At 45.7% G+C, this 72,089-nt stretch overlaps 1 long non-coding RNA gene across 1 annotated transcript; it reads left to right on the top strand.

Annotated features, from left to right (window-relative positions):
• The first annotated feature begins 857 nt into the window (after positions 1-857).
• On the top strand, positions 858-24,932 carry LOC132249860 (uncharacterized). Its single transcript, XR_009461348.1, has 3 exons — positions 858-1,091; positions 21,403-21,566; positions 24,481-24,932. It is a non-coding gene; the product is annotated as an uncharacterized LOC132249860 (long non-coding RNA).
• The last annotated feature ends 47,157 nt before the right edge of the window (positions 24,933-72,089 follow it).

Below are 72,089 nucleotides of genomic sequence, written 5' to 3' on the forward strand. Positions count from 1 at the left end.
CCAGCATGGCCTGGAGGGTACCAGACATCTCCAGGATGGCCTGACCAGTGGTGGCCTTGCCCACCCTAAACAAATGCCCCATATACTATAGGCTGGCTGGCATGGCTGGCTTCACCATGATCAGGGCTAGGTGGGTGTTGTTGGGTTCAGCTGGGTGCAAGGCCATGTCCTGCTGCTCCAGGTGGGGCCAGACCTGGAACAGCAGGTCCTCAAATGTTATCCAGGCTGTCCAGTTAATACTGGTCATCATCCTACTAATGCAGCATGATACACTGCCACTAGTCCCAGCTGGCATGGTGGGCCCACTGGTGGCAGGGCTCCTGGGACAGCAGGGGTGTCCTGGAGGCTGCAGTCAGTGAAGCTGGTGGCAGCAGCTGCATGGCAGCAGGAGAAGTGGAAGGCCATAAACTAGGGCTGTGTGAAGCTTCAGGTGCTGATTCGATTCAGAGGAGATTTGGCCCAATTTGATGGCCAAATCTCTGAATCCAAATCAAATCAGGGGATCAATTTAAAGCTCTGAATTGATTCAAAGCTCTCTGAATCTTTGGAAAAGAGACGGAGAGCTTCAATGATTCAGACAGTCCCCAGTGGCTGTAGCAGGGAGCTGCTACTTGACTCAGAGCTGGAAAGTAGGGGGCAGGGGAAGGGGGGACTGGAGGAGGGAGGAAGAGACCATGGCAGCATCCCTGGCAGGCCCCATCCCCTTCCTGCTCCCCAGCCCCCGCAACTCCCCCAAACCCTGCCCACTCCTCCAGCCCCACCCCCATGGCTGCCCCACCCACCCCAGCTCCCGGTGCTTTAAAAAAAAGCCCTGGCTCACAGGGTGCTGCCAGGCAGGGAAGCAATCCCTGCTGCCCCCCACTGCCCTATGCTACATGGGGGGGGGGCTTTTCCACAAGCCCCCCGACCACCCCCTCGCTCCCCCACAGCTGCCTCACCTGCCCATGCTCTGGCCCTTTAAGGAAAAAAAACAAATGAGAACAAGCCTGGGACTCACTGCTCCTGCAGCAGCCTTGGGGCTTCGGAAGGCTCATGAAGAACCCCCCATGTGGCACAGGGCAGCGGGGATCACGCCCCCTCCAGCAGGAATGGTGAGTCCGGGATTTTTCTCAGGTTATTTTTTTCTTAAAGGGCCAGAGCTGGGGCAGCCATGGGGGGCCGGCATGTCTGGGGACTTGTGCAGAGCCCCCCCATGCAGACTGGGGCTGTGGGGATTGCCCCACCCCCCAGCAGCACCCACTGAGTCGTGGCTCTTTTTTTCCCCCAAGTGCTGGGAGCTGGGGTGGGTGGGGCAGCCATTACCAGGCTGGTAGAGCAGGCAGGGGATGGGCCTGGCTGATTCAGAGATTTGGCTGCTGCCAAATCTAATCAGATTCAGCTGAATTGATTTGGGCCAAGTGACTCACATCACCAAATTGAATCAGTGCCCCCCAAATAATCCAAATCGAAATCTGAAGCAGATACTAGCTGCTTCACACAGGCCTACCAAATACCTCTGATTTAGTGGGTGATTGGAGTAGGTGGGGGAGCTAGGTGGTGCCAGGTGGCTGTAAGCCAGGACTTGGTATTGGCAGTGGATAAGGAGGACAGCCACAGCAGCCTTGAGGAACAGGGGAGCCTGTCCCTGGGCACAAGGGAGAGAAGTAGGGTCAGCCATAGCCGGGAGATGCACCTGAGGCAGGAGAAGAGCTGGCACATGCAGACTGAGTGTCTGCTATGTTGCTTCTGACACAGGAAGTGTCTGCTCAGAAGTCACAGTGCAGAGGGTGAGTTTTTAGGATGGCCACCAAGTGCTGGCAGCTGCCTCTGGCCTCAGCATGGATGCCAAGAGCTGGCAACCATGTGGCCACAAGCTGGAGCTCCCCCCAGTAGCCACAGGGGCACATGGCAGGCTGCTCTGACCTGAGACTAAATTCAGGTTGCTTACACATGTAGACAACATCCTATTCCTGCTTCCTGCACAGTAACTTACTGCACAGTAAATTTAAGCTGGCGTAAATCCATGTGTAGACATGCCCAGTGGCTTGTAAACATTATGGGACAGAGACCACCTTCTATCACCCCATCCACAACCATGTCTCCAAACTACTGCCTCAATAGTAATAAATGGAAGTTTGGCACCTTTCAGGCTTCCTTAAGAGTACTCTGATCATCAAGTGAACACCAAATGCCAGGAAAGTAGCCTGTATTTCCCAAAATTTCACTTACAAAACTTTCTTTAATATAGAGAGATCTGTATATTTGGTCTTACTGAAAGCAAGCATACTAGTAATATGAATAACATAGAATGTGGGAATATTTTTTTTTGGCTTAGCAGCTGTGCTAGGTGTATAGTATGTGCATATGTATATATACACCTGTATAAATACATTTAATAAAGTCAACTGATGACTTCTGAATGACTGAATATAAAAACATACTGAGGTACATTCCATACTCTGGCTATTCTGGAGTAGAGCTGATAGGAAAATAGAATTATACATAGTATTGTAATTGGTTAGTACCACTTTTTTCTCAAATTCTGTGCAACAGGAGGCCTTCCTGGGGCCGGTCCACCATTGGCCTGCCCACCTGTTTCTGAGCTAACTGCCCACTTCACTTATCTGCAAAGCCTTGTTTCTTCTTAATTGGTTCTAATTAGGTGGGAGGCTGCCCATTCTTGCCCCGATGCCAGGGGGTGCTATCTGTGGCTACTTTCCTCCCCTACACCACAGCCCAGGCCTTGCAGATGGCATCCAGGTGACACCATGCTCCTGGTCTACAGCCAGACCAAGCTTAGCCCTCATTGTCAGGCCTCAGACACACACATTCATACCACCCTCCTCTCACTGGGGCCTCTTATGCTCCACCCCATCTTACAGGGTCTATTTCACATATCAACAACATATACTGCCTTGCTCCCTCTTGAAGCAGGCCCCTTCAGCCATAGGCTTTACCTAGCACACACCTTGGGTGGCAGATTTACTGTCTTTTGGGCCTTTCCCACAACCCTCACCAGGGTAGTGGCCAGCCAATTACCCAATGGGGGCCAAGCTTGCCCTGGCCCATCCTAGGGCAACTCTATACAAACTCACACATACACCAGGCTCCCAGCCCTCTGGTTTCCCCCTCACTGGGGCTCCACATCTTCTATCCTCTACTGGGGCTATGGGGCTTCCCTCCCCAGTGGGGGCTCAGGTGGCCATAGCCATGCCTAGGGCCAACTGCTACCCACAGTGATGTGGGGACTAGGGGTTATTGAGGCACCCCAACCTGCCTTTCACTAGGGTGGTAACTGGTCTGGTATTTTTCTGGAGGCTTCTGGACCACTGGGAGCCCCACAAGGCCACCCACCCCCAGCAGGGTGCAGTTTTAGGTCATGCCCAGGACCAAAAGCCTCCTGCTTCTACCTGTAGATGTTCTCATACAGCAGTTCCACCAGGCAATATTTCCTACCTGGCTGCCAACAGCCAACTGCTCTGTTTATATGGGTGGCTCTGATTCTAAAATGGCCACTGCAATCAAGCACCTGCTGGCTGCTTGACTTGGCCCTTAAAGTAGCAAGCACCAGCAGTGCCCTGCCACATACTGATCTGATGGGTCCTGCCTGATTCACATACAATAGAGCTTGAGTGTAGTGCTTTAGGTCTGTGGCTTCCCCACAACACATGTACCTCAGCCTTTCTCTGGAGAGAGTATTTCTAGGAGTGTCTCAGGTAAGTTATTTGTAATGCTTATTTAACTATTTAACTTTTGTGCTAAAGTTGCTTTTTTCTGCTGTTTGTGGGTAGTTGGCTTTTTGATGCTGACAGTGGGAAATGGACAGTGGCTGTCAACTTATTTCACAGAAGTCACAAGTTTGTCTTCTGATGTGACTTTTGATCTGACTGAAGATCATAGCATCATAGAAAATTACAGTTGGAAGGGACCTCAGGAAGTAATTTAGTCCAATCCCCTTGTGACAGAGCAGCTTCAGTGCTCCATCTGTTTAAGGGCTGGAGCAGCCAGCCACCAGGTGTCTGACAAGGGTGGCCATTTTGGAGAGCTCTGGTATAAGAGCAGAGCAGTCTGTCTGGAGGGCTTAAGGAGGTAACATTGGGCTGAGCTGCTTCTGGAACACCTTAGGAGTAAGGGTGAGGCTGTGGGAAAGGAGGAGGCCTCATTGATCCTCATGACCTGAAACTGTACCCTGCTGGGATAGAGAGGCCTGGTGGTCCTGCCTGTGGTCAGGCAGGGCCACATAAATGCCAGGTTTGAGGACCACCCTGGTGTAAGGTGGGTTGGGGCACCTAAACCCCTACCCCCACCTTTGGGTGGGCTTTGGAGGCAGTTCAGGACCAGGTACACAGAGTAGCTGCACCTGAGCCCTGTGAGGTGGTAGATCCTGGAGGTGGGCCAGGCAAAGCAGAAGAGGGCTACCTGAGCCTGCAGAGGTGTTCTACTTTGAGCCCTGAGTGAGAGGCTAGAGTGGTGGGCTAGGCATGACAAGCAGAGTACCATCTAAGCCTATGGGGTGGTCAACTCTGAGCCTGAATGGTAAGGCAGAGTAGCATGGTCATGAAAGGGGGCAGAGTAGTGTGGCCCCAGAGATAGAGACAGTTCACTCCACCCTACTACTTGGACTGCTTTTGTGAGGTCCCAGGGTAGAGGAGGCAGTTGAAAAAATCTGCAAGGATGCTGGGACCTCGGGCTCTGGTGGGGAGTGAGAGTCCCACGTGAGACTCCAGAGCTTGGCTCCCAGTGCTACCTAGCTAGAGGAAACATCTGTGAGGCCTGGGACATGTGCAAGGGTGGTTGGAGCATGTACATCAGGCCCTTGACATCAGGGTGGACCAAAGGGTAGCCTCCCGCCTATTAACATCAAAACAATAGGACATCAAAGTGTGGCAGGAAAAGAAGTGGCCCAAGGACAAAGAAGCGGCCTGGTCTCCTGACCAGGCTGTGAATTGGCTCCTTTTGTCACATCCCTGCTCAAAGCAGGACCATCCCCAACTAGATCATCCCACCCAAGGCTTTGTCTACTGGGTCTTAAACTTCTAAGGATGGAGATTCCACAACCTCTCTGGGTAGCCTCTTCCAGTGGTTTACTGCCCTCCTGATAAGAAATTTCTCCCTAATATCTAACCAAAACTTTCCTTGCTGCAACTTGACACCATTACTCCTTGTTCTGTCATCTGCCACCACTGAGAACAGTCTAGCTCCATCTTCTTTGGAATTACTAGGCATAAGGTGTTTTTGGGAGGATAGCTGGGGGTGGGAAGGCTGGGTTTAAAAACTGAGTAGGAGCCCCTGCATTAGCCTGTAATAGAAACAGTCTCTGGGTGAAGCCTTCAGGATAGGTGTTGTTGAGCACTGAGGTCTATAAGCCTGCTCCACATTCTGATAATTAAACCTGTACTCAAAGCCCTGGCTGGATCAGAGCCCTCAGTAGGCTTACCCATGCGAGTAAATTTAAGGAAGTGCATCAATATTGTCAGGACTGGGCCTATGGGTATGCAGGAAATGAATCCATCTAATTCCTGGTGTAATTTTACCGATCTCCAAAGCACCACACCTTTTAATTAATATGTCCCATCATGTTTAATATATGATTCATTTAATAGTAATCTGAGTAACTTAACACATAATCATATTTGATCAGACTGATTTAGTGTAAGATTGGAAAAGAGTAATTCCATTTTCTATTAACAATTATCAGCTCATAAATTACCACAACTATTGAATTAACATTTGTTCACTGTTCAGAGCCTTGAGAGATACTCCTCTCCTTCCAATGGAATTTAAAATTGGGGATGGGAGAATAACTGTCAAATCTCAGCCATTAATGATAAAAAGTTAATTAACTACAAAATCTGCTCCCAGACAACTATCGTTTTACTAGGAAACTACTTGTTTTAACCCATACCCTTTCAATAGAAGTGGAAAGTGACACCAGCAGGCAAAAGAGAGGACTGAAACCTTTTCAAAGTAAAAATGTGATAATGGTTGCTTTAACATGTATTTACTACAATCTTCCATACATCCTAGGATGTATGGAACTAGGGAGTTTTGTTTCAGGAGGGACTCTGATGGGGCTTCAAACAGAAATGCAATCTGGGCACAAGTTTCTTGGACTTAAAACTCAATAGCCTCAACATATAACTCTGGTCACTTATCATACTTCATAAATATCTCTTTCTTTACCATTCTATCTGCTGGCTATATTGGTTCATGCTAATGAGTCCCACAGTTCTTCATTGGGAATGCACAAACCATCACATAATGCTAATTTCAAGGCTAAGGTCCAGTGGAAAACATAACATGATCACATAATTAAAGACTATACACACACAAGTAGTCAGTTTCAAATTAAAGCTGTAAAAGCAGCCTAAATTCTGGCATTTCCTAAACGTTTAGTGCTTGACCATGCAACCTTAATATTCTTTTAGCACAGTTATTTTGGATGCAAGTGCCTGCTTGTTTCAATTGCTGAGTAATAGAAATGATGATATGCAAAAGTAAATGAGACTGCACTGCTTTGACTTATCAGAATCTCACTCATGTATCATGGGGAACAAAAGTATTCCAGCTGCTTTCCTAACACTAGGCATTTTCTTTAGAAAAGCCACAACAAGCAACTTGATCCCCTTAAGGTGACAGCTCAGAGGGCTCATTCTCAGAGCCAGTTGGCACCAGAACAGCTTACAGCCAGTATACTTCAGCCCTCTGAATTGAACTGGGCCCAGTCCTCAAATATTCTGAGTGCCCCAAACAAGAGAAAAAGCACCTTCAATTCCCAGCTAAATGAATGAGAGCTGCGGCCTTTTGACACATCACAGGATCAGGCTCATTATATTACATATCAGCTTTTTATTGCAAAACAAAGACCTTATTCTAAAGTATACCAAGCCAAAGAGATATGGGAAATGGTTGTGTTTTTGTAAAGCGGATGGAGGGAAATTGCCCCTGGCATTAGGAGCTATTTCAGTTCATCTGAATGAGCAACCAACTAAAAAGAGACTAGCTTTAATTGGGAGAATCAGAGCTCTTCTAATGGATGTTTTGGATGCTTATGCACATGTACCACAGGTCTGACTATATCCACACATATTAAAGACAGAACCAGCATGGGGTACCAAGGACTGACGGGCAAGGGGGAGGAGCTTATTAGAACTTTGCAGACAACGGGTATTTTTCATTCTTGTCATGAAAGCCTCAAAACAGGAACAGTGAAACCTAAGCAAAACATGTAAAAAATGACCCATGGTACTTTGATGGACTTTTTCAGGATAGCAGCCCTAATGGCCTAAGAATATCACACTGAGATTCTGATGTTGGCATTCTGTTCCAGAACTTTATTTATTTCTCATAAGACATAAAACAAAAGAAAGGCAAAACCTGGGGATTTCTGAGAGTCAGTTTAACATTCCACACCAGTATACTTTCTGAGGGGGGCAAGGGTTATGCCCATTTAAAAACTGGAACATGTCCACTAGATTCAGGGAAACTCTGCCAAGCTGCTATGATGCGAAGATGTGGTCATTTCTTGTTAAGAACCAAGAGTGAAAACTACTGCATATCTCAGAAAATCTGCTGCTACATTCGGTATACAAATGTACCTTACAGACAAGTCCAAGGTCTCAGGTCTCAGGCCTCTGAACTCAATGGGAAAGTAAGTCTTGAGTTGAGCAAGTCTATATTAAGCTGTGTAACATGTTGGGGTCCCAGGGGTGGCTGTGATGCCCCCTGGTATTAACCATGCCTCGCTCTGCCTCCAGGGTGCTTCTCATCTCGTCTGCCATGCCTTGATGGTAATGTAAATAAATGAGGATCTACTCTCTGTTTGGGGATAGCTGAAACATTACAAAACTAATGCAGAGTGCTGTATGGCAAGCCCAGTCAGAAGTCAACCTGTGTAGGGCCATGGGATTTCCTTGGGTACTGCCTACAACAACAGGGGCAGGATTTATTGGTAGTAGCTGTATGTGTGAGGCAGAGAGCCAGCAGGAAGCAAAAGTAGCAAAGGTGAGCCTGGTCCTGGGAGGAAGACTTCTTTTGGGCACAAAGGGCTCCTATACACATGCATGGAGCCTGCTCCAATGCACTGGAAACACGCACAGAAATTAAGGCACTCCTACACGCTCTAGTCTAGCATCACATGTATCAGTGTCCCTACGCTGAAAAATGGCGGTGGGGCACATTGAACTACAGCTCATTCAATGAGCTTTACTTCAAAGCACCTGGCTGCCATTTTTCAGCGTGGGGACACTGACATACATGTGACGTTTGGGCACTTTTAATTAGCACAGCTTATTAATTAAAGTGCCCCCCCCTTCAGCATCCTGGAGCACCTATGTTCCCAAAGGCAGGCTTAGGTTTCTGAGCAATAGAAACTGCTTCCTATTTGCTTCTATTGTGTTAAAGAAAATGGATTACATACATTGTTTGCACCTAAATAGGATTCCCTTCCCCAAAAGATACCTGTCCTCAACAATCAATTTCTTCTCCTAATAAAAATAAAAAGTTCTTGGATACTGGCTAACCATTCAGGTCAAAAAGGGCCAACAATACAGACTGACAATGGAAGCAGTTAAGAGTAAAGAAAGCCAGCCCAGTGTCTGAAAGTCTTTTAGGCTCCAGACAACGTAAAGAATGATGACTAAGCACAAAGCCCCTTTCCAGATCTTATCGAACAGGAAGAGCATGCTAATGCTTCTAATTGTAACCTCAAACAAAATAACTTTCCTGATAGGCAGACACAGTTAAAATTTGCTCCAATCTTGATTATCCATGTATATACACATCAGAGTTACTCTTGAGGGTTAAAATAAAGGAGAATACAGCTCCCCCTCAAGTACTGATCCTCAGATTGAGGAGCACAGTGCAATCCTTTCTCTTTCATGGGTTATTAAGTGAGGACATTTAAAAAATGAACCACAGTACTTTGATGAACTTCTGAGGATCAAAGTCAGCACCTGTTTTCCAGCACTCTGCAGTGGAACTGCTGAGGAAGAAGCAGAGGAGAGGATATCTGCAGGCATGAAGCAGAGGAAGCAACAGTCTAGAGAGCAGGAAGAACAAGGCCCCAAGGACAGGGGCTCCAGAACCACTTCACCAAGAAGGAAAAGAAAAGTGCTGGTGGTTGGTGACTCCCTTCTGCATGGGACAGAGGCACCAATTTCTCATCCAGATTTGGGGGCCTGGGAGGTGTGCTGCCTGACTGGAGCCTGAATTCAGGATGTCACAGAGTCTATCAAAGCTCATTTGTCCTTCAGCCTAATACCCCTTCCTGCTTGTCCATACAGGCACCAACAGTACTGCTGGGAATGACATTGAACAGATCAAAGGTGACTGTGAGGCTCTTGGCAGGAGTTTTAAGGAGCCTGGAGCACAAGTGGTGTCCTCATCAATTCTTCCAATGGAAAGTACAGGCCCAGGCACAGACCATTGTATCCTGGTATTGAATGCATGGCTGAGACAGCAGTGTCAGCCTAAAGACTTCGGTTTCTTTGTCAGCAGACAGATGCTCTTCGGAGAAGGACTGCTATCAAGATTCATAGATGTTAGGGTCAGAAGGGATCTCAATAGATCATCGAGTCCGACCCCCCTGCATAGGCAGGAAAGAGTGCTGGGTTTAGATGACCCCAGCTAGATGCCTATCCAACCTCCTCTTGAAGACCCCCAGGATAGGGGACAGCACCACCTCCCTTGGGAGCCCATTCCAGACCTTGGCCACTCGAACTGTGAAGAAGTTCTTCCTAATGTCTAGTCTAAATCTGCTCTCTGCTAGCTTATGGCCATTATTTCTTGTAACCCCCAGGGGCGCCTTGGTGAGTAAAGCCTCACCAATTCCCTTCTATGCCCCCACGATGAACTTATAGGCAGCCACAAGGTCGCCTCTCAACCTTCTCTTGCGGAGGCTGAAGAGGTCCAGGTGCCCCAGTCTCTCCTCATAGGGCTTGGCCTGCAAGCCCTTAACCATACGAGTGGCCCTTCTCTGGACCCTCTCCAGGTTATCCACATCCCTCTTGAAGTGCAACGCCCAAAATTGCACGTAGTATTCCAACTGCGGTCTGACCAGCACCTGATAGAGGGGAATTATCACCTCCTTGGATCTGTTCGTCATGCATCTGCTGATGCACGATAAAATGCCATTAGCTTTCCTGATGACTTCGTCACACTGACGACTCATGTTCATCTTGGAGTCCACTAGGACTCCAAGATCCCTTGCCGCTTCCGTGCCACCAAGCAGGTCATTTCCTAGGCAGTAGGTATGCTGGACATTTTTCTTCCCTAGGTGCAGCACTTTGCATTTCTCCTTGTTGAATTGCATTCTGTTGTTTTCTGCCCATATGTCCAACCTGTCAGGTCTGCTTGTAGTTGTTCCCTGCCCTCCGGTGTGTCCACTTCTCCCCACAGTTTTGTGTCATCCGCAAACTTGGACAGAGTACACTTCACTCCCTCGTCCAAGTTGCTGATGAAGATATTGAAGAGTATCAGTCCAAGGACCGAGCCCTGCGGGACCCCACTGCCCACACCCTTCCAGGTTGATACCGACCCATCCACTATGACTCTCTGGGTACGACCCTCTAGCCAATTCGCCACCCGCCGGACCGTGCAGTCATCCAAGTCAGCCTCTTAACTTGTTCACCAGTATGGCGTGGGATACCGTAACAAAGGCCTTCCTGAAGTCTAAGTAAACAACGTCAACCCCTACTCCTGTGTCCAGGTGTTTTGTAACCTGGTCATAAAAAGAGACTAGATTTGTCAGGCATGATCTACCTGCTATGAGCCCGTGCTGGTTTCCCCTCAGCATAATTTGTCCTGCCAGGCTCTCACAAATGTGAGCCTTGATAATTTTTTCAAAGACTTTGCCAAGGATGGAGGTGAGACTGACTGGCCTATAGTTGTTTGGGTCCTCCTTCCTCCCCTTCTTGAAAATGGGGACCACATTGGCCCTTTTCCAGTCCTCCAGGACCTGGCCTGTGCACCATGAGTGTTCAAATATTCCCGCCAGTGGCTGTGGAATGACGTCAGCCAGTGTCTTCAGTACCCTCGGATGGAGCTCATCCGGGCCTGCCGACTTAAACGCATCCAGTTCCTCCAAGTGCCTCTGCACCATCTCAGGGTCTACGCTTGGTATTCTGGCGCCCTGCTACTGCCTCTCTACAATCCCAGTGAGAGACTTGTCTTGCCCCTCGCTTAGGAACACTGAGGCAAAGAACTCATTTAGGAGTTCAACCTTGTCCCCCCTGTCCATCACCAATTGCTTATGCCCATCTAGTAGAGGTCCTATTCCACCCTGGGCCTTCCTTTTACTCCCTATATAGCTAAAAAAACAATTTTTTGTTATCCTTAACTTGGGATGCCATCCTCAGCTCCATGGTAGCTTTGGCCTGTCTAACTGCCTCCCAACAAGTGCAAGCAGAGGAGGTATACTCCTCTTTAGTAATCTCTCCCTTTTTCCACTTTTTATATGCCCCTTTTTTTGCCCGTAGGTTGCTCTGGATTTCTCGGGTCAGACAAGGAAGTCTCTTGGCCCCTTTCCCCCTTTTTCCCCACATCGGGATCGTCTCCCTCTGTGCCCGAAGGATCATTTCCTTAAGGCACAGCCACCCTTCCTGGGCTCCCATCTCTTCAAAACTCTTACTGTGCAGTAAGAGTCTCTTACTCCTTGACTAAACACCTGAGTTCATTGAAATCAGCTTTCCTAAAGTCTAGTACTTTCACCCTACTAGTTACCTTACCCACTCAACGTCTTATGATGAATTCCATTATTTGGTGATTGCTGTCCCCCAGGTGACCACTGATCTGTAGGTCTCCTACCATGTCATCCCCCGTTGCCAATACCAGGTCCAGCAAGGCATTCCCCCTAGTGGAACCATGTACCTCCTGCGTCAGATGGAGGTCCTGTACACAGGATTCATTGGAGATTGGATCCATCTAATAAAAATGGGGAAGAGCATTTCTGGGCATTATCTGGCCAATCTAAGAAGGAGGGCTTTAACTAGGTTCCATGGGGGATAGTGATCAAAACCCTCCAGCAAACAGAGCATGCAGTCCAATGGGGAAGGGATTTGAAGAAACAGTTCAATTCTGGGAAAGGGCCAAAGAGCTATAGGACTTGACCTAGTGGCACAAAAGGGAAGTAAGGAAGTCAAAATACAGAATATCTCTGATGTATGTACACAAATCCAAGAAGTATGGGGAATAAACAAGGTTCCTCCTCCCTCTAGAAAGGGAGAATGGACAAGACTGGTCAATATCAGTGGTAAAGAGAGAGGAGAAAATAGAGAAAGGAGAAATTGCATTTCTAGGGTAAGAAATCAAGTGTAACAACTTGTCAGCTCTTTCTCTGTCCACTCCGGGAGCCAACTCTGGGATTCTGAGTAACTGGAAGGCCAGATAGAAAACCAGCCAAGATGCAGATCCCCAGTGAGGAGAGTTGGAGCCAGAAGTGGGATGATGTAGTGCTGTCTGTGTGGAGGCAAGGAGAGGAGCTAAAGACTCGGATTGGGAAGAAGCACTTGAAACCGAAGGAAAATCGGTAGGGCGAGTCCCAGTGGTGACCAGCTAATGGTGTTCAGAATATAGAAAGAGAGAAAGGGCCTAATCTGGGAGCCTATGGAGGTAGAAGGTGGTTGGAGGCAAATTTGATTACCTGAATAGGGTCGGGCCTCAGCAAGGAGAGACCCATGGGTGTCAGGTTGAAAGTAGCCCTAACCAGGCTGGTTGAAAAATGATCCAGCCATTCTAAGTGTCCAGAAAAGGGACTACAGATAGATGAAGAGTGGATTGGTTTTCTGAGGGCCATAATTGATGATCCATGAGCTTCCAGAGAGGCAGGGAGCAGACAAAGGGCAACAGGAGACCTTTCCCTCCCCCAGATGGGAGGAATAGACATAAACTGGGAAAGAAAAGTATCAGCTCCTAAAGAGAATTAGTCAGGCTAAGGGGCACATGTTTATCGGAAGTAAGTCCACACAAGTTGTTTCACCCGCTCAAGAAACTGGACACTGACAAAGTGAATTGACATCAACCTGATTAGGTGAGGTCAGGACCCAGGTGTAGGGGACACAGAGTCCTGTGGCTGAGGCCAGGAGGACACTTACATTTCAGTACCACACTATTCGATTGGTGACACCTGTAGGGAGCTGTTGGCCTGAGTGGCCCAGCAAGGGGCCTAAGATGAGAGGGGCCAGTTGGACTGGGGCCATGTGAAGGCCCATGGGCAGCCTCCCTATTTATTATCATTATTATAATCAAGGCATGGCAAGAGAAAACAGAAGTTTTCTCCCTAAGGGTGGAGTGAGGCACATCATGGCGCCATGGGGGCATCACAGCCACCCCTGGGACCCCAATGTGCTACATAGTTAAATATTCTTTCTTTTTTTTATTGTGCCTAAAAACCTTTCTTCTGGACTTTATAAAAATCATCTAAAATCCACCTAACTACAACTTGGAGTTTGCTGTTTTTCAGGGGGACTGGCCACTTGTAATGTGCTGTTTCTGCAACAACATTTGCATATCTATGTGCAGTTTAGTACAAGACTAAAATAAATGTTCAAAAAACCTACATAGGGTAACCATGGTTACCAGTAACGTAGAGTGGTGCAATGGACTGAGAGACAGAAGACATAGGTTCATTCATGGTTCTGCCAGTAATTTGCTGTATAACCTTAGCCAAGTCCCTTTAACCTCTCTATAACTCAAACTTATACCTACCTACATATGGTGCTTCCAACTGAAACAACTAAAAACAGTTTCTTTCCTGCAGCTCAGCTCAGTTGTCTGATTGATGGCTGCAATAAAGTAATATATGCAGCAACCAATGTACCATGAGATGCTCATTCATCTGTATTTCTATAATAGTACTTTGAGAAAGACCACACAGGAAGTAAATGGGAATGAATACTTACCACTCTCATTTTGCCTTTTTACCTACATGCCTGCATCTAGGTTATAGAAAAAATGTACAATAGATAGTTATTTGAGAAATAGAATGCAACCATCTTCAACTCTAAATCATAATGTCTGTACAAAAGAGCAGACTGAAGATTCTCTTGTCCCCATTCTCTACCATGGGGGAGGGGAGGTATCAGCTCACCAGAAGATGATGCAATGCCTAAATATCTCATGACCACAATAAACGCTAAAATCAGTGAGTTTCCCCACCCAGCTGGTTATCCTTGTCTGCAGTTCTCTACTACCTTACATCTGTGTGGTCATTTTTCTCGTTGTACAGCATGAATTAAAATTTAGTGTAAAATGTTACCATCTTATAGGATTTACACCCACCTTAGCACAGATGAGAATACCTACACCCATGATTCTCAATCTTGTTAAACTTAAGGCACCCTACATTAGACTCAAGGCACTTCTTGGAAAATGCCAGCTCATAGCTTCCACTAGTTTTTTTGACTAAAGTAATTCTTCTTTTGCAAAAAAATTAGAAAGACCACAACAAATCAGCATGGTTTTAACACTATGGATTCCTATTTGAAATTTCTGAGCTTATCTTGTGTTAGGTTTGCATACCAAACAACGCTAACATTGGTTAGCATCCCATGGCACCCTTGAAAGGATCTGAAGGCACCCCAGAGTGCCACAGAACCCTGACTGAGAATCACTGGCTTACACAAATATAAGGAAATAGAAAAGTTGACCCCATATCTAATTAAAAGAACAGACATTAAAATCTGTAGACCTCTATGTGGTAAAGAAATGAAAAAGATATGACCAAACACCAAGGTGAGAGCAAGCCGTGCTCATAGCAAGGGGAGGAGGAGTGATGGGCGCGGTTAGCAGCGTTCCCGCTCGTGCTGATTGGCAGGGGGCGGGCAGACGCTGCCTGGTTAAAAGGGGAGCGCGCCAAAACAACGGGGGGGGACCCACATAATATCGGAGAGGACTGATCACCCTCGCCGGAGGTCCTGCATCGGTGAAAACCTGGACGGCCCCATCACGATTTGGTATACCATCTGAGTATGTTCAAGAGCTACCGAGGAATCGGCGAACTAGATTCCTGATACAGCTGTACGAGATTGTTGCCTGAAATAGTGAGTAAAGCGATTTTCTTATCTCACTGCCTCCCCGGTGTGTTTCTGTCGACGGAGGGAGAGACAGAAGAAGGAGGAAAGGCCCGAACCCTTTTGTCCCTGACCTACTCGAGTGGATTGGGCTCAACCACCCATAGTTAGGTCGCACACTCCAAAGGAATGTCATTAAGGGCTTGGATACATAATGCCTTTATATATGTTTAACTTGTATTGGTTTTATACACAGACATAAATTACACCAGGAAATGGAATGGACAGATAGCCTGTAATCCAGGGGTAGCTGCTTGTCATATGTACCATTATATAGGTTTACTGCTGATTTTTTTCCTGGGTAATTCTACATTGAAATCAAAATCTATACCAGTGTAGGGCTACACATTGTGTGTTCACTCTCTATTTCCACCAGAGTAGTTTTACACTAGTATAATTGACCTTTTCTATCTGTCCAAGAGCTGAGAATGATATAGACATGTCACTATTTATTAAAAACTGAAATGGAAGCAAAATATAGAATTAGAATCTAGATTTCAGGTACCCAAATCAGAGGGGATTTGGATTCAGAGTTATTTCTAGATGTGGATTATTATACTATGGGTATTTAAATGAAAAACCAACAAGAACAATAAAGTAAAGAACGCTGTATGACTAAAGTCTTTGCACTGCTACTTTTCCTACACTAAGAGCACATTTCCTAGATGATTACCACCAAATCTCCACAAAATACATGCACATGATTTATTTTCCAATAAGGACAAAGACAGAGATAAAACAACACAAAAGCAACCCCTCCACCTCATCTCTTCTCCACCTCAAAAGAAAGGACAATTTGAGATTGTGGCCCCCTCCTAACGGAAACCTGCCCAAGCCATGTGACTTCTATAAAAGGCCCTGACAGATAATCATGATTTCACAGAGGTTGCTACCTCTTTCCAGGGTGTGTGGCTCTCTTGTTCTCTCAGCTGGGCACCATCCTTTAAGAACATAGCCCTATTATTTCATGGGGAAAGTGGAACAGCTCATCTTATTTTCCAACTGAGATGAAAATGAAAGGCTGCTGCATATCCCATATTTTTTAGACTTACAGAACTGACAAAGGTGGCATGCACTCACTAAAAGAAAGCAGCGAGAAATCATCTGGATAGGAGGAAATAGCTATTATAACAAAAGCCAACACACAGAAAAAAACTGCTCTCACCCAGACTAAACCTTTTACTCTGAGCAAGGTGTCTGCTTTGTGTGCTTCAGACAAAAATCACGTGTCCTGCATTCTGGATAAAAATGCTCAACCTAAGGGAGATATGACAACCGTTTCCCCTCACATTCACACTGAATGTTTTGAAAATTAACCCAAAGGCAAAATTTGATTGTATTCTGAGATGCTCCTATATCCAAATGCTTCAAATGAAACAAGGTAATATTCTATATAGCACCTTTTGCTCTCATCAGGCTTAATTTTAAAAGGCTCATTAATCCAAAATTAGCTACCATCGTTTTGTAGCTTGTCACACATTCTTCTCTGCAGTCATCACTTTACTTTCCCTCTGCAATGTACATTAGTTGTCTGACCTTGATAACAACTTCAGATATGAGTAAAGACTTTCCTGTATAAATAATGAACTGCAGAATCAGCCGTTAAAATCATGACTCCCTGATACTTTGGATGTACAGCAAAACATGCTGTGCACAGGAATACATTCTGCCTTCTGCTATACCAGTGCAACTGCATTGTTTGTAGAGCTATTGGTACTGGGGTAACAGAGAACAGAATTTGCCCCAGAGTGTCCTTCCTGGTAACTGAAAATGCCACATCTTAACTGCATCACACCCACAACCCATGACAACTCTGCCCAGAAGAAAATTGCAACTCTGTGATTTCACAGAATCACAGAAAATTAGCATTGGAAGGGACATCAGGAGGCCCTCTAGTCCAACCCCCTACTCAAAGCAGGACCATTCCCAACTAAATCATCACAGCTAAGGTTTTGTCTACCCAGGCGTCAAAAATCTCCAAGGATAGAGAGTCTGGATAACCTGTTCCAGTGCTTTAGTACCCTCCTAGTGAGAAAAGTCTTCCTAATATCCAACTTAAACTTCCCTTGCTGCAACTTGAGACCATTGATCCTTGTTCTGTTATCTGCCACTACTGAGAACAGTCTAGCTCCATCCTCTTTGGAAACACCCTTCAAGAAATTGAAGGGTGTGATTAAATGCCCTATCAGTTTTCTCTTCTCCAGAATAAACAAGCCCATTTCCCTCAACCTCTCCTCAGAAGTCACGTTCCCCAGCCCTCTAACCATTTTCATTGTCCTCCACTGGATTCTCTCCAATTTGCCCACATCCTTTCTGTAGTGGGGGGCCCAAAACTGGACACAATACTCCAGATGTGGCCTCACCAGTGCTGAATAGAAGGGAATAATCACTTACCTCAATCTACTGGCAATGTTCTGACTAACACAGCCTAGTATGCCTGTAGAGGGACCCTGGACAAGCAGCTACACTGATGCAAGGCCTGAGAGCAGCCCACTCCAGGGGCGTCCGCTTCCCCTGTTCCTGTATTTCACTTGCCATGACTTCGGGTTACTGAAATGGCTGTCAGGAGGTGGTACCTGATGATCCAAGGCTCATGGAGATAATGTGGGTCCCAATAACTGCAAGACTTCTGTAGGGCTCCACTTTCCCTACACCCCATCCCTTTCCACTCCAGTGTTGTTGGTACCTGGTGTAGGCACCCAGCTTCATCAGGCATCTGGCTTAGCTTGTTAAGTGGATGGGTCCACAAATGGAAAGAAACAAATACACAACTATAACTCAAATAATGTTGTTCATGCCTACTTCCAGCCTCTTGTTAGCCTTGCAGTGTACCTCAGTTGCTTCACCTAACGTGACTAGGGCTCTTCAGAGTTTACCCCCTTCTGTGAGCCAAATCCAAGTGGGCTGGCTTTTCCCGAGCCGAGCCCTTTGGATACTTGGGGGCCACCAGTACAAGGAACTCCCATGTGGCCTCTATGTGTACCTGACCTTCATCAGCTGAGGAATGGTCAGGGCTCCTCATGCAGAATTGACAGCTCTGTGATTCTCAATCTGGATCCTGGGTTCTGGTGGGGAGACATGGCATGGTCCAGTGCCTCTGCCAGCATTCCCCCTTTATCTCAGGCTGGTGCTCTTTTATACCAGAAGTTCCAGGTTGGCCTGGGACAACCTGGACCCCTGCTTGCCCCTACATGCCTTGTACTCACTGCCAGGTGTTCAGAGCCTCAGAGGAACCCAGCAGCTCCTGCACCTGAGGCTCCTGGGCCCTAAGAGGCCCTAAGAGTGCTCTCACTGTCTGCCTGCTTGACTGGCTGAGTTCTGTGTTTGTGCAGGGCCCTGGCTGTAACTCTCACTCCAGCCCAGGAAAGGGACCAGCTCTGAGCCTGCCACCTGTGAATGCCCTGGTGAGTATGGGGCTTGGCCAGGTCACTGCTACAATGCCATTACAGATCACAGCTCAGAAGTATCTGGCTTCCATTACTATGCTCATACTCCTCTTGCAATTTCCACTGCTTCCTGGATAAGAATGTGTGATCCTATCTGATTCCTAGACCAGAAGGAAATTTGGAAAAGCTTCAGGCTCCCTGGATGCTTAGCAAAAATTAATCTTTGAAGTTTTTGATGTTTCATCTGCCACTAATAAAGAATTATTGTAAACAGAACTTACGGCTACTCCTTCTTTAAAGGAAATTACACGCCATGTCAACAAGCCCAATCACTGATATTTTGTTTAGTGTGGGTCATGTTAGTAATTAGCATCCTGATTATCAGTTCTAAGATCTTTTATGTCTAACAGCTGAGGAAGAACGAGTATGGAATAATACCAGGGTATTGTTTGCTGTGAGCACTCCAGGTTTTGCATCAAGTCTCCTTCTTGAAGGCTTCTTTTTATAGACTTCTCCCAGTTTATCCCAAACAATTAATGTGCAATTAAAATAATCAGCTCCTAAGCTGGAGCTTAAGTTGACAAAATGCACTATGTAGAGGGGGACAAAATGGAGGTTTAGACAGAAGGCAGAGTTGGGTTTGTTGGTGTCACTTAAAGACCAAAGAGGCAACTGAGCCTTGAAAAAATTCTATAGATACCCCCTCCATTATAAGTCTGGCAAACTGACAGCTTTCAAGGAGAATCACACTTCATACGAGTATTTGATAAAACAAAGAAACCTCTGCTCTTCCTGGCATATATTTGGGAAGGGGCAGGGAGGAAGAGATGAATGAAAAATCTGCAGCTAGATTGGAAGGAGAAAAAAGAATCTCTCAGAAAAGCAGCAGGAAAGCGTAGACATATCCCCTCTTCCACAGTGTTTTCTGTTGACTGTTGGGAGACCTTTTCTTTCCTAGGCCTCCAGTCCAAAAGGAAATTTTTGTTGATCTCTGCTTCCATATCCCTCAGTGATCCTATGGATGGCAGATGCCTTCCAGGTGAAAATGGAAAAATTATTTTGAAAGTTTTCCCATCCTACAAATTTCAAAGTTATTTTTGGCTGTTAACCTTTTTGGTAACCAACTTATCCTATTTGCAGTTCTTTTGTAACTGAGCTGTATTGCTATTTACAATTCAGTGAGCCACATGCACTAGAACCCTCTGGCTGTTGCAAGAATTAGGTAAAACAGATGGAAGCATATGAAGGAATTTGGCCCACTGAGATGTACAAAGCATCAAAAAAGATTCTGGTTAAGTCATTATTCTGATTCTTTGCCTTATTTGAGCAGCAGAAGTCATTATTTTTATTTTTGGTTTGATTTGATGATTAAACAGGGAAAAATATTTTGATCTGACAAACATTTTGTTCAAACTTGTAATGAAATGTTGATTTTAGTTTTCAGACTATTTAATCAAGTTTTCAACAGAAAAAAAATCAAATACAAAATGAAACTGTTTCAATGACAAAAATCAGAACGTCAAAATAAAATTATTTTTCCAATTTTTCCTCTCCTTAAGGTGAACCTATTGGCAGAATTTGACCCAACTGAGAGAACAGTTTGGGTTCCTCTGAAAACTACAATTTTTAGCCAATTTACTAGTCTTAGAAAAAAGGATGCTGTTGAACACTATTCAGGACATAAGCATGTGAACTTTGGCTAGTATAAGAGGTCTGTCTATGGTATTTAACTATATAGGTCATCAGAGGCATAGCAGGACAGTTCTATGCCTGGGGCGGCAGCAACAATGCATCTAGCCAACAGATGTGGCAACAGATATTTTTGTGATCCCCCCAAAACTCAGGACTCAGAGCTCCTGTGCCAGTTGCCTCCCTATAAGTTATGCTACTGTTCCTCATATATGCAAATCTCTCATAATGCCCAGCTGACACAAGAATGATTAATATTCAAATGCTTAACAAAAGAAGTATCTGAGGCTGGAAACAGACAGATGAAAATGAAAATGTGGATGGTAGTAACAGTGAGCACCAGGAAATAGGCCAATCTATCATATAGTTAATGTACTGTGACATCTAAGGTGGTGCAAATATTTCCTATTGTAAATATAAAGAAATAGCTGTGGTAATTATTGTACCACAATATGTCAACTTTTTGCATGTATTCATTTTTATTAGTAATTTCCATATGGATGCTACACAGAAGGAAAAGCTCTTGAGTTGATTTCAGAAAAGAATGTAAAGCCACAAGTGAAGGTAAAGTCAAATGTGCTGCTTTCTCATCCAAGTGGAAAACAGTCATTTCTTGAAAGGGAAATGTGATTGCACAGAAAGCAGCACACATTTTTCTCCCATAGAATTGTACATATGCAAGAGAGTGCAAGAGGTGAAGTTTCTGCTCCCATTTAAATGTAGTTCTCTCTCTAACCCCACCCACAGGCATGTATTCAGTTGCCATTCATTGCTTTCCTCCTTAAAATTCACATAAGGATATGCACCCCAATGGAAGAAAATCAGGAGGAAAAGTGTGAGCATATTTGCTTGAAGGCACAGCACTATATGGAGAAAAGATATTATGGCTTTGAGAGACATCAGTTAGCAAGCACATGGCTATAGAAGATGGCATGATACAGTACCTTTCCCTAAGATCCTCTCAGTGCCAACTGGCTGTCACCCAGCCTCAAGGTGGCTGCATTTTAGAGCTTCTGTAAACAAATTATGAATTGCTTTCACTTCCTATTAAATGAAAGGAGCTGCAGACACGAGCGATGTTATCATAATTAAGATATCAATGAAGCATTGGTTAATGAAATCACATGCAATTAGCTAAACAATATTAAGAAGGGTTCAGTGGAAATGTGTATGTGCTTAAAATTGAGTACTTGCTTAAGTGCTTCACTGAACCTGGACGAGCAAAACCAGGGCTTGCAAGACTGAGCCTGGCCTGACTCACTCTTATTTACTTCACTCAGAATTATTCATCCACATGGTGACCCTTGTCCTCATGAAAAGCATTGGGCTAGTTGCTGATGAAGATCTCAAAATAACCTGAGAAAGCCTACTTTCTTAAATATCTCCAAATGCAGCTGAAGGAGGAAAGAGTGCACAGATTTTCAGCATGCTCCTTTGATTCAGGGTGAGTCTCTTTCTCTGACATTGCACTCAAGTAAAACAACTGCTGCCTAGGAATAATAGTAATAGATGTCAGGCATCAACCAATGCTAGCAAGTTCAGGTATACTTCCAAGTCCATTCAAAGGGGGCTGGCCAGTCAATATGGACTTCTTTGGTTGTCTGATGAATAGCTCACTGCTGCTGCACTATCACTGGATTATATACACATACATAGAAAGGGACAAGATATGTATATCTGCACACATCACAGCTCTCTTACCCACTAATTTTAATAGATACCATCATTATGGAACAAATTCAAGAGGATTCAGCTCCACTAAATGTCAATGTAATTACGTTCATTTACACATCAGAGCTGATTTTGGCTTCAAAATTACTATCACAGAAGAAAAGATCTTCAGTAATTGAATAGTGTGTGAATAGTCTATATAAAATGTTGGGTAATTCTTTGGTTATTATTTTGCATAATATTACTGTGCTTTGTAATGCCACTATGTTTTCAAAGCACAGTTTCCCTTTGACAAATTGTCAGATAACCTTGTGCCCTACTGTGTGAAGAAGTTACAGTGAAGCCTTTTTATCAGGTTGGCAATATCAGAGAAGATAATATAATGCCCGTGGCTCTATAAAATATTAAATCTTGTGGATAAAGTTCTTGATAAGAGAGCAATAGAAAGTCGCATTTGATTAAAATTGCAGCCTTAAATAGTTCCCTCTTAAATGATTTAATTAAAAAAGATAAAGTGCATTTCAAACACCTGATAACTATTTAATAACAATTTATAATTTGCCCTTAAGTCATTGTGTAAAATCAGATGTTATCCTACCATGTCATTAGGAAACTGATGAAGTTTCACTCAAACCCTCTTTACTGTTGCAAGCTTCATTCTGGAGGACTAATTCTTTCTTTAATGATAGATTCCACTTAATGGTACAACAAACGTTAAGAGTGTAGAGGGAAATCTATTTTGGGCCCCCACTGCTTTGTTAACACCTCTTTAAAATATTGACCTGGTCTGTTTCCTTCCACTTGTGGGTACAAAGTTTATAGCGCTGATCTCCTGGTCCTGAGAGTTCAGTCTCCATGCCCCATTGAGTAAAAACCTTGTTGTTAAGGATTAGCATCTCCTGTAGGGGTGGCCATAGGGTATGTCAAAGACCAAAGAATTTTGAGAAAACCCTGGTAAACCCAAGTATCTGTCTGGAATAAGCTATAAGAGACTTAAGAGAAACTGTAAGTATCCTTCAGTTACACACAATCAGCAGATATTATGTACATTAGGGTCACTCAGGACTTGACCATCAGCAAGATTAGAACTCCTTTAAAAGCACATGCCCCTGTTACTTGGGCTAAAGAAACATTCCTCTTGTATTAGGACTGAGCTGTACGTGCCCTGAGGAACACAGCACTAACATGTAGGTTCTTCTTCAGGAAGCTCCGACATTCAAAACAGTAGTGGTCATTAATATATCTGCACTAGTGCATCACAAATTAAGGCAATTTAAACAGATGCTGCTCTGGGCTAGGAACAGACATTCAAAAAGCCTGAGCATTAATTGATTCACTCTTTGCAGGTTAGTTGAAGCTGCATGGCTTAACCTGATAAATAACTGGACAGACTGTCTCAGTTAAATCAGGAAATGCAGGCACATACCTGCAGTGGCTCAAGCCAGAAGCCAGGGGGCACACGAACATGCCTGCCAGCCACTGCCAATGGGGAGGAAAGAGAGATGCCCTCCAAAGCTCTCACCCTTCCCTGCTGGAGCGGAGGGGACATGGCCAGGCACCAGCTGGGGCTAGCAGGACACACAGGATGCCAGCAATCAACCAGTTGGTGGGGAGTGGGGTGGGGGGAGCTGCTGCCACACTGAGGAGTGGGGATGGGAAAAAAGTCCTCTCTCTGAAGCAAACATGTATTGAACACAGCAATTTGCAAAGCATACAACAGGGAACTACTAAAAATCTTCGCCTAAGCTAAGATACAGCCCATAAAACGCAGCATACACAGCTTAGTCTAAGTTAAAATGTAAAGCAGGAAGACAAGAGAAAGCCTTGCATAAGTCTTATTAATCCTGAGGGCAGAGTGTCTCCTTACAGCCAGGCATTCAGAAAGGCTTTGTTTAGATTTTACATGTTCTGCTTTATAATGTAAATGTAGCTCTCTGCATTCTCTGGTCTGCAACTTCCATTAACTCCATCTCCAGCACACATGTGTGATTATTGTCAGGTCTTTGTCAACACTTCCCACCTCTCAGTCTGGTCCTGCGGGTCTTAGCTCTGAGCTCACAGGTGCAGGTCTTGGATCTGCACACAGGGGACTAGCTTGCCTCTCTCCCCTGCTCTGGGACCACTGTAGAATTAATCCCCTCCCTGGCTGCAAGCAACCTGGACAGAGGGAGGAATTAACCCCATCCCTACCTGGCTGCAGGAAAGCTGTGTAGATGCAACTGGGGCTGGCAAACCCCATCTGTGGTCCACAAGGTTTGCCAATGGAGGGGAGAGGGGATGGCGGGAGGAATTTGCCTCAGGGGCCATTGCAGGCCAGTGTCTGGCCATGCCCCACCTCTGCTCTGGCTACAGCAGAGCAGAGCCCAGCCCAGACAGCATGCCAGGATGTTGGGGATCTCTGATTTAACTTAAATCAGCAAGGGATCTGGTTGCATAAACTGGTTTGAACTAAATGAGTTAAGTCTGATACAGGCAGACAAGGTTCCTTGGGTGAATTTGATATCTTTTATTAGACCAACCCAAATGGTTGGAGAATAGTTATTAAGCAAGCTTTCGAGTTCAAAAACCCTTCGTCAGGCTAAGGAAGTTTCAGCAGTTGATGTGTGCTCTTCAACTGGGTTTATCTCAAACCGGTTTTGGCCATTTTCAAACTGATTTATGTGTACTGGATGTCTGTTCTGTTACAGGTTTAAAGTAGTTTCTGATCACTTCAACCAGCGTATGTGTAATGTCTGTCCCTAGACCTTATGTCCACTGTGATGTGTACCACCTCCTGACATTCCTGAGTATTAAGATTAATAAAAGGATGACTTTCGACCCCATTTCTGCTTCTGCACTTCAAGCTCCATCACAACCAAGAAATGTTAACTGATAGCTGGTATTTCTTCAATCAGCATTGCTCACCAAACTTAGAGGAGGCCAGGTATATCAACTACCCTATATTTTTAAGTTTTTAGTTTCTACAACCTTCCCCTCCCCCAAAAACCCAAACAAACCAGAGTTGTACTATACATAAAATTCTCTACTAGTACAGAGCTATGGTTAATACCAGGAAATATTTAAGTTGGGAAGTAAAAAATACTATATCTAATTAAAACATAAGCAATATCCATAAATAAAATGAGATTGGTAAGAAAAGTAAAAGGCTTTCAAATTGTATTAAAAAAAATCTTCCCTTCTGCTCTACTTCTGCTGTCTGAATGGCCCTAATTTTTTTCCTTTTCTGAGAAATTCCAGTATACTAATCCCATTTGCTGCTAGGATAGATCAAGAGCTCAAGTTTGTAGGTAAGCCACTACAGGACATAACATCATGCAAGACATTCTTTCCCTAACAAACCCATGTCACATAATGCAGAAAAGGTTATGCCTGCAGGTACTGCAGACTAAAAAAGCATTGCTGATTAGCCAGCCAGGGTCATGTAAACCTTAATAAAAACAGAGTTAAAAACTTTTTCTCCCTGCAATTAAACTACCAGTAAGTGTAATTTTAAAATTGCAAGAACTTGGTTCTTCTGCAGAGTAACTAAACTGATCCACCATGAATCACAGCAGTGATTCAGCAAGTATACTAATGTAAGCCAGGTACACCCAAGGGTGTGCAAATGGGATGGGGAAGCAGGAGGGGGTGCTGTTTCATAGTTGCATAGTAGCTGGGGTCAGGAGGGACCTGAACAGATCATCTAGCCTGACCCCCTGCCACAGGCAGGAATGAATGCTGGGTTCACAAGACCCCAGACAGGTGATTGTCCAACCTCCTCTTGAATATGCCCAAGGCTGGGGCGAGGACCACTTTCCTGGGAAGTTGGTTCCAGATTTTGGCCACCCTAACTGTAAAATATTGCCTTCTGATCTCTAACCTAAACCTATTCTCCATCAGCTTATGACCATTGTTCCTCATCAACCCAGGTGGTGCTGGGGAGAAAAGAGCTCTGCCTATTTGCTGTTGATCCCCCTTGATGAGCTCGTAGGCAGCCACCAGGTCCCCCCTCAGCCTCCTCTTGCTGAGGCTGAACAGGTTCAGGTCCTTCAGTCTCTCCTCATAGGGCCTGTCCTGCTGCCTTCTCACCAAGCGGGTGGGCCTCCTCTGAACCCTCTCCAGGCTGGCCACATCCCTTTTGAAGTGTGGTGCCCAGTACTGGATGCAGTACTCCAACTGCGGCCTGACCAAAGTTGCATAGAGGGGGAATATCACCTCTCTGGACCAGCTTGAGATGCACCTTTGGATGCATGACAAGTTATGGCTGGCCTTGCTGGCTGTGGTCTGGCATTGGCGGCTCATGTTCACTGGGCCCTTGGGTCCCACTGTGAGGGATGCGAGAATTTCGAGCAGATCCCTCTTTCTTCTATAGAGTTAGCCCAAGCCCAAAGTTCTTAACTATATACAATTTATTGAGTTATAATATACATAAACATAAAACTAAATATCATATACATATATTTACACAGTAAACATTAACCAATAACTAAGGTCAAACCCTAAATAACACTATTTACCCATCACAATAAAACAATTTCAGCAGCATCAATACAACATGACAATACAACATTTAAATTACAAAATATAAGGCACAAACGTGAACAATCTTAATAACACCTATTCCTTAATATAGTCCCTGACCCAAGAGATAGTCCTCCTTCCAATGGGGTCCTTTGGGGTCGGGGGGGTTGTCCAGGCAGCACTAGGGGCCCCTCCCCTTAGGACCTTGACTAGGAGGGGGCTGCTCACCCAGCCCCTTCTCTGGATTTGCCCACCCCAAATGTCTTTCCCCTGTGGGACCCAAGGGCCCAGTGACTCATGCTTCCTCAGGTGACGGTGGTCAGGGCGCAGCTTGATGGGATCTCCTCTGCTGGAGCACCTCTCCAGGCCTCTCCCACACCGCTGGATTCCTCCCCAACCTTTGCCCTCCTCTGGGCACCAAGGGCTCAGGTCCTTTCAGCTGCTGCACCACTGCTGCTGGCTTCTGGGTACTGGGCCTCACGCTGCAGCACTTCTATTTCCCCATGCCCTGGCTTCAGTACTGAGGGCTCTTTTAGCACACACTGGGCCCTTCAGGCTCCGTCTGTCCATCCTCACACTGGGTGGCTAACCCAAGAAGGCTCCACTGCTCCCTGGCTCCCAAAGCTCAGGCCCATGTACCACCCTGCGCACCATGGGACCTGGCCATTTGCCAGGAGATGGGACCTGAGCTGTCTCACTGCAGCCCCCAAAGCCCTTGCCCCATGTGCTGCTCTATTACTGTGTGGCCTGCTGGCCCTGCTGGGGTTGCAGGCTCAAGCTGCCGTTTGCAGCTCCCAAAGCCTGGACTCCATGCACTGGACTCTGTGCATCGTGCACCATGATGGGCCCAAGTGTTCTCACACTGCTCCCAGGGCCAGGTCTCCCCACACCATCTTCGTGCGCCATCAACAGCCTGAGTGGTCTCACACCGCTCCCAAGGCTGCTCCTCCAGTGGCGGCTTCAGGAGCCTTGGGCCTACTGCCTGCTGGGGGAGAGCTCCCCAGCTTTTCTTGGCTCCAATCTTCTCGAGTCCCTCATTACATCTGCCCCAGTATGCTGTGCACACTGGGCTTTTATTTACAGTAGAGGCCCTGTCCCTGAAGTCTGCTGGACCTGCAAAGCGCAGTCTTCAATCAGGTCCAGCTGCTCCTTGCACTCTCCCTTTGGAAAAGGGCAGGGCATTGCTTCCCTTGTGCTGCTTCCAGATTGGTGGACAGGCTCCACCAATCAAACAGCAGATCCTTGATCCTGGGACTCAATTCAATCTTCAAAAAGGTAAGCCTACTACACTAACATTCAAAAATTGAGAGATTGTGTGTAGCTATGGTGAAAACTGACTCACAAAACAATAACACAAGGAGAGAACATTGTGGGATTTCCAGTACAATTATGAAATGGCAGAAAGTGCCTGCATGTTTTGTATTTACAATTTTCAGAAGTATCTCACTAGTAAGAGCTAGTGAAAATATAATGAAAATAAATAGAGTGCTAAAGAGAAGCCAAGATAAAAGCAAAATGTTAATTTGTTTTTATATCATGTTATATTTCTATTATGCTTTGTTCTATTTAGCTATCAGATATGATTCATGGCTTACTATATTTAAATGTATACATTGTAAAGAATATATATTGACACCATAATATTTGTGGCACCAGAACTTTGTTGCACTGCAGCGACAACACTTCTTTGGTTTATTAGAAATTAAAAGAAAGCTAGTTCTCTACTAAAGCAGTGGAATAGATTCAGTTCAAGATCCTAGACTCCCTTTACTTTCATAGAAACATAGAGAAGTAGCACTGGAAGGGACATCAAGAGGTCATCTAGACCAGGAGTAAGCAAGCCCTGGCACACAAAGGCATTTTGCTTGGCATGTACGCCTCAGTGCAGACAGCAGGGAAGTTACCAGGGATGCTTTGCCAAAACAAGGATCGGCCCCTTATGGTTTCCCCACCATCCACCGCTGGCATGCCAACTTCTTACAAGTAGAGATTGTGAGTGTTTTTGGCATTTTTCCACTAAAACATTGCCAACCCCTGATCTAGACCAACCCCCTACCTGAGGCAGGGGGATCCCTATCCAAGCCATCCTATACAAACTCATTGTCTAACTACTGTCTAAAAACCTTTGATTTCAAATGAGTCCAAATACCTAGAAAATCTCAGCAGAAACTGTAAAGTTTGTCCTAGTTTCTTAAATGAAGCACTCTAAATTTGGCCTATGCTCAATCTCTTGGTGAACCAGGACAGAAATATGGTTGGTTGCAAGAACCAAATTCCAAAATTCTTAAAATTTATGGAAATTCAGGTCCAGGGCTTCAGTCTAAATCCACATCTCATAAGACTGGAACAATGTTGTGCCATGCTGTATTGTTAATGGAGGGAGCAGACAGCAATCTGCATTCTCTTAATTGTGCCACATGATTTTCATTGCAATACTGAAGTCAGTTCTCACACTAGTGCATCTTGTAGTTTAAAGAAGTTGCACTATAAAGATAATGGACTTGGATGGAGCCCAGCAACAGGACACAGGTCAGAAAAATTATCCAGATATAGGCTTTACTGGGCATGTTTGTAGGCATTTATACACATACTTTTTGGTTCTGCGATGCACCGGAGATCCGCCGCTTTGGAGCAGAATTAATTAATCGCAGCGCGCTGCATCGCATGCAGTTGTATAAGTGGCAAAATGCATGTCAACGCACAGAAAATGGTGGTGGTGCACTTTTGAACTAAAGTACCTTCTTTGTATTTTAATTCAAAAGCAGATCATCACCATTTTCTCAGTGCTGACATGCATTTTGCCACTTATACAGCTGCAAGCATCGCAGTGCTGGGCACTTTTCAAAGCGTCCCGTGCTGCGGTGCTTGCATCTGTAAAAATGCCCTACATGTTCAATTAATATGCTTTAAGTAATGCACATTAAATCTAGTACGTCTTGGTGTCTGTATATGTGCCAGGAGGCTGCTCCGACGCACTGTAATTAAAGAGCAGTGGAGCAGACTCGATTAATCGAGTCTGCTAGAGCATGCTAATTAGCACACTCCAACAGCCTCCATATCTCATGCATCAGAGTTCCCACACTTCAAAATGGCGACAGGGACACTTTAACTAAAGCTTGTTCTCAGAGCCACTCTAATTGTACTCCCCCCCAGCCCCCAGCCCCTGAAGCATGTATAAAAACGCTTACCATTGTGAGGTACTAGAAAAACATGATTTAGCTTATTTTAATGCACATTAGCGAAAGAGCGCAGGTTTTTTGTGATGCTTTAATGCACACTAAAATAAGCTAAAGTGCATTAAAGCACACGTGTAGACATACCCACTGTCACATGGGCCAAATTCTAGTACTGATTTAATCAGTGCAGCCCTGTGTAAGTTTGGGGACAAAAACAGGGGTGAAAACACGATGTAAATGAAAGTAAAACATAACATCAGGCAAATAAAAGACAAAGCTGCCCAGAATAGTGTGGCACATTAAACAAAAGTTGCCAATTTATTTTGTACCTTCTTACATCCTTCAGCTGGTTTTGCTTACTACTGCAACTTTGCTCCCTCAGCCTTCTATATCCCAGATTGCTGGGATCTCTAGTGACATATGGGTTATCCCTATCAATAGTTCCATAATTCCAGAACCATGTAAGAATTCCACCACAGCAGTTACTGATAGCAGAATGGTCAAATTCTACAATAAATTTCAGTACTCTACCATAAAACAGGAAGCGCTTATCATCTGACTAGTGACATGTATTTAAAATGGTGATGGAGATCAGGTGGAAGGCATGAACAATTAGAATTGTGAAGCAACAATAAAGACTGTTGTTGGACTGAAATTGGAGTAAATATTATATATGATAAATACAGTAAAAGAAGTTTCTAGTAGTTGAAAGATTAAAAATCTGCATAACCCCAGGGACTAGAATAATGAGAAGGCACTGCTCCCTAGCTGTTGCTACTCAGTGGGCGCGTCAACATGTGCCATTAATTCAAAGCAATCAATTCTGGTGCATATCGACGTTTGAACTTGTGCCCAGCATGTTGAGCTGAGTTGGAGCAGCCCTGGCTGGCAGGGGGCCCAGGAGGTCAGCCTGCCAGCCCAGAACTGTTCTGAGCTGGCTCAACATGATGCAGAGAGGCCAGCTGGGGCATGAGGGTGCTCCAGTGTGAGGCTAGCCAGCAGGCAGCCCCTGCACTAAAACACCTTCATACCCCAGCCAGCCCTGTCAATGATTACGTGTTGCTTCGTAATAAAGAACTTTACCATATGACAGTGTTTGTATTTACAAGTACGATCCTACAGCAGAGTTTATTAGTTTACTGCAGCCTAAGAGGGCCTCATGTGTAGACATGGAGGCTTTACTACTGAACTAATCAGACAGCTCTGCAGTAAATGTTTTATGTAGATGTACCTGGTTACAATGAGAAAAGGCCTTTTTCTTTCCTTCTGCCTTTCAAAAACAAGGTGTGCGTTATATTCTGGGGCATGTTGTACATAAGATAATGAAGTAGATCCAAAACCAAGCTTCCCTTCAATGTTTGAGAACATTTGGATCTGGTATTCCTGCTCAAGGCCATCTCTAGTTAAAATATGCTTTCTTGCTGTCACAGAAATATAAACTGTGCTTGAGTTTCATTGTTAAAACTTCTGTGGCATCTGGCAGGGAAAGAAGTGAATAAGAGAGTGAGAGCATTTTCATTTCATTCATTTTCATCTTATTGTAGATAAAAGTTGACATATATATCCCACAATAAAAACTTAGAAGATTAGCTGTTTCAGATGTTGCATATGATGATAGCATCATAGAATCATAGAAAATTAGGGTTGGAAGGGACCTCTGGAAGTCATCTACTCCAAACCACTGCTCAAGGAAGAACCATCCCCAACTAGATCATTCCAGCCAAAGCTTCGTCTAACCAAGTCTTAAAAACATCCAAGGGTGGAGATTCCACCACCTTTTTTAATATAGAGATTTTTTTTCTAAAAGGGATCATTGCAGATGGGTGAAGAATGCTATGAAATACTGAGTGATAGAGGGTATTCTATGCATATAGACCCTATGAAAGAAGGTGGTGGAGACATACTTGACAAGCAGCAAGCCGAAGACAAGTAAGTATCACTGGCAGTGCAGAAGAGGATAAGAGATTAGCAGTTAAGAAAGGTCAAGTGAGTGAAATAGAATGGGTTGTGCAGGGCCTAGAAAAAGAGATCAAGAAGCTTGAACATGCTGCAGTAAAGTGCTATGGGTATCAAAGATGTGGTGATGCATTCAAACAGCATGGAAAGCAATCTAATAAAGTAGTTATAAGGAATTTGGCATTGTTTTGCATACCAGAGTATGGAGTAATATGGATTTTAGGAAAGCCAGATAAGAAGGGGGTAATTTTTTCGAATATCAAACACCCCCAAATAAGATGTGCACACCTTTTTTTGGGGAAGGCCAAATGAAAAAAAAACAAGATTTTTCTCGAGTTGTGGTTACACACAGCAGGGACATAGCCTAACCTTCAGCTCCCTCCCTTTCCTACTTAGGCAAAAGCTACAGTTTTAGTCCTTTCAGAGCTTAACTGTCAGCAGCTCTTGGCTGCTCAGCCCAAAGCTGAAACTGTAGCTGCTGCTGAAAACTGGACTCAATGGGATGATCTAAGATTTAGAAAAGGGCTAAAAACAGTCTTCAGAACTGTGAAATAGAGTAAGAAGGAAGACCATGAGGAGGTAACAGCAAGCAAAACTGCCAAATAAAGAATAGTCATTAGCAGAACATCAAGACCATTAAAAAAGAGAGGCAGCTGTTAACACCTGTGGAGTGAGGAATAACAGTCAGGAATCAGGTAGATTATAATGAGCCATTAAGTCAATTGACTCTAGCAGTACTGCCTGAATAGAAATACCACTGCTGCTGCTGGGTGGGAGGTTTTAAATTTGAGGTAGAGCAGGACTCAAAGCTGAGTGCAACTACACACTGCCACACCCCTCTTTGATCTGCCCCTGCTGGACTCTGCTCCCTTTCCTCCATGCAGTTGTTGGAGGGAAGAAAAAGGAAAGCAGCAGCAGGCAATTTACGAATCTCCATGTTTGTATTCTGGGCATCACTGTAAAGTAATACAAAAGCTACTCAAAAAGTTTCCAATATAACATCTCCCAGAAAAGAAACAATGCCTTCCTCTGAATTGCTCTGTTGTCTGGGTAGCTGACTATAAAGATGTGCACCAGTGTAAACTTTACACTGGAGCCTTTAAAGTTTCACCTCCTCTACAGGACAAATCTTTCCCAAGAGGGAGAACCCCATTTAAATCGCACTGAATTCCTGTAAAAGATATTTTTACTCTGCAGGATCAGTGGAATAGTACAACTTCGGTACTGTAAACATAAGCTACAACATGCCATATCCAGTACAGATGTGGAGCTCTCTCTTGTTACAAAGCTTCAAAAGATGATTTTTAGGAAAGATGAGAAATAGTAACTGATGTGCCACAAACCACTGCACAATGCTGTCAAATGGATACAGGATACAATGGCTGTTCTTTGTTTCACATTTGCTTACAGCAGTCATCACCAACCAGTGGATCTTGATCATCCACTGATAGATCTCAGAGCCTCTTGGAGTCTATCTGGGGTGCATGCCCCAGCCCAGCAGGTCAGTCTATGGGAGAGGGAAGGGGTGGCAGCTAGATCAAGGCCCCCACAGTGAGGGACAGTGCTGCAGAGGCAGGAGCAGGGGTAAGTTGAGTGCAGCCCCAGCCAGGTGGGATTTACCTGCTGGGGAGGCATGCCCCCAGATAATTTTTTCTCCCTCTGCCTCCATCTGTGCCCCCCTCCCTTCCCTCCCCACAGACTTACCTGCTGGGCGGGGGTGGGGGGAGGTGGCAGTGGTGCACAGTAGATCTTGGGTTGCTTTTAAATGCCAAAAGTAATCTCCTACTTTAAAAGGTTGGAGACCACTGACTTACAGGGGGGGACTCAACTGCAAAATTCAGAACTGGGTCTAAATTTTAAGTCATGTGCATAACCATTCAAGTTATATAAGCCAAAGGTTTGGAAAAAAAAATCTGAACCCATATCTACTGGTTCAACAGTTGTTAAATAAAAGAGATGTCCAATAAATGCCCTTCAATAAAAGTTATGATATAGATCCACAAAAGATTGAGTTCCATATACATCCCTTATCACTTCTATACCAGGCAATCCAATGAATAAAGAATAAGGAGTTTGCAGACATAATTAACCAAGTTGCACAGATACCTAAAGGGGTGTAGTCAGAGTTCATCTCAAGAACATAAGAGCTCAAAATTCACAATTTAGTGTACTAATCTTTAACCTGTGGAATCCACCCTATCCAGGTGATGATACTGTGGGTTGGCTTTTTTGTTTTGTTTTTTGGGTTTGTTTGTTTTTTAATCTAAAACTTAAATGGGACAGTCACAGGCAAAAGGCAATTCAAGTAACAGTCAAAATGTGGTTTCTACTCACCTTCATTATCTAGTCCAGAGATCAGGTGTGCCAATTGCCTCTAAATTAATTGAAATTATTTGAAAAGTTTAAACCTCTCTCTCTGTTTTCTGGTAGGAGTCTGTACTGAAATATAGGCTTTGATGTGAAGTACACCAAAATCAATGGGTAGACCCCATCTGACTGCAATATACTTTGTATCAGGTCTTGACAAGAAAAACTGTACACACCAATGCATAGAAAACACAGTTATATGGAATACAGAAGTGTTTGGTTATTAACAGAGGTAAATATTAGTAGCCGCAGTGTAAAATAATACAATGATTAACATACTATATAAACCTTGGTTTCAGGTAAAACTGGTGCCACAGTTCTGCGTGACATCTTTGACAAATGGAGTAAAGCAACCATTCCCTAAACCTTGCAAATCTATGGCAACCTCATTATTGTCAACAGCAGAACAATCTATTTCCTCAGACCTCTGACTCATTTTCAACAGAAAAACCTTTATATAGTAAACATGACTGTTAGGAGTGAAACATTGGTAACACAACACACTCCATGGTTTGTCCTTCTCTACATTCACCAATTTGCAACCAGCACTATGTCATACAAATCTCTACATTTAGTCTAATTCCAGTGAAATTTGGTGACTGGTGCCCCCTGGGTCTCGGGGTGCACCTAGGGTCTCCCCACAGCCAATTGCTCAGCCAGGGGGGGTGCAGGGGGGCCCCCAGCACACTCCCTGGAGGACTCAAAAGTGAAACAGAAATACTTTTGGTTCACTTCCAGGTTCACTGCTGAGCATGAGGGGCCCCGCCCCCGTGCTCCTGTGGGATGCTTCATCTGCCCTGGCATCGCAAATGCACCTCGAGGTATGTAGAAAAAACATTTAAAGCTGTGTCTATGTCCGAATCACTGATTCTCTGAATCAGCATTGAATCTTCAGATTTGGATTCAACTGAATTGAATCAGGGACAGTGATCCGAATCAAGGAATCAAATCGCTGTCCCCGATTCAGGCTGAATCCAAATCCAAATCTAATACAGCCCATTTCATGCACCTCTAATCATCACTATTACACAAATGAGGCAGAACAAGGTAAGTGACTTGCCTGAGATCATATGGCAGGCCAGGATTAGACTCAGGAATAGAAACGAGGTCTTCTATGGCCCATTTCAATGCTTTATCCATTAGGTAACCCAGCTTCTTTTTCATAGTTAGTTTACATGAGGCATCCTGCGTTCAGTCAAGAGGTCAGAGTAAGTGAACCTTGAAGTCTCGTCCAGTTTTATCATTCTATGCTCAGAGGCGATCTTGCTGCTATTAGCATAGTCAGTCCCATAGGGAAAAAAGGCATGATAACTACCCTTTGAAGCAGTATGACTGTGAGTACAAGTGCAGCTATAGTTGAACTATGATCTCCAGGAGTTCACAGCTGAGGTGCTGAGTGAAGAAGAGATGAGTGAAAACCCATCTGAAATCTCACCTTCATGAACAAGGGATATGATATGGGAGTCCACATCAGCTCTTTAACAATTGTTTTGTAGAGAAAGTACAACTGAGCTTCACAGTGAAAGAAAGGTTTGGTACTGAGTGAACTCTGGTTATGTACATTTTATACTATAGGAGTGGAGATTTAATTAGTGATATAAGCCATCAAGGATGCAAAGTCTGTACATAATGGAAATGCTGGCTTTTAGTCTCCCTTTTTGTTTGCTTTTTGTCAACTTCAATTATTTGGATATATTAGCAAGAAAAGGAAGGGAAAGAAAGAGAGAAAGAATAAGTAAAAACAAACATGCTGAGTAGACAGTCACTGAGAAATTCCTTTTGCTTGAATTGCAATTTCTTTTTGCAGGAGGGGAAATCTGTCTGTATTTCTTTCTGCAATGACTGAGACAGCTCTCCTAGCTTAAAGGAATCAGCACAATGTGAAAAAGAGAACACTGAAACAAAGCCAAAAAAGCCCCAGCCTGCCCTTACCCCAATTTCTGTCCATAGTCACAAGAACTTACAGGCCCTTCTAGAAGGCAGAAGTCTTGGCCTAGCATTGCATTCCCACAGGGCCTGGTAACATATCAAGGCATTGAAGGTTAATAAAATACCCATGGCATCACTCCAGGCTTATGAGTAATTTATCAGTAACGGGACACCTTGGAACAACATGCCACTAAAGACCAGATCCTTTGGGAGCCTAATTCTATCAGTCTGGGCATCCAAACATGGCCTCATATTATTATGTCTTTAAGCACAGTGGTACTGAAGCAATCATTTACTAAATGTCTCTCACGTACAGATTTATGGTCGTATTTTCTGGCCTCATAAATAGGAGGGGGGAAAAAGAATACAAGATTTTCTTGGGAACAAGGAAAGGTCGCTTATCTCATCAAAACTTATCCTTTAATAGTACTCCAGTTCCCTTAGGGAAATTTCTAATTGTTTCTTGATAATTCCAGTGTTTTGCCTCAATAACACTGCTGAGCAGTTATACCATGTTTTTTATTAGCTTCCTCATAAGTCCCAAGTCTCCTCTGAATAAATTCAAAGTAAAGCTTCAGTGACTAAAACAGAACCTGGCTCTCAAGGTGCCATATCATCAGGCATAGAACTATATTTGTAGTTAAATAAATGCAAGGATAATTGGATTGCAAGCACAATCCCTGTGGCAAAAGTGCAAAAAAATGCAAATGATGATACTTAATATAACATAATGCACCACTCTTGCCACAGTGACAGAGGGCAAGGGGATGCATCAAGGTTGACACAAAGATCTCTCTCTTTTTTGCAGGGGAAGGGGACTTCATACTCTGTAATTTGATAGCTTACATGCATAACAGCTTGTAGTTAGTTTGGTCTACAGACTCTGACCATCTTGTGGAGTTTCCTACACCTCTGGGAAATGGAAAGAATGAGCACACACAGAACACAGCTAGCTCTTAACATGAACCTAGACTTATTCAGCCACTACACACAACAAGCATTCCTTCATCCAGTAATTGCCCAGATCTGAGGTTAGGTCTTCTTACCAGACGCACAGGATCTGCAGAGGTTGCCTACAGGCTACAGCTTTACAATAAACTTGTTGTTTTAGTTTAGTTCTTCTAATTCGTGTATACCTGTGGTTATTGAACCCAGTGATTGCTTCACCAAAGATGGAAATATATATCTTGAAGGTCAAATCTTCTCCAGAATCTACTGCATTTTTTTATTATAGCACTGACTAGACATGGAGATGGAGTCCCCCTGTGGTAGGTTCTCTGTATTCAGAAATTAAGAGACAGACCTTCAGAAAAGATTACAGTCTAAACAGTAGCCATGGATAGTTAAGTAGGATGTCTAAACTCAGTGACAGATCTGCTTTCAGTCTCCACTTCTACTGGCCTCTAAGTCATAGCGCTCTCTAGTCAACCATGCTGATATTTCAACAGTTGTAGTACTTCTGGTTGAATGAATCAAGAGTTTGCTAAATTTATCCTTTTCACAGTTATAGGCATTTGTTAATGCATGACAATAATTTCCTCCTTGGAGGAGACTGTAATAATGCTGGCTTGCTTGCCTTGAACTTGATGCCTGAGTCCTCATGTCTTTTGCTGTAACAGCCAGATGTATGTTTGCAGACAGCATACATGCCAAAAATGGTTTTAATCTGAAATTTCATTAATTATTGGGTTTTCTTCCTTAAACAAAAAATGTTGTTCAAAGCAGCCTGTAATTATAAACTGGCTATTCAACCAAAAGATAAAAACATTAATTCTTCAGACTCAAGGCATGATACATATTTTTAGTACAAGTAAAGGCCTCTTTCAAATTAATCCACTCCCTTTTTTCCTCATATTTATATAGTATTCAAAATTAATAATAATCTGCTCAAGGGAAAGAACAGCTCTGTTGAATAAATATGTATTAAAAAAAACATATTTACTTGAATATAAGACAACCCTGAATATACAACCACCCTCAGTAAGTAGATTCTATATATGGAAAATTTATACTTTTGTTACAATTTTCCAGGTATAGAATATAGTTACTAAGATGTTTGCCTTGAATCTGTCCCCCTCCTACTGCTACTGGAATTGAAAATAAATCTGGGAGGGGTAAGGTGACCCCCTTGCTCTCTGCCCTGCCAACTTTTTCTCCTTGCTACTCCTTCTCTCCCACCCTTATTGTGAGACCCTGCTCTCCCTGAGCACATGAAAGTAAAAAGAAAATTGGAAAGCACTACATGCCTATAGTAATTTGCATGTAGGCAAAATACTACAGGTACCCATAGACTTAGTTCATCCAGAATCAATTCATTTTAACTTCTATTTTTTTTAACTACTGCAAGTTTTAGCACTGGTACTCCATAAACACACTTTTAAATAGCACTTTTGTAGTTACTTATATATAGTATAAACTATGAATAATATTAGTCCAAAGCTAAAAGGCTCATGCTTTACTGTATAGTTCATTGAGCTGGGCGCCAAAAGAGTTAACAGCATTTAAAGCAGTGACCCTGAAGCTCAGCACTGCTCAGTATGTGTGTGTACTACAGATACCCCCTACAAAGGATCCATGTGCTAATTAGCCCCCCACTCATGCCTGGAACCAGGTGTTCTTGGCAGGAGTCCTGAGACAGTCCAAAAATTCATATGCAGATGAGGCACATGGCCACCTCATAAAGGGAAGGGCCACGCTAATCATAGGTGAGAGGTTGAGAGGGGGAGACAGGTGGATTCTGGGTGAACTGTATTGGGCCTCTTTGGTGAAACTGTTTCACAGACATTTAAGGCTGGTAAAGAAACATTGGAAATGGGAAAGGCAGGCACAGCTCACCTATAAGAGTGAAGAGAAAGTATAAATGTAGTCAATATAGAAGCTCACCATGAATGGAATTCACCATCCAGGGCAGGGTGCCAAAGGCCTGCAGCAAGGCAGCAGCCCTGGACTTCAGGAGGGCAGATTTCAATGAGGTAAGGAGACTAGTTTCATACTTTGTAGGGTCAGAAGGGACCTTGACAGATCATCAAGTCTGACCCCCTGCAATGGCAGGAAAGAGCACTAGGGAACGACCCCAGCAAGGTGTTCATCTAGCCTCCTCTGAAAGACCCCCAGGGTAGAAGCCAGCACCACTTCTCTTGGAAGTTGGTTCCAGATCCTAGCCAACCTGACTGTGAAGTAGTGCCTCCTGATGTCTAGCCTGAATCTACCCTCTGCCATCTTGTGACAGTTATTTCTAGTCACTCCTGGTAGTGCTTGGGGGAACAGGGACTCCCCCCAATACCTGCTGGTCCCCTCTGACTAGTTTGTAAATGGCCACTAGATCCCCCCTCAGCCTTCTCTTGTGGAGGCTGAACAGTTCAGGTCCCGTAGCTTCTCCTCATAGGCCCTGTCCTGCTGCCCCCTGATCATGCAGGTGGCCCTCCTCTGAACCCTCTCAATGCTGTCCACATCCCTCCTGAAGTGCAGCGCCCAGAACTGGATGCAGTACTTCACCTGCAGCCTGACCAGTGCCACATAGAGGAGGAGGATCACCTCCTTGGACCTGCTCGAGATGCATCTGTGCATGACAAAGTACGGTTGGCCTTCCTGACTGTATCCCCACACTGTCTGCCCATGTTCATTTTGGCATCAATAATGATTCCAAGATCCTTTTCTGCCTCTGCACTGACAAGAAGGGAGTTCCCCAGCCTCTAGGTATGCTGCTGGTTCTTCCTCCCCAGGTGCATCACCTTACACTTGTCAGTGTTGAAACCCATCCTGTTCTCATCTGCCCATCCCTGTAATCTGTCTAGGTCCAGTTGCAGCCTATTCCTCCCTTCTAGCGTGCCCACATCCCCCCACATCTTAGTGTCATCAGCAAATTTGAATAGGGTGCTTTTTACCTCCTCGTCCAAGACACTGATGAAGATGTTGAGCAGCACGGGTCCAAGGGCCAAGTCCTGGAGGACCCCACTGCCCATATCCCTCCAGGTCGAAAATGACCCGTCCACCACCACTCTCTGGGTGCGGCCCTCCAGCCAGTTAGCAACCCATTTGACTGTGTAGGTGTTGATGCCACAGTCCCCTAGTTTTTTAATGAGAATGGGGTGAGAGACAGTGTCAAAGGCCTTCCTGAAGTCCAGAAAGACTACGTCCACTGCTACCCCTGCGTCTAAGGATTTTGCGACCTGGTCATAGAAGGCCACCAGGTTGGTCTGACAGGACCTGCCTCTAATGAACCCGTGTTGGTTGCCCCTAAGCATAACCTCCCCTGCTGGCCCCTCATGGACATGCGCCAGGATAATTCTCTCAAAAAGCTTACCCAGGATCGAGGTAAGACTAACTGGCCTATAGTTCCCTGGGTCCTCTTTTGTCCCTTTTTTGAAAATGGGAACCACATTGGCCCTTTTCCAGTCCTCTGGTACCACACCAGAGCACCATGAGTGCTCGTAAACCCATGCCAGGGGTCTCGCAATGATCTCTGCTAATTCCCTCAGCACTCTGGGGTGGAGGTCATCAGGACCAGCTGATTTAAATACGTCCAGTCCCTCCAGAAGTTCCCTGAATAGATCCTCACTGACCCGAGGCCTGGGTACGCCTCCCCCAGGGCCTGAGGGGGTCCTGGCGGGTGGGCTGATCCAGTCCCTACTCAGGAAAATGGAGGCAAAGAAATCGTTAAATAGGTTAGCCTTGTCATCTGGTGCAACAACCGGATTTCCTAGTGTGTCTTGCAGAGGCCCCACGTTACCGGGTACCTTCATTTTGCCCCCCAGGTATTTAAAAAAGGACTTCTTGTTGTCCTTAATCTGGGTAGCTAGTCCCAGTTCCATCTCTGCCTTGGCCTTCCTGACTGCCCCCCTGCAGCCCCCAGCAACCGAGGTATAGTCCTCCCTGGTGATGGCCCCTCCCTTCCATTGGGTGTATGCCTCCCTTTTAGCCAGGAGATGTTCCCGTATGCCTTTGGTGAGCCATGGGGGCTTTTGCGCCTTCTTGCCCCCTTTGACTCTTGTTGGGATTACCTCCCTTTGGGCATGGAGGATAGCTGGGGAGGCTCTGAGGTCCGGGAAGGGAGGGGAGTTGAGAGTCCAAGAAGAGTGGTTGTTCCTTAAGGATACTGTCACAGAGCACTTGGGTGCTCTGCTCCTATAAAGAGGGGAGGTGTGTTGCAGAGCACTTAGGTGCCCTGCTCCTAAGAAGGTAAAAAACTGCTAGGGAAAGAGCCCTAGCAGTGAGTGACAAGCCCAGCTGCTGGTTCACAGGGCAACCAGAGTAGTTAGTGCCCTCACCTGCCAGCGGTCAGCTGACCAGAAGGGGTAGGGCCTGGCTCCCATATAAAACCCAGGGGCTGAGGCCAGGCTGGCAGTTCCCTACCAGCAGCCAGGGGGGAAGGAGCTCCCCCTGAACAAAGCTGAGAGGAGAGGCCTGACCACAGGTACAGCCCCAGGGCCGGGTAAAGGATGGAGCATCCATGGGGTGTTTGAGTAATGTTGTTATAGCCAGGCAGCTTCCGTTTCTGTTATAGCTGAGGGGCTCACCTTTTGTTTACTGTTTAAGACTGGTGGTTTGGGTGAGGCTATTAGGGGTTTGAGGAGGCCTCATAGGGGATCTACAGCAGTGTGGGGACCCCAGTGCCAGCAGGGGTGCTGCTAACTAATGAGTGTACAGCTAACCGTGACCAAGAGGATGTGAAAGGCAGCCTCTCAATTATATATTTTGTCATCAAAGATGTGGTGGGCAAGGAGCAAGGGTGCCCATTGGGCCAACTTGGCATGGTAAGGGGGCCTTGGGGAGATCATGGCCATCCTCCAGGACCCCACCCCGTGACAGAGATGATCCTCCAAGCCCAAACAGTGGCAATCCCAACACAGATCAAAGATGGAAAAGGTGCTCAAAAGCCCCCATGGCTTGCCAAAAGCATCCAGGAATGTCTCAAAGGTAAAAAGGAGGCGTACACCCAATGGAAGGGAGGGGTCATCACCAGGGAGGATTATACCTCCTTGGCTTGAGATTGTAGGGGGGCTGTTAGGAAGGCTAAGGCGGAGATGGAATTGGGACTAGCAACCCAGATCAAGGATAACAAGAATTCCGTTTTTAAATAGATAGGGGGTAAAAAGAAGGTATCGGGTAACATGGGGCCTCTGCAGGACACGCTAGGAAATCTGGTGGTTGCACCAGATTACAAAGCTAATCTCTTTAACAATTTCTTTGCCTCCATCTTTCTGAGCAGGGCTCGGGTCATCCCCCCACTGGGATGCCCAGTGGTCCCAGGGGAGGCGCAGCCAGGCCCAGGGTCAGTGAGGACCTAGTCAGGGAACTTCTGGTGGGACTAGTTGTATTCAAATCATCAGGTCCTGATGATCTCCACCCCAGAGTGCTGAAGGAATTAGCAGAGGTCATTGTGGGACCCCTAGCATGGCTTTACAAGCACTCACGGTGCTCTGGCAAGGTGCCAGAGGACTGGAAAAAGGCCAATGTGTCCCTATTTTCAAAAACAGGAGGAAGGAGGACCCAGGGAACTATAGGCCAGTTAGTCTTACCTCGGTCCTGGGGAAGTTCTTTGAGAAAAGTATCCAGGTGCATATCTGCGAGGGACCAGCAAGGGAGATTATGCTTAGGGGCAACCAACATGAGTTCATTAGAGGCAGGTCCTGTCAGACCAACCTGGTGGCATTCTATGACCAGGTCACACAATCCTGAGAAGCAGGTGTCAGGGTGGAAGTAGTCTTTCTGGACTTTAGGAAGGCCTTCGACACTGTCTCTCACCCCATTCTCATTAAAAACTGTGGTGTCGATACCTACACAGCAAGATGGGTCACTAATTGGCTGGAGGGCCACACCCAGAGAGTGGTGGTGGATGGGTCATTTTTGACCTGGAGGGATGTGAGCAGTGGGGTTCCCTAGGGCTCGGTCCTCGGGCCCGCACTGTTCAACATCTTCATCAGTGACTTGGATGGGGGGTAAAAAGCACTTTGTTTAAATTTGAGGATGACGCTAAGATGTGGGGAGAAGTGGGCATGCTAGAGGAGAGGGACAGGCTACAATTACATCTGGACAGGTTACAGAGGTGGCGGATGAGAACAGGATGGCTTTCAATACTGACAAGTGCAAGGTACTGCACCTGGGGAGGAAGAACCAGCAGCATACCTACAAGCTGGAGAACTCCCTTCTCATCAGCACAGAGGCAGAAAAGGATCTTGGAGTCATTATTGACTCCAAGATGAACATGGGCCAACAATGTGAGGATGCTGTCAGGAAGGCTAACCGCACCTTGTCATGCATCCATAGATGCATCACGAGCAGGTCCAAGGAAGTGATCCTCCCCCTCTATGCGGCACTGGTCAGGCCACAGTTGGAGTACTGCATCCAGTTCTGGGTGTTGCACTTCAGGAGGGATGTGGACAGCATTGAGAGAGTCCAGAGGGGGGCCACTCACATGATCAGGGGGCAGCAAGGCAGGCCCTGCGAGGAGAGGCTATGGGACCTGAACCTGTTCAGCCTCCACAAGAGAAGGTTGAGTGGGGATCAGGTGGCCATCTATAAACTTGCCAAGGGGGACTAGCAGGCAATGGGAGAGTCCCTGTTCCCCCGAGCACTACTGGGAGTAACAAGGAATAACGGCCATAAGTTAATGGAGAGTAGATTCAGGCTAGATATCAGGAGGCACTACTTCACAGTCAGGGTGGCTAGGATCTGGAACCAACTTCCAAGGGAAGTGGTGCTTGCTTCTACCCTGGGGGTCTTCAAAAGGAGTCTAGATAGACACCTAGCCGGGGTCAACTGACCCCAGCATTCTTTCCTACCCATGGCAAGGGGTCGGACTTGATGATCTGCTCAGGTCCTTTCTAACCCTACCATCTATGAAACTATGACTTAAAGAAAAGTCAGTCCTGAGGGGGACTGTCCACTATAATATGGTAGTCTTAGGTACAGTTTAAGTAGGCTCTAGAGTTTACTGTAGAGTATTGTAATGGGTGTATGGGTTCCTATGGTGGATGAAGGAGGTAATGATCAGTGACTAGAGTGTGTGTATGTGTGTACACACACACACGTATATATATTATACATACATGTACATGCATATTATGTATGTATAGACGTGTGTGTGTATAGACATCTGTGTTTACAAAAAAATTTACTGTAGAGTTATGTAGTTTAGTGTAGAGCAGCAGTTCACAGCCTTTGTCACCCCATGGCACACTTACCTAAATAAAAAAGCATCGCAGCACACCGGACATGGGGGGAGGAGGGGTGGATTTTGCACATGGCTGGCTAGACACGTACAGCCAGCCGGACGGCATTTTGGACTGGAGCCATGCTCCCTGTCTGTCTGTGTCCGCAGCAGGTGGAGGGCATGTCTCCAGCCCAAAATTCTGCAGCACACCTGGATGTTCCTGATGGCACACCAGTATGCTGTAGCATACCAGTTGGGAAATGCTGGGGTAGAGAGTTGAGATTTTGTAGTTTTATAGTAGTCTTATGTATAGTTTAAATTATGAATTGTATAGAATGGTGTGAGTAGGGATGATCCTGCCTCAGGCAGGGGATTGAACTACATGACCTTTGGAGGTCCCTTCTACTTCTCTAGGATTCTGATTTCTAAAATTTTATTTATCCAAGAATAGGCAGTCTGAGGTTACTGTGTACAACTGTCTCTCTTGCTCACTAATTAACCAAAAAAACTGTAGGTGAGAGATCACCACAAAGCTAATCTCACATACACAAACTTGACTGGGTTTAGCCATTTAATAAATAGAGCACCTCTGAAAAAATTATTTCAAAATACAGATTCTTAATAAGGGAGCAGTATGAATCATAATGGTACTGGTCCAATAAAAAAAAATCATAGTGGCAATAACTGTCACAAATATTCTGGATGTCAGCATGTGGTCAGAGATGAGAAACACCCAGGGAGTAGTCATTCATTCTGAGAATTAAACTCCAACACCCAGCAGCAACACTGAGGGTCATGAAGACATCAAGTCAGGAAATGGATGTATAGGAAATACAAGATGATATATTGATACAAAAGGGAGGGGCAGAGATGAAGTTACATGATCTTTTTTCTATTAATACCACTGCTCAGAAAGACAGATGGAAGCCCATGCCTTACCTGTAGTGGTTCACTTAAGGCTTAAAAGGCTGGAAAAGAAGAAAGGTTCTTGTAATGTGTTCAGGGACGTGTGTGTATTGATGAGTAAAGTGAATTCACTAAGACATATCTTCTTACAGTTAATCCTGATAATAAAAGTATTACTGTATTTCCTTTTTTCTAACAGTTTGTGTTTAGAAAACATATTACATTCAAGAAACTATTTCTTGGGCAAAACGTTCCTGTAGCAGGGAACCACTTTTCCCCTTGTGGAACACGTATGGGTTATAGATGAGAATTAGATGTGCTGCACATAGCCACCATCACCTTCTGTACAAAGAGGTGCACTGACTAAGACCTCAAATCTTGTAAGCTGCTTCAGGCTGGCAAAACTTTGTATCTGCATGGAGTCCCCCCCTTCTTCAACTGAGAGTCATGGTGACTTAGCTAGCCAGAATCAACTTCCCAGGAGCAAATTGTGGGAATGATGCCCAACAGGCATGGCTATAGTTACTTAGATCTCTTCAGCTCTCGCCCCTGAGAAAACCACTGTTTTCCTTTTATTAGGGAAGTTACTTGACTACATGGTGTAGATATAAAATCAATACACTAAGAATTCATTTATGTGAATAATAAACATAGTTACCCATAACATGCCATAATTTACATCAATATACACCTAGCTCTGGGATGAGACTATATGGACAAATAGGGAGTGTCCAGATGAGCATGCACGTGCAGAGGCATGAGTTTGCACATTTTTGTGCTACTGCTTTGTGCCCCAGGATACACCTGTGCATGCATTCTCTGGTGCATGCCACCCAAAACTGGAGCCTGGCTGGCCGGAGGCTGCCAGCCAGGTTCCGTGTTGTAGAAACACCATGGCTGCAGCTCCCTGAGGTCCCCAAGACCCCAGATAAGGCTGCTAGGGCCAGCACAGTTACTGGCCCCAGCCTCCCCTACACCAGCCAAGGTAACAAGGTGTGCCACTGCTACTTGTCCACAGGGGAACACACATTCCTGCTTATCTGGATGCTGCCATAGAGTACATATTGAGAGTTCAAATGGAATTTTAGATTCATCTTTCTGAGGAATTAATCTGTGTCAGTTATAGAATCATGAGGTTTGTTTGTTTTTTTTCTTTTAACTGACACAAGTTGAAATGTGGGGGATACTTTCATTGTACATGTAGTGCACACACATATGCACAGCCTAATCAGGTTAGTGTAAAATGAGGAATGCAGTTAAAAAGTAAATTCCCCTCCTCAAGTTTCTGCTTAGCTGCAAACAAGCCCATCTTCAAAACTCAAAATGTTTCGAAACATTGAGTGCCCTCGTTTGGTTTCATTTCAATTTCACTGTTTCAAGCTCGAAACAAAACCACTGTCAAAATTTCACACAGCCCTAATGCTAAATGCCCTCTGAGCATCTCAAAGATATGCTGTTTCAGGCAAAGGTTAACTCTAGGCCAGATTACCCAGTTTGTGTTAAGGTAACTTTAGTTTGCTCCATGGAGATAAACTAGCAATTTGCTGTCCTCTAGCATGCCAGGATGCACTGCTCCTAGGTCCCAGAGCAAAGACAGAGTCCAGGTGTCCTGGCTTTTAGCCACACCCCTGCTCGCCAGCCCTCTAGTGAGAAGCCAGTGCTGAATAAGCAAGAAATGGTATTAACCCTTAATATGCAACTACTCACAGCATGTTCCAACCTTAACACTGTTTAACATTCCACAGATTTAGTATACTCCAAGTACAAAATGTAACTTCACTCCTTGATAAGGACTCTTCAGCTCTGAATGTCAAGACACAAATCTAAAACAGCATAAACCATCAAATATTCCAACTACAATCAATAACGTTTAAGAACAGAGCAGCATTCGTTTTAGTTTGAACACTTTGCTAGAGATAAACAAGCAAAGTTAGTTACAATGGAAGGCAGCAATACTCAAAATCCAACCTGAATCTAGGTCTAGAAAACAACACACACTATTTTCCCATTTAATATGACAATACTTTCTTGTTTTAGACAGTAACAAGGTATCATGAGAGAACCTGCTAGAAGCCAGGAAATACACGACTAGTCTAAAATTACCACTAAGAATCTCGCACAAGATCTTAGTCATGGACTTCCTGCCCAATCACTAAATGAAAAGAGGGAACTCCACTAGAAGCCTCTTCCCAGCTGAGAACAAAGGAGCTATTATTTCATTACATAAATTAACCTCTGGAGCTCATGCACAGCTTTAGAGAGACTTACGCTTTTAGTAAAAATACAAGTCTCTGCTTTTACCTTATCTTCTATTACAGTAACACATACAGGCTGGAAGGAATTCATGTTGATGAGCCAATATTTTCTCTCTTCATAAATCAAAGTATAAAATAGGTGGTTTCCTTTGAGATGCCTACATGTCACCTAAAACTGTAACCTGAATCATGTGATCTGGCCATTCTGTGACATCACATTCACTGTGATATCAGAGCATAGCAACAACTTGACAGAAATTAATCTAGGTTATAATGTATTATAATAACATGGCACTTTGAAACATTTCTACAGAAAAGAATATTCTTTAAATATGCCATTATTATTTTTAAAAGAATGATAAATTGATTTTAAAAGTGAAAACTTTCACCTTCCGTTCATTACTTTGCCATCTGTAATACTCTACAAACCAGTGTTTTATAAAAATAAAAGGGATTTCCCTCTTTACACTCTTATTACTACTATAATTTTTGGGGGGGGTGCGGAGTTCTTACTGTATGCTCATTAAAAATAAGTATTTACTGATTCTTTGATGATGATGCAGAAACCTGATATTGGATTGGGTTGTCTTCTGAACTACATACCAAACCACAGTGAAAACAGAAGGAGAACTTTACTTTATTAACCTAATCCTGTTCCTTCACAGGATATGCACATCTGCTAAGTCTTTTCATAGGCTTGTGCTCAACTGGGGTCTACTCACAATATCCCTTGCATGAGAACACTATAGCCAAACCACCACACCTTAAAAAACAAAAACAAACAAACAAACAAACAAAAAAAGCACCAAAAATCTTGTGGAGGGGGGAGAGGTGGGAAGCAGGAAACAAACAAAACAAAAGCACATGTATCATAGACTCCAGAGTCCTCTTATTTTGGTTTACATTCATGCTAGGTTAGCCTTCTACACTATATGCTTTTCAAGCATTATGGTTCCTGTGTCACAGTTTACCCAAGTATGTAAGAAAAATTGGAAGCATTAACCTGGACTCAGTAGGCATGCCTTTTTGCCATGGTTGTACTGCCTTTGAGATCCTCTGTTAGCCAATGCATGCAATGCTTTGAGAGGCAACAGGGAGAAACCTTCCCTTCTGCTCTATAAAACTACAGATTCCCATTCTAGGAAGTTTTGCAAGTTGTGAATAATCCATGGGGGAAAATGAGGAGTGCTTCATGGTGCAGAGGAGCACCATGGCAGAGCTAATGACAACATCTGGCTCAAGCTCTGGAGGTGTGAGCTCAAGCTCTGCTCTGAACTCACGCCAAAGACTGCTTCCAGGTGACACAGCTATAGATGGATACTAGGGCTGTGTGAAAATTTTGCCAGGTGTTTTGTTGCTTCGAAGCATTTTAAGCTTGAAACAGCAAAATCGAAATGAAAGCAGAACGTTCAAAAACAAAACAAGGACATTTGAAATGTTTCGAGTTTTGAAGCCAGGCTTGGCTTCAGCACCAGTCCCAGCCAGCAGCAGCAGCCTCCTGTCATCTGGTATAGATCCAGGGGCCACGCCCACTGGGAGGATTCTGGCACAGCCCCCAGCCCACCCGGGGGTGCGAGCCCCAGATCGGCACACTGGATGACAGCATGCTGTTGATGTGGGCTGGGGCCAGTGGCAGCACCAATCTTCCCAGTGCTGGGTGCAGGCTGTGTCCAGTGCTGGTCCCAGGCAGCAGGAGCAGCGTCCCATCATCTGGCAGGCAGATCAGGGGTCCACAGGGGCTGTGGGGCTCTGCCAGATCACAGGAAGCTGCTCCTGCTGGCAAGTGACAGTTTTGCTTGTCAGTACCTTGAGGTGCTGTTTTCCAGAAACTTCTGCACCCATCTCCTTGAAACTTGGCAGGCTTCATGCCCTCAGAAGGGGCTACCATCCCTGAAAGCTGTCATATCTAGCCTGATTTGGTTAAAAGTTTTGTGCTTCCCCATTATAGCCTATGGGCGAAGCATCAAAACAGAACAGTGCTTTTGAAACTAAAAATGAAACACTGTCCTGTCAAAATGGAAGTTGAAGTAGAACAGTGTTGTTTTGCACAGCCCTAATGGATATCAGGTCATTCAAGCTGGGTAGTCAAAGGCAGCTGGACATGATTCTGGCCACTTCACTCCCTTGCACACCACTGGCTAAGAAATTAACCACACCAATCCAATCCAACTCAGATGAACTTTCCTGCTTTTGTTCATTATACAGCAAGTCAAGGACCCCACTTCCAATTCAAGCACTTGGGTACACAAGCATAGAGGCTGCTCTGACATGCTGCAATTACAATGCACAGGAACAGAATCAAGTCTGCTGTAGCATGGCAATTACCAGTGGAGGTTGCTGGTGGCTGTATGGGCTTGACTGCAGATGGAAGGACTGCTTAACCCCTTGGAAGGGACAGAGAAACATCCCAGTTCTGTTTAGAGTGGTAGGTACAAGAATAGCCAGCTTTCAGGGAACAAAATCTGGGGTACAGTCCCTGATGCACCACAGTCCTCTGGAATTGTGATTTGCACTGCTTCTGATACATTGCAGCTGCTGTAGTTTGACCCAAACAGAGCACATTAACCCACATGTGCTTTGTGAACAAAGCTGCACTGCTTCCTGCAGCTTCCCCTGGGCAGCAGCCTGTCACTACATCCCAAACTAGAAGCTGCTGCATTCACACAGCCTTGTGCTTATGCTCTGCAGCTCTCAGTAGCACTAATTAGGAGCTGTATTCACACTACACTGAGAGGCAGCATTAATTAGTGGGCTTGTATGCACCACCATGCGTATTATGCAGTCATACACACGACCCAGAGGCACTAGAGCCGTGTTCCTATAGTGACAAGCAGTAGTGTGCTACACACTCCAAGAAGAGACAGCAGGACCTTCCTGGGCTCCCAACCGATGGTCAAGTTTTTGATTTTAAGATAAAAACCCTGCTTCCTGTAGGTCACAGAAAATCCAGAAGGGCTGGTCCTCTTAAATTATGGAAAATTATCAGTGTTAATTAAGACTGAATTTGTAATTGAACTTATTCTCCAGTGTATGTGTCGTTTGAGCCTTTTCACACTGGTGTTCACAGAACTGTTCCCTACCACTGCCTGTATTAATTTACAGGCAATGTCATCTAAACAAAAATCTAACTGAATGACTCATGATCCTGAGGGCAGGACACTTGCCTAGCAACTTGAGAACTATTTTTTACTGGTAGCTATACTATAACGATTAATATTGAGGTAGTGAGATGAAGTCTAGTCTCAGAAGGTTCAGGAAGTCTTGAAGTAGAAAGTCTGAGTTCCACTGGATTACAGGAGTCTTCAGTAACAGTCCATGGAACAATTTCTGTATCAGGCCAAGAGAAGGGGTGGGAATACATGCTCTTCTAACTCAAAGATTGACACTATAGGAGCTCAACAGTCTTGAGGGAAGGTCATTCATGTGGGAAGGTCCAGGAAGCATCTATTAAGATGTTATTAAGTATCTACTTAGCATCTTTAGCCTTGAGATCCTGAATGACCCAAAGCAGATGGATATGCTAACCAGCCAGCCATCACCAAATCAATCTCATATATTCAGTGGAGGGATTCTCCAGATTGGTACAAAGGTTACTGAAGGAAAGAGCACAGAAGTAGGGTGGAGACAGGATTTAGCTTCCCAAGAATGGATATCTAAATCACTGGGGGGAGGTCAATCCAAGTCTATACAGCAACCTCAGTCTTCTCAATTCAGTTAGTCTTTGACAGTTGCATCACATCATAATTAAACACTTGTACTGACAGCCTGGGTATAGAAAATAGGACCTGAAGGGGCATATAGACCGAAAGCTTTTGCTTCTGCATTGGCAGTTTACTCTTCTAACTGTGCTCCAATACAGAAAGGGCTTCAATCCAAAGATGAGTCATCCAAATATCCTTCACTAGCAGTACATTTTTAAATAAATAAATATTCGTAAAATAATCTCCCCATATGCTCATCTATTAATCCTAAAACGGGAATGCCTATTAGGCCTGTGCAGGGACAGCAATTTGATTTGGCAATTCAAATCAGTGTCCCAAATCAATTAAGCCAAATCCGATTTGGAGATCCAGCCGCCACCAAACCAGCCAAATCAGCCCCATCCCCATCAACGGCTGCCCTACCCAGCCCCAGCTCTTGACTGGGGGGCCGGGGGGGGGGGGAGGGGAGGAGAAAAAAAGAGAAAAGAAGAGAAAAAGAGCCTGGCACTCACTGGCAGCTGCCAGGTGGAGGAGTGATTCCCTGTTCCCCCCCTCTGCGTGGGGGCTGTCATGAGCCCCCAACCCCCACCCAGCCCCAGCTCTTTGAAAAGAAAAGCCCAGCACTCACTGGCTGCTGCTGGGGGGGAGGGGAGGGGATGATCTGCATGGGGGGGGCTCTGCCACAAGCCCCCAGATGGCCACTGCAGCAGCCAGCGAGTGGCCATCGGGGGGGGAGGGTGTCTCTCTCTCTTTTTAATATAGAGAACCAGGACCTGGGGCCAGGCAGGGCAGCCATGGGGGTGGGGGAGGGAAAGAGGGCTGGGACAGCAGGCAGGAGTCGTCAGGGGGTCTGGGGGAAGCAGACGGGATGGGATGGATGGGTCCCTCCATGGTCCCCTCCCCGCTCATTGTCCCCCCCCACCCCCACCCCACTCACCAGCACGGAGTCCAGGTCCAGCTCCCTGCAAAAGAGTGGGGACTGCCCGAATCAATTCAGAAAGCTTTGAATTGATTCGGACCTTTTAATTAATTGGTCTCCTGATTCAATTTGGATTTGGAGATTTGGCTGCCAAATTGGGCCAAATCTCCTCCAAACTGAATTAGCACCCAAAGCTTTGCACAGCCCTAATGCCTATGTCCATGTTTTTTCATCTTGTTATGCTTGCATAGATATCCTGAAACAACATTAACCCTCCTAACCTCAGATTTTTTTTAAAGATACCTGAAAATCAACACAACTTAAACCATTTTAGAAAATTCTAAGCATTAAAGTATACATCATGGCATATTAGTACTAGGCCTACGTAACAAGTGGGCCTCCCTGGGGCCGGTCGGACATTAGACCGCCCACCTCTCTCCCTGCCACACCTGGTGGGAAAATGATTAAGATATTACACCAGCAGGAGGCTGCCCATTTTTCTGCTTGGATGCCAGGGGGCACTATATGCAGCTCTATTCTTCCCTACAGCACAGCCCAAGCCTCACAGGTGTTCCCTCCAGCTAGCTAGCACTGGGACTCTCACTCCCCACCACAGCTTCTGGTCCCAACATCCTCACACTGGGTTTACTCCATACACATACACACACAAAACATGATACACCAGGCTCCATGCCCACGCAATGGGCTCCAACCCCTTCCACACTCTCAGGTCTCCAAGCTCTGTCCCCAAGCCCTCCCAGGGCAACACTCTAATCTAAGGCCCCAGGAACTTCCTTAATAGCTCCCCAAGGCTTAGGGCCCTACCCCCCTGGAGCTTCACACTGGCTCCTATGTGCATCCTCAGGCCTCCACTGCAAAGTCTAGGTGCCACCACAGGTCCTTCCACCAACCTGGGCCCTGCCTTAGTGCTCCCCTTGCTCAGTCTCACCCAGCAAGGATGTGGGAACTGGAGTTATTAAGGCACCCTTACCCACATTTCACCAGGGTGGTAACTGGTCTGGTATTTCCTGGGGGCTCCCACTCCTGGCAGAGGGCAGTTTTAGGTCATGCCCAGGACCAAGAGCCCCCCTGCATTGTTTCTGCTGCAGCTCAGCTAAGTAACATTTCTGCCTACCTTAGCAGCAAAGACCTTCAGCCTCTTTATACCTGTTTCCCAAAATGGTTGCCACCATCAGGCACCTAGTAGCTGCCTGACTGCCCTTAAAGCAGCAGGCACCAACAGTGCCCTGCCACAGCCCATTCTTTTAAAATGTTGGTGTAGAGACTAAATCATCTCCCTGACAATACAGGGTTTGTTGATATGCTGCAACTTTTATTTAATGAAACTGTATAGTTACCTTTGATTTAGAAGTGTCCGATGTGAAGTTTGGATTTAATGAGAACAAAGTACAAGGAAGCCCATGGGCATGCCTGAAGATATCCTTGTTAATTGGTTAGATATGATGCAGAGAGCCCCTTTTGATAGGAAGATTTGAAGAGCAGATGACAATTGATTTCAATTGAGTGAAATTCTCCCTGGTGCTTAGGAACAGCACAAGGCCTAGGCAATATTTAAATCTGCAAAATAGGGCTTCAGTAAGACTCAAATCTTGCTGACAGATGTGGCATAATTCAAGTCCTGAATTCAGCAAGTCTGAGTTTCAGACTTGCTAAACACTCACAATTCTTGCAGAAGCCAGTGACAGCTGTGGGCACCCAGCACTCAGAAGGAGGTCCATAGTAGGTACACAAAAAAACTGAGAAACCCCAAATCAGACATTGATTTTGAAAACCTTGGCCCCTACATCTGAGTAATCCTATTTGTTTCAGGGTCTCAAACTTTTTCACATTATAAATCCCTTCTTAAGACAGAAGATCTCTGATATATGCACCACTTGATCTCCTGCCATCCCTGGTCTTATTCCATAAATTTCCTTGAGGATGGTTACATTTAAAAATAGTTAAGAAAGCAGAATGAAGATAGGATTAATATTACCCCCCCCCCCCCCACACACACACTTAGATTACTTTGATGCAATGGGCACAGCTGCTGGGTAATCTCAGTCAGTTATCTCTATGAGCTCTGCAGTTTTTCTTCCTGAATGTTAAGCTTTACATTTATTTCTACCCCAAAATATGTTGTTGCAGATAAAGATTACTGGCTGTCCTCTTGCTGTTTTGCAATTTAATTCACTTCTTGAATATTTTCAAGTTCTGGTATTGTCCAAATATGAAAATGCTATCACCCAGGAGATGGGACACACGAGTTCAATTTCTGCTTAAAACAGAGGATTCAAACCAGCATCTCTTCCCTCCCATGAGAATACCTTAACCAGTATCTGATAGCCTATTCCTCTTGCACCCTTCCTGTTGGAGATAAGTTCCTGTGCACTAAGGAACACAAGATTCATGGGGCCAAAGGGACAGTGAACAAGAGGCATGAGCCCTAGTCCCTGGTCCCTGGACTGTTTATGAAGTTCTGGTCTTTAGATAAAAGGCTGAAATAATTCTAAGAGTGGTGGAAGAAACCCTGGTTCTTCTCTGCAAGTGTAACCCAGGCAGTACTCCAAGAGGTACCCCCTCTCCAACTGAAGGGATCGGAGCAGGCGCACAAGTGCTGTGGGAGGTGTAGGGACCCTCCTTCCCCTACAGAGCAGAGCCAGACCACCAACAGGGACTTAACCATATACCTTTTAATGAGCAAAACAGTACTGGGCACATAACATGTATAAACCAGGGCATATAGGGGACACCACAATGCTCCAAGGGGGCAGGATTCAATAAAAGGTTAGGCACTTACAATCGTACACATATTCATCCAGTTAACAAAAGACAGATTTAACAAAATATAAAACACAAAACAGCAGAACAAACAATACTGGTTGGTGAAATATAAAATTCATAAAATACAAAATGTTAAATAACAAGAAATATAGGGCCTAGGTACCTGGACGGGGGAAAGAGGAAAACACAATGCCCCCTTTTCCACTGCAGCAAGAGGTTTTCCTTGTCACTTCACTCACCTCAATTCATCCTAGCTGGGACTTGAACTCAGATTGCCCACATGGTAGGCAGAAACTCTACCACACAGTCACCAGTACTAGCATTGCTCTAAGCTGATAGGGTTTTTGACCTTCCAGGAGCCCCTACCTCATGTCAAATTTCCTGGCCTCTTGCTGGAAGACCTGCAAGCAGAGCTGGGAACCTCTCAGGTCACTACTCAGCATCATGCTGGAGCTGGGGAACCTCTCCTACTGACGACAGCCTCTCGTAGGCGATCCTGGAGCCCAGCGGGGAGCCTCTGCTGTTGGCTGCACACCGCACTGCTGAGGGTCCAACTGCTGCCTGCACGTCCCACTCCTTCAGGGTCTTCTGGGACAACTGCTCCCACCCCGCCAGCCCAGCTCTTGCCAGCTCTTTGAAACTCCTTCCTCATAGTCCCTCACTGGTTTCCCCTGAGTCAGCTGTGCTGCCCCTTTTATCCCCCTCTAGGTGACCCAAGGGGCCAATCAGGGGACACAGAGGATGAGTCTCTGGGGCCTGATTGGTGAGGAAAGGGAATCCCAAGCCCTCCAATCATCTTTTGCACTTTCAAACCCCTGGGCTAAGTCACTACCAGCTATCCCATCACACAAGTGAATGCCCTAACCACTAGAGCACAGTTACGTTCTTTCTTATTTATTCTCCATCAGCCCTATGAATCTTGTACTCCTTGCTGCACTGAGACCCACTTTCAACAGAGGGACGGAGGGCTCTGAGTACTCACTGGGTGGAGCTGCTTCCCTTGCAACCCCAACTCAGGCACCTAAGCTCTACAGAGAGGCAGGATTTGCTCTGGGCTCAGTGTTTCCTATTGGCTTGCCATAGGCTGATCCCTATGATTGTGTGAGTTTTTAAAGTACCTTCTGAGAAAGTCAGCTCTCCCCAGGCACTGTATAAACAGCCTGGGGACCCAACTCTGGGTTTTGGCTTCCATTCAGGACTGGATTAACATTTTAGTGGGCCCTCAGCAAACAAACTCCTGGGCCCTAACTTGATACTGTATATTTATATTACTTTTTTCACTCAATAATTATAATACAGTAAAAGCTCTGTTAATCAGCACCTTACACACCAGCATGTTCTATTAACCAGCATGCTGGCTTGTAAGGTAAAGTGAAACCAGAAGTGCCCACCATGGCACTTCCAGTTTCTCCAAGCCCCCATGGCCTAGGGCATAGCAAGCTGCACAGGGCCCGCCTCCCTCTCCCTCAGGGCCCGCGGCGCCTGCAGGAGGGTTGGCGATGCCACGGGGGGTGGGAGAAGCAGCGGCCCAAACAGGCAAAGACACCTGTTCGGGCCTCTCAATTAACCGGCATATTTTGTTATCTGGCACCCCCCATTCCCCATGGACACTGGATAACAAAGCTTTTACTGTATGTAAAATAAGCACAACTGGGCCCCTTATTTACTTAGGCATGTGCCTAGTTTGCCTATGCATTAATCTGGCCCTGCTTCCACTGCTTAACACACACACACGTCACTAAGACAGACAGCATTCTATGAACGACCCGTGCCCCCGGCAGCTGGGGGGATAAGGTAGGAGTGCCACACCAGCAGGAGCATGGCAGTGGTGAGTGGGGAGCTCCCACAGATGCCACCGGCACTGTCTGTGGTGGGGGGAGCAGTGGCAAGTGCTGACCATGGGTCGGTGATCACCCACAGATGCTGCCGGCACTGTTAGTGGTGGACAGTGGGGATGGTTGACCACCCGCAGACACCACTGGTCAGCGGTGGGGTGGTGAGTGGCGAGCACCCACAGGTGCTGCCGACACTGTTGGCGGCACCTTTTTGTAGGGGATGCACTGTGACACTCAGGGGGTGCACATGCACCCATGTGCACCCCCTACATGTCACCCCTGGGTGATTCTGTAGGGCATAACCAGTAAACACAGCCTGAACCATAGTCTTAGAACTGCTGCTTGTAATTATGTAAAGGTACATGCAGAAAAAGTGTCTTCCACACATGCAATGAATGCACTTAGAATAATGCAGGCGTGGGCAAAATGACAGGTCTAGCCAGCAGCCAGACTCCATTTACCAGCAGCCCCTGCACACATGGCTGGGGCCAGTCTCCAGCCTCAGCTGCCAGCGCCAGCCCCAGCCCCAGCCATGTTGGCAGGGCAGAGCAGGGGGCTGCTCTGAAGCTGCTGGGATCTTGCAGTGAGGGCAGCTTTATCCAGGGCCAGGACAGAGCTGCGATATGCAGCCAGCACACTTTGGGCAGGGGTGTGTAGGTAGTAGATTGCAGCTCTGCCACGGATCCTTGCAGCAGTGACAGCTTAGCCTCGAGCTGGAAATTAGAACAATTTACAGCAGTCCTAAGGCTACTCCAATTACCACTGGGAACCAAGCAAACACCTGAACTGCCTCAGAATGAAAAGCAAGATGGTTTAAAACCCTTTTTGGACACCCCCTCACCACCACCACCACCACCTTGCCTATCCCAAATACATGAATGAAGCACCTGGCAATTTGCCTTAGAGGCCATGTCCAGACAAGCATGGACATTTGGTTCCCCAGTGACAAGTAGTAGTGGCATACCTTATGCCACAGCTACTTGTCTCCAGGGAATGCCTGTGCCATGCACACTTTGGCCTGTGGCAAGTTCCCCTGGGGGCAGTAGGGGAGGCTGGGTCCAGCACTGTGTTGGCCCCAGCAGCCTCACCTGAGGTCCTGAGGGCCTTCCAGGGCTGCTGCAGCAGTAGCCCTGCCAGGTAGAGCCTGGCTCATATCCACAGCATGGCTTCACACAGGTTCTGCTTTTCAGCAGCATATGCTGTCTGCAAAAAAAAAAAAAGTGGAGCAGCACACGCACAGGCAAAGCACACTTGCAGCATGCAGAACGCTTAACTGTGAGGTATATGGCACTGCAGATGTATTTGCAACACCACATATTGCACATCTGTGCTCATCTGGATACACCCTGAAAGGAAGAACAGTAGCCAGCCTTTGTCTGAGTGGCAAGTTACAAATACCAAAACCTTTATTTGTCTTAGATGATTGGGGCTTCTATGAAAAACATAATATAGTTTTTTCTAGCTAAAAAAAAAGCAATGTATTGGACAAAACCTCTTAGTAACTAGTCTGGACCAGCATCTGATATCTTCCCCTGAAAACCATTATTAGATATTTATACGGTCTAGCTTCCCCACAAAATGGTTGAGCTATAAAAGGGGAAAAGTTAACAATTTGCTGTGCATTTTGAATGCCAAGTACCTGTGTTCACTTTGACTGTTTTTCAAGGTTTGCAGCCTCTTTTGCTGCTATGATGGTGAAGTAGAATGAAGAGCAGAAATACCAATTATGAGAGACCAGAACCAAGCAAGTCAATGCATTCAAATCTACTGAAATATTTCAATGTGGTGTAGTCCTTACAGAAGAGGTCAGCCAGCTTGATGAGACACCTAATGAAGTCACTGGGATCTGGGGATTGTATTTCCAACTCTGGCAGTCATTTTCTAACAAACACGGTAATCTCATCCTGCCTCAGTTTACAAATTTGAAAACTGGAGCTAAATACTATTACTACACCAGCAGAGTTGCACATGGAGGTTTTGATACTTGGTTCTTTGATATTTTAATTAAAGGCAGTGTAGAGTCAACAGATATTCTTCCCCCAAGTCATATCCGATTATGTATTGCAATGCTAGAAGTTAAAGCGTGAAGAAAAGCAGCCACACCAGTTTTCTCTGTACTAAAAATAAAGCATTTCTCCTCAGAGATTTTAATTTACTAACAAATTCTCCAGTCATGAATTCTGGGTAAGTTTAAGATACTGCCTATCTGAAAGTGAAGTGCAGGGACAGCAGATTGCTGTAATTGACCGGATTGGGAGGCATTCTATCACTCTCCAGAATATTTCCCCCCAGTTTTATTGTGACTTTTTGTAGTCAGAGAAAAATAATTGCTAAGTCATAGAAATACTTTTCATAGAGCTAGTTACAAAGTATTTTCTCCTGTGGGGAGATCATTTATTTTACCAGATGGAAGATGCAAAGTGCCATTAAGACTCAGACTCCTTAGTCTGGAATATTATAACAGTCTCAGTCACTTCATAGCCTGTTATACTGCTATGTTTCCTTTGGATCTTGTGCATGATGTAAGGGCATTGTGTGAAGACTCTGCCTCATATTAACAAGGCAGTATGTTTAAAATTCATAGTAAAAAAAGAGGAATGTTGTTAGAATTATGCTAGATAAACAAGAACACCTTGGTTCTATTCTCACAGCTCACTGATTTGCTAAGTGACCTACTTTATTTATTTGCAAATCAAACAAAATAATGCTTACCAGACTGTGGCATGGGTATTAGGATAGTTAAGACAGGAATATTATTTTTATATGTTTTCAAACCTTTGCTGGATAATGCAAAACATTTCCAAATATAAGTGGGTTTCAAGCCTGGGGCAAAGTGACTTTAAGACTAGTAGTTCAGCATTGATAGGTATTTAACTGTAGTTCCCACAGCTTTCATTAAAAACAGATATTAGTTTTCATTCTCTGGTTTAACTAAGTAAATTCCAAAGCAGGTAGAGGCAAAGATGACTTTTCAGCTCCTTTGTACCTTTTTGATCTTGGGAACCATCTTCACAGCAGATCAGATCTTCAACCTGAACTAGAACTTCTTAAAAGTTCAGGCTACCAAAAGATGCCATTAGGGCAGCCAGAGCTTCTCCAAGAAAGAGACACCGCGGGTATTGCCATCTTTTTGCAAGATATCCTTTGTACAGACTGCCAAAAAAGTGGGTGATATCAGAGCCTCTTGTTCAGAAGGAATTCTCCAATGGCTGCTTAATTTGGTTTAAAGAGACATTTTTTGCCATCAGAGCAGTACAAAACAGTTCTAATATACTAGTGAATCACACTAAGAACATTTTAACTGCAAGGAATAAAGGAAAGCAACAAGCAATCTCTTCCCCAGATGGTACCCACTCTCATTCTGTATTTTTCCCCCACATGCAATAATATTTTCAACATTCACTTGTTAGCTATTTCATGAAAATCTCTTCAGCTCATTCATACAATATTTGAAATAAAACACTGAGACAGATATAATAGGCCTAAATACATGTGTCAGCATTGTGTTCAGCTACAGGGTATGGTGTAGACCAGGGGTGTGCAATTATTTCACTTGGAGGGCCACTTAACAAGTGTTGGTGAGCTGTTGAGGGCTGCAAGGGTCTTGACAGATGCCCTGCCCCTGGTTGCCATCTTGGGACTGGAAGTCCAGTTTCTAACCACCTGACCTTTGCCACTGGAAGTCCCTCACCTTGCCCCTAGAAGTACTACTTTTGGGAAGGGGGTTTGCCATCTTGGAACCAAAAAACCCCCAAATTATATACTAAAAATCAAACATCTACAATAAAATATTTTAATTTTATTTTAAAACATATTTTGGCCTGATTTGTATGTGTTTGCATCATGTACATAGACGTGATTGCATAATAGCTCAAAATAAAGTCTTACTCTTGTATATTGTGGGGGGGGGGAGGTGGAGAGGTGTGGGGGTATGGGTGGATGGGTATGGGGTTTGTGGGGGGTGTGGGGTGTGGAGAGGGGTGTAGCTTTGTGTGTGGATGTGTGGGGGATGGGGTGGGGATGGGGATTCATAGATTCATAGATGTTAGGGTCGGAAGGGACCTCAATAGATCATCGAGTCCGACCCCCTGCATAAGCAGAAAAGAGTGCTGGGTCTAGATGACCCCAGCTAGATACTCATCCAACCTCCTCTTGAAAACCCCCAGGGTAGGGGAGAGCACCACCTCCCTTGGGAGCCCGTTCCAGACCTTGGCCACTCAAACTGTGAAGAAGTTCTTCCTAATGTCTAGTCTAAATCTGCTCTCTGCTAGCTTGTGGCCATTGTTTCTTGTAACCCCCGGGGGCGCCTTGGTGAATAAATACTCACCAATTCCCTTCTGTGCCCCCGTGATGAACTTATAGGCAGCCACAAGGTCGCCTCTCAACCTTCTCTTGCGGAGGCTGAAAAGGTCCAGTTTCTCTAGTCTCTCCTCGTAGGGCTTGGTCTGCAGGCCCTTGACCATACGAGTTGCCCTTCTCTGGACCCTCTTCAGGTTATCCGCATCCTTCTTGAAGTGTGGCGCCCACAATTGCACGCAGTACTCCAACTGCGGTCTGACCAGCGCCCTATAGAGGGGAAGTATCACCTCGTTGGACCTATTCGTCATGCATCTCCTGATGCATGATAAAGTGCCATTGGCTTTTCTGATGGCTTCGTCACACTGCCAGCTCATGTTCATCTTGGAGTCCACTAGGACTCCAAGATCCCTTTCCACTTCTGTGCCACCCAGCAGGTCATTCCCTAGGCTGTAGGTGTGCTGGACATTTTTCCTCCCTAGGTGCAGCACTTTGCATTTCTCCTTGTTGAACTGCATCCTGTTGTTTTCTGCCCACTTGTCCAACCTGTCCAGGTCTGCCTGCAGCTGTTCCCTGCCCTCCGGCATGTCCACTTCTCCCCATAGCTTTGTGTCATCTGCAAACTTGGACAGAGTACATTTGACTCCCTCGTCCAAGTCCAAGGGTTTGTTGGTGTGTGTTTGTAGGGATGTATGGGTGTGTGTCTGAGTGGGTGTGGGGTTTGTGGGGGGTTGTGAGTGTGTGTGGGGTTTGTGGGGGGATGTTTGTGGGGTTGTATGAGTGTGTGTGCATGCATGGGTAGGTATGGATGTGGGGTTTGTAGAAGGGTTGGGTGGCTGGGGGTGTGTGTGGGGGAGTGTGCATGGGAGGGGTATGGGCACAGGCCCTCAGGCTGTGACAGGCAAAGTCCACCAGTAGTGTGCGGCCCCAGTGAGCCCCAGAACTGCATGTGGCCAGGCCACTAGCTCCATCACACAGGGCTCACATGCCTGAGCCTCACACTGCCAGGGGGAGCCCCACACGATGAAGCCAGTGGTTCAGATCATAGGCTTAGGCGGGGTGGCAGGGAGAGGGGTGGAGCCAACCCAGCTCCATAGTGTGGAACTCCCTGCCATTCCCCATGACCTGTACATAGCAGTGAGTGGGGCCACGCTACCGGCCCCATTGCATGGGGCTCCCCCCAGAGGAACACAGCTTGGGCAGAGAACCTGAGAACTGCATGTGAGCCCCATGCAATAGAGCCAGGAGGACCCCATGCCCCCACCAGCCCAGGCTGCACACTCCCACTGCCCTGCCCTTGGTCCCCACTGGCCCCAACCCTGGCACACCAGTGTGGGCTCCGTGCTCCTGCCCAGCTTCTGCTTCACTCCTGTTACCACTGCCACTCCCCCCCACCACTCCCCCCTCCTGCCATGGCTGCCACTCTTCCTCTGCCACCTGCCATCACCGTCACTGCCATTTCCCCCCTACCCACCCGCTGCCACCTTCCTACCTGCAGGGCCAGGGTCAGGGCTGTCCCATGGGCAAGTGTAGCACATGCTGCCCCCATGGGAGAGAGTGGGGCTTGGCCCCATGCGAGCACAGCAAGGGCAGCTCAGGACCAGGCTGGATACAATGAATTGGTAGGCAACCATCCTTGGGCCAGATGAAATCACTTGGTGGGCTGGATCCAGCCCAGGGGCCATATTTTGTCCGCCCCTGATGTACACCCCTGGTGTACTACTAAAACTCAGCCAGGTCCTATGATTTCATAGGTTAGATAAGGAATAAAGCCACCACCTCAATCCCAATTCAGATGAGGAAACAGAGGCCCATGAGAATGAAAGTCTTTGTCCCTCATGAAATCATTGCTATATGGAATAATGGAAAAGCTCCAGCCTCTGTAGAGCAATTTTCTGCTGCGCTAGAATAGAATTGGGATTGAATTTACCTTAGGCAAACATAAGGGCCTCTAGGAGCCACTTAAATATTGGGCAGCTTGGAGTGGGCTGTCTGCAACAATACTAATTGCAGACCTAGTGAATAAAAATAGCTCTGCTTCTTCTTGTGTTGTGTTGCTTGCCTCAGTCTTCAAGAAGCATTTTAATTTTGCCAGGCATCTCTCTATTCCCAATACCAATATTAGGGTCTGCGTGATGAAGAGGTTTCTCTTTCACAAACCAGTTTCTCCATCTGCTTGTTCCTAAAATGAAGTCATAATCCCAAATTTATAACATCAGTTTGTCATTCTGGAAACACCATAACTTCTCTTTTGATGTTATGCAGTGATCATCAAGTGTTTTAGAGAGTGGGGGTGGGGGAGAAAGATAGATTACTAAAGCTTTGCAGCACTGAGAATGGCTTATTTATCAGTAAAAAGAAAATACCATGTGAAGCTGGAGTGAAGAAGAATAATTGATGCATAAATCCTACAGGAAGACCATTGTGGTGTAGTCCTTTTTGTACCTTTTGTTGACTTGACACACACCAGATCAACACTCGGGATCTCAATATTGCACTGTTAGACAGGAGGGCTTGATACAAAATTATATACACACACACACAAACTACACAAACACCATTATGCGTTCACACACACACACAAACATGCACTTTCATGGCTGTGTGTTAACACTAGGGGGCATTGGGATAACTTGGTGCTTGGGGTCACTTGAGGTCACTGGGGCTTGGGGTTACTTAAGGTCAGGATGTTCCTGGGGTTACTTGAGATCAATGTACCCTGGGGTTACTTGGTATCATTTGAGAACAGAGTTATTTAAGGTTAAAGTGGCCAGAGCTGGAGCAAAGAGACTATGGGGGAGCTGAGAGGTACATGGGGAGAGGGAAACTGGGGCTGGGGGTAACTGGAGGGACTGCAGGGGAACTAGGAGCTGGGTCAGGGAGCCGCAGGTGCCACGGGTGCTGCAGATGCTGGAGAGGGGCTCTGGGTCCTGGGGCTGGAGAGGGGCTGCCAGGGAGGCGGGTGGGGGTGGGGACCCAGAAAGAAAGCCAGGTGGACTGCAGTAGTTTTTTTCACCCCCTGTACCCTAAGACAGACACAGCTGGCAGGCCACAGCAAGGCCTAGAAGCCAGGCCTGCAGTAGATTTACCACCATCCCCTCCCCATCCCCCAAGACAGGCACAGTTGCACAAGCAGCCTTGTCACGAGTTTTGCCTGTTGGCAGCTTGGATGTGCAGGACCCCAGAACCCAGATTCCCCCCTACACTTATGTCCTTGACAGCTGGCAGGCTTTGTGGTTGCAGCAGGAGCTAGCAGGTCTGCAGTTTTCACCTCCCTTTGCCCTAAGACAGACACAGTCAGTGGCACAAGCACCCATGTCACAACTTTTGCCTGTCAGCAGCTAGGGGTGCAGGACCCCAGAACCCAGACCACCCCTGCACCTATATCCTTGACAAATGAAAGGCTTCATGGCCACAGCAGGGGCTAGCAGGTCTGCAGTTTTTACCCCCAACCCCCGTGTCCCAAGACAGACACAGTCCCACAAGCACCCATGACACAAGTTTTGCCGGTCAGCAGCTACAGGTGCAGGGCCCCAGAACCCAGACTCCCCCTGCACCTATCTTTTTGACAGCTGGCAGGTTTTGTGGCTTCAGCAGGGGCTAGCAGGCCTGCACCTTTCACCCTGCTGCACCTTAACACACACACAGTGTCACCCATGTCATGAGTTTTGCTTGTCCGCAGCTTGAGGTGCAGTTTTCCAGAACCCCTGCACCTACTTCCTTGAAACTTGGCTGGCATTGTGTATGCAGCAGGGGCTAGTATACCTTCAGTTTTGATCCTGCTGTAGCTTAACACATACACGTGACATGAGTTTTGCATTCAAGATTTTGAGGTGCAGTTTCCCCAACCCCCCTTCACCTATTTCCTTTAAACTTTGCAGGCTTCATGCTCTCAGAAGGGGCTACCATTCCTGCAAGTTTCATCCAAATCAGGCCAGAAATGACAAAGTTATAGGCTGTTTTGACCTTCCCCATTATAGCCTATGAGCAAAAAGTTGAAACAGGGTCGAAATAGCAAAACTGTTTCAACAAAACAAAATGGAACAGCAGTCTCAAGTTGAAACGAAATTCAAAATGAAATGCAGTTCCATCAAAACAGTGAAACGCAGGTCGAAATGGAACAGTGCTGCTTCGCACAGCCCTAATAGCTACCTATCGTGGGCTGTGAGTTGATCCTCGATGGCTAGTCGGAGTCTTCTCCAGTAACGTGTTGTCCAGAGGGGGTCACTGGTAGGGCCTCTGAGTAGATAGGTGGTGTGGCACAGTGCTGGTCCAGATGGAGAGGGTGTCCCAAGGACACACTACCACCCCTTTTATAGGGGTGGGCTACCTGTGTCTCCTACGGAAGGGACATGTCCAGGCAAGGGCAGTCCTGATCAGAAGCCTAGGTGCAGATCCATGTGTCCTTACTGTCTGGTAGGACACAATGGTGGGGTTGCTGGTTTCTGTAGGGTCTTTGTCTTTCAAATGCTGGGTTTCTGTTCTGTTCCTGAGTGAGTCAATGCAAGGCAATGGTCCGGTCGTTGAGTTGATCATTCAGTAGAGGCCTGCTACCATTGTACCTCAAGCACCCTCATTCATTCCCATTCATTGAGGAACCTATTTACATGAGACTGGTTAGACATGAATCACAGTTACAACATAGGTAATACCCGGGCAGAGGACACAAGATGGAGGCTTGACATACAAAATGGCAACTTGACATTACTTGGCATTACTTTATAGACATAGGCCTAAATCATATAAATTCCATATAAAACAGTAAAAATCAATACAAACATAATAGAACACTATTTACAATATAAAAGGGGCTGTTACTATGTGGGAGCATAGGAACTTATCTTAACTTACCTAATATTACTTGTAATCACTTTTAAGGGATACAGAGGGCAGAGAGAAAGTCAGAAATGGTTGGGGAAGGGGAGGAAATGTATTTTTAAGTTTAAAAAAAAAGGAAAACCTGCTGGGTTTGCTACATTTTCATAGTCTCAGGGCACCAACAGGCCTGCTTGGTCCTCAAAGTAATTAGAGCAGCCTCACTGGTGATCTAGTTTATGCATGGATTGTCCAGGGCCCTAGAATAATAGCCAATTCACAATCTTTTTACTTCTTGCTTTCCCAACACAACCCGTCTGACCCTCAGCAGACCTTCTATGTTTTGGATGATATGGGAAGGGTCAAGACCCACACACACCTCTGTCAGAGTAATCCAGAGTTTAGGAATCCACCTGTTGTATGATTCTTTAACAGCATAATATAAAAAGACTATAGGGAAATGGAGGAGTTGATCCTGGAAGACTTTCATTGGTGTAATTTGGCCCAAAGATTCTGAATTATTGGCCATGGTTCCCAAGTCACAGAGGAAATAGCTTGACTTTCAGCTCCTAGGGCAAAGCTGCAGAGGCAGAAGTTAGGAAAACCACCTTTCTACCAGTAAGCTGAACAATTTTGTTCTGAAATTCACTGCAAGTCAATAAACACAGAACCCTATGCTACTATTTTTATAGAATCACTCTTCAGGGAGGAGAGGAAATGACTCATGAGCTCTGAATGAAGGCTTCAGAGACAAGGAAAGGTTCCAGAGAGAAAGAAGACTGTATAGATTAGACAGTATCACTCACATATTCCTTATTAGCAACCCAGATTTACCAGCAGCCCAGAAACATTAAATGTTATATCCCTCTTCTTGCTGCAAGTTATTAAAATCAGTAAGGAGGACTCAGTAAGGATAAAGGAATAAGTAGCACTTAACTTTTTACCTAGCACTCTTATCAGTTTCCTTTTGGGTCCTTTACTGGGCCTTCGCTTAACATGAAACTCTAGATTTGGGTTGCTTTAGATCAAGAAGCATTACAGTTGCCCCAGATTAAGGGGAGCCATGGGGAAGGGACCAAGATTAGAGTACAGGAAGCAAGTGCATGTGGGGTGAGAATTAGCACGTTTTAATTAGAACAGGTGGAAATTTGCAAAATATCTGTGTTTTTTAATAAGAGGAGAGACTCTGTCCACAATATTAATTCCATTTTCCATCCAACATTTCTATTATTTAGAGTTTCCATAGCATTTTTGATCAGTGCATCCAACACTTTATCAATATATGCAGGAAGACAAGAAAACACTAAAACACATATCCTATGAAAATACAGCCCCTGATGATGTACCCAAAAACAGTGGGATAAAATATCACTTTTAGAAAATCATGGCCATGAATTGTAATAGAGGGTACTTGTCTATGTAATCGGCATTTATCCACTAAAAATGTTCCTGATTTAATTTTCCTTTCTTAGTTCATGATGGCTAAATAAGTAATGTGGATGTGATTTTATTTAAGGGCTTATGCTATAACTAGTAAAATGCACTAGGGGGCACATCAGAACAATTTTTCCCTCCTGCCCTTTCAGTACTACCTTACTACCAGGCAGCACTTTTGGACAAGAAATGCCCTGCTGCAGCGTTTCTGCCACTTTTTTTTCTTGGGTGCAAGTTGCATGGGGCACTCAGTAGGCCTGTGCAAAGTGGCTAGTATTTGCTTCAGGGGACAGTGATTCAATACGGTGATTCGAATCACTGTCCTGATTCGATTCAGCTGAATCTGATTCAGAGATTCAGCAGCAGCCAAATCTCCAAATCAGCCAGGCCAGGCCCATCCACCACTCCTCTCCCAACCCAGCAATGGCCGCCCCACCTGCCCCAGCTCCCAGCACTTGGGGAAAAAAATTCCCCAGCTCAGCAGGTGCTGCCAAGCAGAGGGTGATCCCATCTGCCCTCCACTGCCCCACACTGCATGGGAGACTCTGTATGAGCCCCCAACCCCCCTGACTCCCCTAGCCCCCTCACGGGTGACCCGCATGGGCCAGCTCTGGCACTATAAGAAAAAATAAAACCCTGAAGAAACTCCGGGAGTCACTGCTGCTGCCAGCTGGAGGGTGATCCCCACTGCCCCCTGCCACATGGGGGGCTCTGCAGGAGCCCCCGAAGCCCTGAGGCTGCACGAGGAGCAGAGTCACAGGGCTTTTCTCCGCTTTTTTTTTTTCTTAAAGGGACAGAGCCCCAGCAGGCGGGGCAGCTGTGGTAGGGCCGGGGGAGCGGGGGGGCATCGAGGGGGCTCCTGCAGAGCCCCCCCATGCAGCATGGGTCAGTGGGGGGCAGTGGGGATTGCCCCCTGCCCAGCAGCACCCAGTGAGCACCAGGGCTTTTTTTTAAAGTACCAAGCTGGGGCAGGCGGGGGCAGCCATGGGGAGGGCTGAGGAAGCGGGCGGGGGTTGGGGGACTGGGGGAGTGGGCCAGGGTCGGGAGGGCTGGCAGGGGTCCCCCATGGTCCCCTCCCTTCTCCCACAGCCCCACCTCCCCCACCCCTAGTACTTACCAGCTTGGAGTGGCTGCAGCAGCCACCAGGGACTGCCCAAATCATCAAATCTCTCTGAATCTTTTCCAAAGATTTGGAGAGCTTTGAGTCAATTTGGACCTTTAAATTGGTCCCCTGATTCAATTCAGATTCAGAGATTCGACCACCGAATCGGGCCGAATTTCCTCTAAATCAAATCGCCACCTGAAGCTTCACAGAGCCCTAGTGCTCAGGGGTCTGGGGCACAAAATCTTTCCATGCAAAGTCCCGCAAGGCTCCCCAAAAGTGTACACAAGCATTGCACATACCCAAGGCTGGGGGCAGGGGGAGTACCCTTAGGGCTTCATGCTATTTCCATTAGGCGCTGGGTGCGGAGTACCCCTCAGGCTACCCAGTCTACCCAAGCATCACCCCCTACCCCTCAATTTTCCTGGGTGCAAGTTGCACGCTTATTCTGGGTGCAACTTGCACGGTGTGCTCAGGCAGTTTTGCCATGAAATCTTTCTGTGAAAATCTCCACAGGGCTCCCCAAGTGTACACAAGCATTGCATCTCCCACCTACACACTTTGCAAAGCTGCCCCAAGCAATTTTTTTTCCTGCTATTTTTTGTAAAAGGAAGAGTTCTGTTTTGCTGCTTTTTATTGGCTGTGCTTTTCACATACTTTTCCAGCCCACATGGGGTTTTCACGTGCTTACCAGGCCAGCACCAGACTGTCTGCTTTTTTTTTTACACCAGAACGAGGCCAGAGGGAGTTGAGGGGGGTCTGCCCTGAGTGCCTATAAATTCATGGACCAGTGAGTGAGTGGGGTGCTGTAGACTTCTGAGGTGCATGAGAAATGGCAACACACCAGAGGCACAAGAACTCAGCACAAGAACTCAGCCCTGCTGCTTGCTGCTGATATTGGGTACGGTATTGCATTCCAGTGCAGGATGATGCCCTCCTACACCCAGGCATTCCCCATAGTGAGGAAATTTCAAAGCCAAATGGAAAACTTCCAGGGGATCAATGTTCCTGGCTGGGGACATCCAGGATCAGGCCTGAGAGACTGGAGACAGAGTGTTTTTTTTGTGACGAATGTGCCCCCACAGGTAGGGTATTGCTGTCTTTGACAGATTCTGGTGTTCAGTTTGTGGAGGTACTGGAGATTGCTGGCAGGTTTTGTGTTTTGAGCTGTAGGAAGATGGCTTCTGGCGATGGTTAGGTTAGCAAGGTTTGTTGCTTGTTTGAATTTACAAACCACTTTTCAGAGCCGGGTCTATGGACTTCACTTCTTCAGCCTCCTACATACAGAAACTCATGGACACAATATAGACATGGGATTTATGACACACTACAACCTGCCAGACATCTGACTCCCCAGGTACCTCTCCACTTTCACCTACGCTGCTACATCCCACTTCCTCCCCGCAACCCAGCCTGTCCCTCACCCCCTGATGCCTCCATTTCCATTTTCACTGACTGGCTTTCTTGTCTGCAATGCATACCAGTCTCTGGCTTCTTTATTATCCCTTCCATTCCTGTGCCTGTCTCCTTGAAACTTGGCAAGCTTTGTGGCTTCAGCAGGAGCTACCATCCCCGCAGCTTTCACCCTGCTGTGGCTTAACACATACACGTGACATGAGTTTTGCTTTCAAGAATTTGAGGTGTAGTTTCCCAGAAACCCCTGCACCCATCTCCTTCACTCCTACTCCTGGCCAGTGTCATGGTCTTAGAAGGGGCTACCAACCCTGAGTGTCCCATCCAAATAAGGCAAGAAATGACAAAGTTATAGGCTGTTTCCTGATTCCCCATTATAGCCTATGGGCAAAACATTGAAACAGTGTTGAAATAGCGAAACTGTTTTGATGAAATGAAATGGAACAGCGGTTTCAAATCAAAACAAAACAAAATTCAAAATGAAACACTGTTCCATTGAAGTGTCGAAAAGCAAGTCGAAATGGAATGGCGCTGTTTCGCATAGCCCTAATATATGCAAGTACAATGTTGAAGACTAAAGCTATCTCAGTTCTTGAGCCTATGCTTCACCACTTGAATACCAACAGCATCCCATGGCTGCCTACTTCATGCTGGGCCTTCCAATGCAACCAAGCACCCACACACCCACCCACACACACTCAGCCAGTCCCATTGATGTAGGAGTTCAAGCTGGACAGCTTGTTCTGACTCAGCTTCTCCAGATCATAGTATATTAACAGGGGAAGCCAGGGTGGGTTGGGGGGCTCATGCAGAGCCCCCCACACAGTATGAGGGAATGGGGGACAGTGAGGATCGCCCACCCACCCACCCGGCAGCACCCAGTGAGACAGGGCTTTTTTTTCAATGAGCCGGGAGCTGGGGCAGGTGGGGCTTGGGGGGGATAGGCCTAGCTGATCTGGAGATTCAACTAACTCAATTCGGGACAGCAATTCGAATCACTGAATCGAAGCACTGTCCCGCGAGTCGACCGAATCTGAACCTGAAGTGAATACTAGTCACTTCGCACAGGCCTATTAGGCAGCAATTGTACCTTACTTCTCAAATATAGGTTGAAGAAGGACTCACACCTTAATCTATCCTATTCCCATACTCTTTCCTAACTCCTATGTACTATTTACTCATTGCTGCTGCTTTATTAAGCTGATGTCTCTTTCCAACAGTTATGTAAAGAAATTGTATATAAAAAATGTAACTGCCAAATGTAACTTGAACTTATAAAAATGTAATGCAAAAATGTAAATGTAAAAATGTAGCTCACTCATGGTTTATCTAAAGCCTCAATGGAAACAGTACTACATACATTTGTATATAAAACAGAAAGAATCTCATTTGTATCATTTCAAACTGTAAGGAATTTTTGCAGTGACTGTTACCGAGGATCATCAAGATTCCTTAGTTACCAGGGATCCCCTTGCCCAGGACAGCTACCCCCAAAGCAGTGTTGGGGATCTGCAATCAGCCTACTCCAAATCCCCCTCCTCCCAGCGATCAACACAAATGGCCACCATGACCTAACACCTTCACTGAGGTGAAGAAAGAAAAAACTGCCCAGATGCAATGAATTTCCCCCCCCCCCCCGCCCCCCCAGTCACCACATACACAGTGGCCAGAATTGAGAGGCTGCACTACGGGGGAAGGAGGTGGTGCTTATGGTGTGGTTGGGTGAAAGAAGGAAACAGACAAAGCTATTGTTGAATCAATTAGTCTATTTGCATGTGAATCCTATTACAGTTTCCAGTCATGTCCCTAAACCGGTTTTATACCTGCTTGTCTTCTCAAGTCGCCTGCCACCACAAAGAAACTGAGACTCATCCCCCCTACCCCTCACCCATTGCACCCCCTCCCCTCCATCCTGCATCCCATACAGACCACCCTGAGACCCTGTTATGAACCCATTATACAAGACAATTTTTTATAAGACAGACTTTATTCAATGAGAAATTAATATGAAATGGAACATAAATGATAAAAAGGATCAATTCACACAATTACAGAGCACATTCCCCCTGCAAAAAGGCAGCTATGTGTGCTGCCAGACAATTTCTGATCACAGCACCCCTTCCGGTATTTGCCTTTATCTGTAGCCCCCCACACTGAACTGTTTCTCTGCTAATGAAGGTCACAGCTTCTGTCAATTCTCTTAACTGATCTCTCCAAGAGTCACTGAAGACCTTGCCCCTGGTTTCACAGATATTATGTAGGATGCATGCTGCCACTATGTAAGGGGTAATGTTATCAGCATTAACTTCTATCCTGTGATCTCCAACGGGCTTTAAAGCACCCAAATGCACACACTACGCTCATGTGGCACTTACTTAGCTGCTTGATAAATAGCAATTTCTGTGGAGCACTGACTTGCTTCAGATATGGCTTCATGAGCCAGGGCAGGAGTGGGTAGGCCGCATCTGCTAGTATCAGGGGGGCACTGAAACACCCCAGATGACAACCACCCCCTGTCCTGGGGCATATTGCCCTTGTCTATCAGCTCAGGCAGTGGCGAGTTTTGAAACACATGAGTATCATGGGTGCTTCCTGCCCATCCTGTGTAAATGTTTTTAAATATGCCTTGGTGGTCCATGACAACTTGCAGTATCACAGAAGGAAACCCCTTTCTGTTTATGAATGAACAGTTATCCTGGGACTGGTTTAGAATAGGAATGTGTGTGCTGTCAAGTGCTCCCACGCAATTAGGGAAG

This window comes from Alligator mississippiensis, chromosome 4 (genome assembly GCF_030867095.1).
Source record: "Alligator mississippiensis isolate rAllMis1 chromosome 4, rAllMis1, whole genome shotgun sequence".
Classification (NCBI taxonomy): domain Eukaryota; kingdom Metazoa; phylum Chordata; order Crocodylia; family Alligatoridae; genus Alligator; species Alligator mississippiensis.